At 38.8% G+C, this 72,089-nt stretch overlaps 2 long non-coding RNA genes across 2 annotated transcripts; both read right to left on the reverse strand.

Moving 5' to 3' along the window:
* Positions 1–41,279: 41,279 nt before the first annotated feature.
* Positions 41,280–42,688, reverse strand: LOC110903527. The gene is made up of 3 exons (XR_002572028.2): positions 42,610–42,688; positions 42,004–42,060; positions 41,280–41,466 (listed from the first exon to the last, which is right to left on the reverse strand). It is a non-coding gene; the product is annotated as an uncharacterized LOC110903527 (long non-coding RNA).
* Positions 42,689–48,259: 5,571 nt separating this feature from the next.
* Positions 48,260–49,670, reverse strand: LOC110903535. The gene is made up of 3 exons (XR_002572041.2): positions 49,592–49,670; positions 48,986–49,042; positions 48,260–48,446 (listed from the first exon to the last, which is right to left on the reverse strand). It is a non-coding gene; the product is annotated as an uncharacterized LOC110903535 (long non-coding RNA).
* Between the last annotated feature and the right edge of the window lie 22,419 nt (positions 49,671–72,089).

A 72,089-nucleotide genomic window follows, 5' to 3' on the forward strand; every position in this document is an offset into this window, starting at 1 on the left:
ATTATCTAAATAACTTGCTGGCCGTTTTGAATTTTACAATTTTATCAACTCAGCTAAGCTACTTAGACACGAAGCTACCTATAGAAAATAGGTGACCACTCGCGTAGCGCGACACGTATAGGGGTTACCCCTCGCGCTACGCGACAGGGACAAATTTCGCCTAACATAAATTACCAATAGCGTAGCGCGACGCCTACAAGTGATACCCCTCGCGCTACGCGACGGTGTCAAAATTCGGGTATAAATAGAGGAGTCTGGGACTTGATTTCTGGCACAAAATCGATGGAAAAACTCACAATATACACAGAGTTATCGTCGTTTTACTTCAATTAACACACACACTATTATCGAGGTGCTGCCGCAATCAGGGTAATTACTCGATCGCTATTACGATTCATTGTCCGGAATCAATATATCCCAAAGAATATCTAAGTGCTGCCCATATTTGGGTTATGCTTCATCTATCGTCGGTAATCCGATGACTGAGTCGAAGCAGTGTACTTTATCGTTGTCGATGATTCGATATACGAGCCGAAGTACTGTACTTTATCGTTTGTCATTTTGATAAATGAGCCGAAGTATTGCACTTGGACATTCATTGTACAAATTGATCTCGGGAAATTATCGTAATCGTTGTATTGATCAATAACTCTGTTTTGTGTGCATTATGGTAAAATTAGGTTAAAGGATTGATCCATAGTCGAAACTCTAAAATATTAGCATAAGGTAGCTTACTTTGAAGTTTTGAAGGTACGGATCCTTACCCCACTCTTTATTGCTTCATATTCAAATTGTTATAAAACTACTAAATTACTATATCTGTTAAAAAAACTCCTCACGTCTTTGATTATCAATTCATTTGACAGTCCGTTCAATTCCTATCAATTGATTTAGTTTTCATGTCATGCGATAGTATTATGTTGTTACACTCATTATCGCATGTTCCGATATATGTTCCGTTTTGTTATGAAAATAAGTTTTATAAGTTATGCGAATAAGACCATTTGTACTCTGATACCCTGAGTATCGCTTCTCGTGGAGTGTCCCACGAGCATGTTGTTGTGGCATCAACATCATGTGCTCCATCCGTGACGGAGAGATTAGTTCACGGCGTCTCTTAAGTACAAGTGTGGTACATAAAGCTATTAGGAGGCGTATGGATCGATCCTAGAGTTTAAGTATAAGTATAAGGAGGTGGATAACGGGTATGCCAATTCGCCATCTCATGTGATAAATATACAGGAGTAGCTACCTGTGTATTGTCACGTTTTAAGTTTGCTCATGGGTACATCCGTAAGATATGATTATGAAATTTTATTCTTGCATCGTATCATTTTCGCCTAAAGTTCCATCCGGATAAGATTTCATATGAAGCATTTATTTGTTATTTGAGCCTATAATTCCGTACTGAGCATTCGGCTCATTCCGTAAACTTTTTGTACATACAGGTCCACAAGTTACTTTGGGAGGGGAAAAGAGAGAAGAATAAAGCATAGGAATAAATCTGAAGATATTAAGTTAATTAAGATCAATATCTCCGCTTGTGTATAAATTTTAATAATCGTATGATTGTATCCTTATCAAATAAATAAATGGAATTATGACTTTTGTTATGCTACCGTTATTGTGACACGTCAGCCCTTCCGGGTTGGGGTGTTACAGCTATGGTATCAGAGCAAAGGCTCTTTCCTGTAGAAAACTTGAAGATAGTAATTAAGACCTGTGAGGAATGGGTAGATATCTATGATAGGATTCAACTTGATCTCTTATTTGATTTAACTCCTATGTCTATTCTTATAGATGCCTCCTCGTCGTCCGCCACGTAGGAATACTCGTACTAACCATGAACGTAATAACACTTCTTCGAATGAGACTCCAGTTGATCCAAACATAGTTAATGCTATCAACCAGGCTGTTGCTGGGTTGCTTCCAAACCTTGTTGCCCAAACAGCTGAGGTCGTTATTCAACAAACTCGTCATCCAGAACGCACTAACACTAATACAACCTTAGGTGGTGAAACTCGTGAGAATACCACGAACAATATTACGTATACTATAGACATATGGATTAGTAAATTCCAAAAACAAAAGCCGAAATCCTTTAGTCACGCTACTAATCCAGTCGAAGCAAGAAACTGGATAGCTCATGTTGAAAAGATCTTCGGAGTTCTTGGAGTTCCGGAGCAATACAAAGTTAGACTAGCTACCTACAAATTGGAAGATGACGCACAAACTTGGTGGGAAGGATATAAGCAAGTCAAAGGAGGGGATGATTTTGACGCTAATCTTTCATGGGTCGACTTTCGTAATATCTTTTACGACAAGTATTTTTCGACCGCTGATAAAGAAGCTTATATCAGGGAGTATGCAGTAATTCGACAGGGGAGTGATGAACCAGCCTCTGAGTTCATTACTCGATTTTCAAGATTGGCTAGTATTGTAGGAGATGTTGCAGGATCAGCAGAAGTCCAGGCTGAAAAATGCAAGTGGGCAGTTAATGATCGAATTCGGAAGTCGATCATGTATATAAAATTTAAGGATATCACCGAAGTTGCTGATGCAATCAAAACTTTTGAATTCGAAAGGAAAGAATTCCTATCTCGAACTGGGGATAATAAGAAGAGAAATAGGGAAGGCCAATTTAAGCAGGAAATCGGCCAATCATCCACTACACCACCACATCAAGCTCGCAAAGTGCAAGGAAATCCAAACTTTGGAAATCAAGCACGTCCATGGCAACCTAGACTTCAAAACCCGAGACCTGCTCAAAACCAGATTCAGTTATATGCAGAACCTATTAGAGCTCAACCACTGAATCAACAAGTAAACCCGAATCAGATTACATATCCTCCATGTAATACTTGTGGTAAGAGACATCAGGGCGTATGTCACCGAAGTACAGGAGCATGCTTTAGATGTGGCCAAACTGGACACATGATCAAGGAATGTCCTAAGAAAGATACTAAGAAGAATAATCAACCCAATATTGGAGGAAGAGTTTTTGCACTTTCTGCTACTGACGCTGCTAATGTTCCAGGTACTGTATCTGGAACCCTTCAGATTGGCAAACGTAGTATCTATGTGTTATTCGATACAGGAGCAACTCATTCTTTAGTATCCCACTCGTTTACTAAGTATCTTCCGATAAGACCAACTCTCTTAGATCATACTTTAACCATTTCCACTCCCATAGGAACTTCGTCCGTAATCACTTACGTATATAAGGATTGTCCGATCCGTATTGAATCTATTGTGTGTAAGGCAGACCTATTTCCAATACATATGTGTGACTTTGATGTTATTCTAGGAATAGATTGGTTGTCTAGACATCGTGTAACTATAGATTGTCATTCTCGCCGAGTTATTTTCGGTGATCTTCATCATCCTGATATTATATATCAGGGAACTCAAGCCCATAAATCTCTTAAAATTATCTCTGCACTTAAGGCTCGAAAATCCATATCAAACGGCTGTGCTGGATTCCTAGCATCGATTAAGGATATTTCTGCTAGTATTAAGAGTATCGATAGCCACTCCGTTGTTCGTGAATATCCTGATGTATTTCCGGATGAACTCCCGGGATTACCACCCGACCGTCAGTTAGAATTCACCATCGACTTGATCCCTGGTGCCGAACCTATTTCTAAAGCTCCATACCGTATGGCCCCGATGGAACTGAAGGAGTTGAAGGAACAATTGCAAGAATTGTTAGATTTAGGATTCATAAGACCCAGTGTTTCACCTTGGGGTGCTCCGGTCTTATTTGTGAAGAAGAAAGACGGTAGTATGCGTTTATGTATTGACTACCGAGAGCTGAACAAGATTACTATTCGTAATCAGTATCCTTTGCCTCGTATTGATGATCTCTTTGATCAACTTCAGGGGGCTCAGTTCTTCTCAAAAATCGACCTGAGGTCTGGGTACCATCAACTAAAGGTCAAGAATGATGATGTTCCCAAGACCGCTTTTCGTACTCGATATGGTCATTACGAATTTTTGGTTATGCCCTTTGGGCTAACTAATGCACCCGCAGTCTTTATGGATTTGATGAATCGCGTATTTCACCAATTCCTAGACAAATTCGTTATTGTCTTTATCGATGACATTCTGGTATATTCTAAGAGTCGCGAAGAGCATGAAGCACATCTACATATAGTACTTGGAACCTTGCGGCATGAGAAGTTGTACGCGAAGTTTTCCAAATGTGACTTTTGGCTTAGCCAAGTGTCATTTCTAGGTCATGTTATATCAGCAGAGGGAATTATGGTAGACCCAACAAAGGTTGAAGCTATTACAAAATGGCCAAGACCCACTTCTGTTACCGAAATACGAAGTTTCTTGGGTCTTGCTGGCTATTACCGAAGATTTGTTGAAAGATTTTCGGTAATTGCTTTACCACTCACAAAACTCCTAAGGAAAGGGGTGAAGTACTCATGGAATGAGGAACAAGAGAAAAGCTTTGAAGAATTAAAGAAACGACTTGTATCCTCTCCAATACTCGCTCTTCCTTCTGGATCAGGAGGTTACCAAGTCTACAGTGATGCCTCAAAGAAAGGATTAGGTTGTGTGCTAATGCAACATGGGAAGGTTATCGCTTATGCCTCCCGTCAGTTGAAACCTTATGAAGTTAACTACCCTACACATGATTTAGAATTAGCCGCAGTCGTCTTTGCACTTAAGATTTGGCGACATTATCTGTATGGTGAAAGTTGTGATATCTTTACCGACCACAAGAGCCTCAAGTATATATTTACGCAGAAGGAGCTAAATATGAGGCAAAGAAGGTGGTTAGAACTTTTAAAAGATTATGACGCAAATATCCAATACCATCCCGGCAAAGCCAATGTTGTAGCTGACGCATTAAGCCGAAAGAATTCCGGGACTATATCTTGCCTACAAATTCAACCTCATATTAGGAGGGATCTTGAAAGGATGAACATTTGGCTTCAGGATAGTAAATCTGATGGATATCTAGCTAGAATGCAGATTGAACCCGACCTCATATCCCGGATCAAAGATGCACAAAAGCAAGATGGAGAACTTTGGGCAATTGTGCAAAATCTCGAGGTGGGTAAGCAATCTGAATTTAGTATAGACCATCAGGGGGTGATTTGGTGCGGCAAAAGACTTTGTGTACCCGATGACTCCACCCTTCGTGAGTCATTGTTAGCCGAAGCTCACAGCTCACCATTTTCGATTCACCCAGGATCTACCAAGATGTATAGAGATTTAAGACAGAACTTCTGGTGGAATGGCATGAAGGAAGACGTTGCTCGATACGTAAGTAAATGCCTCACTTGCCAACAAGTGAAAATTGAACACAAACGAGCAAGCGGTCTGTTGCAGCCATTGGATATTCCCATATGGAAGTGGGATGAGATCACAATGGATTTTGTTACTGGCTTACCTAAGACGTTCAAGAAGAATGACGTTATATGGGTTGTTGTTGATAGATTATCAAAGTCAGCACATTTTCTACCAATTCAGCAAGGATTTTCGGTTAATAAGTTATCCGAAATATTTCTTCAAGAAATTATTCGACTCCATGGCACACCATCTTCCATTGTTTCCGATAGAGACCCACGTTTCACCTCACGATTTTGGAAAGGTTTTCAGGCAGCTTGGGGGACACGACTAAAGTTTAGTACGGCTTTCCATCCACAAACAGATGGGCAGTCAGAACGTACGATTCAGACCTTGGAAGACATGCTCCGAGCATGTGCACTTGAATGGTCTGGAAACTGGGATGAATATCTATGTCTTGTTGAGTTCGCTTACAACAATAGTTGGCAAGCAAGTATTGGCATGGCACCCTTTGAGCTTTTGTACGGTCGGAAATGTCGTGCACCCATATGCTGGGATGAAGTCGGAGAAAAGATTATTGAAGGGCCAGAATTAGTTCAGATTACAAATGAAAAAGTCATTATAGCCCGAGAAAAATTGAAAGAAGCTCAGAGTAGACAAAAGAGCTATGCCGATCAAGATAGACGACCCCTCGAATTTAAAATTGGTGACCACGTATTCTTAAAGGTATCACCTTGGCGTGGCGTTCGTAGATTTGGAATTAAAGGAAAACTTAGTCCCCGTTTCATCGGTCCGTTTGAAATCCTTGAAAGAAATGGAGAAGTATCATATCGACTGGCTTTACCGCCTCAACTCTCTCACGTTCATAACGTTTTTCATGTATCCTCTTTAAGAGGATATAATTATCATCCACTCCATGTCATTAGTTATCCGTTACTTTCAATTCACGAAGATTTGTCCTACGAAGAGGAACCAGAAGCCATCTTAGATTGACAAGAAAGGGTTTTACGTAGGAAAGTAATCCCGTTCGTTAAAATCCTTTGGAAAAATCACTCTGAACGCGAAGCAACATGGGAATCCGAAGAATCAATTCGTTCTCTATACCCTAATCTATTCTCGCAATAGAATTTTAGTCGAGTAACGGTAAATCTTGCTATTTGATATATGTTCATTTGTTTCTGTTTACGGTCATTTATGCTTTACCTTATGAGAAGATATTTTAGCTATAACTAAGTATATCTATGTAGGAAATTTCAGTACTAATAGTTACTCTAAGTATCTGAAAATCTCTATTAAACTTTTCATACGGTAAGATATCTTAGTAAGAAGGACCATTAAGGCACATATATAAGGTAATTGACAAGTATAGTCATAACCTTAGCTATGAATTTCAAATACCCATGTGTAGTTAGAAAATTCGGGTTATATAAGTTAGTAACTCTGCTAGGAAAGTTTCGTTTCTGTTACTTATACGATAGGTTATATTCTTATTTGCAAAATTTCGAGGACGAAATTTCTTTTAAGGGGGTAATAGTTGTAATGCCCATAAATTTAAAATCATTTTTATAGAAATAAAAAGAATAATAGTAATTATTTATTAAGGAAACCCTAAATGAGACACCCAAGTAAATTGGCATGAACCCTAAAAAATTTTTAGAACAATAGGAATCAGGATCAGGGCCCCTAAAACTCAGGGGGGGCAAAACCCTAGTTACGATTATCTAAATAACTTGCTGGCCGTTTTGAATTTTACAATTTTATCAACTCAGCTAAGCTACTTAGACACGAAGCTACCTATAGAAAATAGGTGACCACTCGCGTAGCGCGACACGTATAGGGGTTACCCCTCGCGCTACGCGACAGGGACAAATTTCGCCTAACATAAATTACCAATAGCGTAGCGCGACGCCTACAAGTGATACCCCTCGCGCTACGCGACGGTGTCAAAATTCGGGTATAAATAGAGGAGTCTGGGACTTGATTTCTGGCACAAAATCGACGGAAAAACTCACAATATACACAGAGTTATCGTCGTTTTACTTCAATTAACACACACACTATTATCGAGGTGCTGCCGCAATCAGGGTAATTACTCGATCGCTATTACGATTCATTGTCCGGAATCAATATATCCCAAAGAATATCTAAGTGCTGCCCATATTTGGGTTATGCTTCATCTATCGTCGGTAATCCGATGACTGAGTCGAAGCAGTGTACTTTATCGTTGTCGATGATTCGATATACGAGCCGAAGTACTGTACTTTATCGTTTGTCATTTTGATAAATGAGCCGAAGTATTGCACTTGGACATTCATTGTACAAATTGATCTCGGGAAATTATCGTAATCGTTGTATTGATCAATAACTCTGTTTTGTGTGCATTATGGTAAAATTAGGTTAAAGGATTGATCCATAGTCGAAACTCTAAAATATTAGCATAAGGTAGCTTACTTTGAAGTTTTTAAGGTACGGATCCTTACCCCACTCTTTATTGCTTCATATTCAAATTGTTATAAAACTACTAAATTACTATATCTGTTAAAAAACTCCTCACGTCTTTGATTATCAATTCATTTGACAGTCCGTTCAATTCCTATCAATTGATTTAGTTTTCATGTCATGCGATAGTATTATGTTGTTACACTCATTATCGCATGTTCCGATATATGTTCCGTTTTGTTATGAAAATAAGTTTTATAAGTTATGCGAATAAGACCATTTGTACTCTGATACCCTGAGTATCGCTTCTCGTGGAGTGTCCCACGAGCATGTTGTTGTGGCATCAACATCATGTGCTCCATCCGTGACGGAGAGATTAGTTCACGGCGTCTCTTAAGTACAAGTGTGGTACATAAAGCTATTAGGAGGCGTATGGATCGATCCTAGAGTTTAAGTATAAGTATAAGGAGGTGGATAACGGGTATGCCAATTCGCCATCTCATGTGATAAATATACAGGAGTAGCTACCTGTGTATTGTCACGTTTTAAGTTTGCTCATGGGTACATCCGTAAGATATGATTATGAAATTTTATTCTTGCATCGTATCATTTTCGCCTAAAGTTCCATCCGGATAAGATTTCATATGAAGCATTTATTTGTTATTTGAGCCTATAATTCCGTACTGAGCATTCGGCTCATTCCGTAAACTTTTTGTACATACAGGTCCACAAGTTACTTTGGGAGGGGAAAAGAGAGAAGAATAAAGCATAGGAATAAATCTGAAGATATTAAGTTAATTAAGATCAATATCTCCGCTTGTGTATAAATTTTAATAATCGTATGATTGTATCCTTATCAAATAAATAAATGGAATTATGACTTTTGTTATGCTACCGTTATTGTGACACGTCAGCCCTTCCGGGTTGGGGTGTTACACCCGATGTACCCATGCCGAGAAATATTTCGCTTGTGAATGATGGGTTTGTTTGCCCTAGAGCTACTATGAATGGTATAATTACTATATTGCCTTTTGTTTTTTTAAACATTATTTGATTAAATGATTTATGGTTGTTGATCTGATCCTGGTTTGAAAGTTTAGTTTATAATTGCTGTTAGTTTAGATATTCTTAAACTGGTGCTTTAAATTTTAGTTTTTTTTTTTTTTTTTTTTTTGTGTCTAGTGATTTTAAATTTAGTAAAATATTTGGTAATTTTGTGAATAATTTTAGGATTTTTTTTTCATATGATTATTTAGGGTTTTCAGGTGATAGTGGAAAGCCGCCCGATCCAGATTGTAGTGGGTTTAGGTTTCCAGATTTGTTTGAGGGTGGTTGCAGGTGGTGAGTTGGTGGTGTGAGGGTGGTTAATGGTGGTTGCAGGTGGTGGGTAAGGTAGGGAGAGAAAGATGAGGTGGATTAAGTGTTCTATTAATTATTTTTTTAATAAATAGGTAAAAGGACAATTATACCCTTATGTGCAATGCACATGACTATATTTAACAATGAAAAATAACCAAGTTAGGGTCAAAGGACGTAAGATGTAACAGGTTTCGCAAATAAACGACTGTATCTGTAATTATTGAAGTTAAAGGTCATCCATTGCAACCCGCTACAAACATAAAGGACGAAATGTGTAATTTACCCTAAATAAAATAAAAACAGATAGACAAGATAGAATCACTTGGATCCAACTCGTCTTTAATGTATCATTTGATGATTTTCGCACTTTCGGACTTTTTAAGAGATTATCTTAGTTATAGTAGTAAGCCCCTCTTTTGATGGTGACGTTACCCTCAACCCAGTGGTTTGAGTCAGCAGGGATATAATCCCAAAGGGTCGAAATACTGAAAAACAATTAAGTAAGTTATTAATGCGAAAAGTGGTAGGCCCCTCTTTTGGAGGTGACGTTACCCTCGGCTAAGTGGTTTGAGTCAGCAAGGATACAATCCCAAGAAGACGGTTTAAAGTATTAATAGTGGTTTACATATGAGGGGTTCAAGCTATTCGCACCCCCGCCATCCAATACCAGTGGGTATTGAAGGAGGTCCTAGTAAGCTTGAACCAGGTTCTCGCAGGATCTATACACTGAACGAAGCAAGAACTTTAACAAACCATTTCCCTAACCCCCGACCAGGTAGTCAACATGCCTTTATATAGACCGTAAAGACATGAATGATGCAATCTTTTACTTTATATAGACGATAAGGTAATCTCAAGACACCAAGGAAAAATGTTAAAGAAAATTCACCTTCAACATAAGAAACTAGTTATTAAATTCATTAATCCAAACCCAAATAAAAAGTGCCGAAAGATTAAAAATCAAAAGTAATACATAAAAGACTTGTCTTCACCAAGTGATGTAAGAGGCTTAACCAAACATGGCCTTTGATTGGCAAGAACCGTTACAATCAATCTTGGATCCCGAGACTACTACACACTCTAAATATGAATGATGGATGATGGTGGTGGGTGTTGGTATTGTAGTGGTGGTGGCAAAGTGGGAAAGTAGTGGTTTGCCAAGGAATGCCTTTCAAGTGAACCAAGCACCCCTATTTATAGCCTGCACAGAGGGCCCCACACAACCCCGTGTCTCCTGGGCGCGGCCCCGTGGTCAACTCTTATTTTTATTATCAAGATTCTGCGTATCTTTGCATTAACCACGCCCCGTGTTGAGCTGAGCACGGCCCTGTGGTGGGTGTGGAAGCTTCTATAGATTTGTCTTTTGTGCAGGGTTCTGACCACGCCCCATGCCCAGCCGGGCACGACCCCGTGGTCAGGCTTCTGTTGCCTTGTTTTTGCTTTGGGGATGCTGCCGAGGGGCCGGACATGCCACGTTTATTCCTTCTTTTTGTATTTATGTTGGTTTTGGCTGCTTATTTGCTCCTTTTGTTCGTTTAAGCTCGTTTGGTTCTGTAAATTCAAAAGGAAGAAAGAAACACGCTTTTTCCAACATTAGTACTAAAAAATGGTTAGTTTTATGCCTCATTTGATGTAATTTATATGTTGCATTTTGCACACATCAGCCTCAATATCTAAGCAGTTAAAGCGGTAAAATAGCGGATAGCGGTCAAGGTCCGCTATACGATATATAGGTTATAGCGGTGGTATAGCGGTGATATAGCGGTAATTTTTATACCATGCATAATTTATGTATTTTTATATATATTATATACATATACCATTAATTTTATACTGTTTATATATAAATTCACAAGTATGAGGACTAAATATAAACTAATGAAGATGGAGGGGGGTTATATGTTAAAATACCCAAACTTAAATAACCCTAATTATCCCTACTTTTATCATACGCCGTTTTCTTTCACTTTCATCATAAGTCTGTAACAGATTCATGATATCAGACCACAACAGATTCATGAGCTCGAGTATCAGACCTAAGAGAACACTATTACACTAATACCTTGGTGACAGGTGACTGTCGAAGACTGAAGAGGAGAACAAAACTCGAATCGAACAGCTCTGATGAACTCGAGTATCAGACCAGCAATCGAATCGAACAACTTTGATTCGATTTTTATCAGCTTTGATGAACAGCAATTGAACTCTGATGATGATGAACTGCTTCCAAGACCTCAACCAAGGCTGACCGCTAATATCACTGCTTCAGCCGCTATAAATGACTACATATAGCGGTCAAATAGCGGGCTATAGCGCCGCTATTAGCGGAACCGCTATGCCCAACCGCTATTTGGACCGCTATGATGCCAGAACTCCGCTACACCGCTATAGCGCGCTATAGCACCGCTATAGCGCCGCTATTAACTGCATAGCTCAATATGAAGAAACACCAAGTCTAAAACAAAGGGTTTCTCCTTGTGGGAATAGTCTCTCAAGAATGTTTAATCCTTAATCTTTCATTGGAGACGGTCTTAGTGTAATCTGCAAAACAAAACATCGTGAGACTCGTTACAAGGAGGAGAGTTGGAGGGTTCTCCTTTTAACCACACTCCAGCGTGAGAATGAGTATCGTTTAAGAAGAGTAAATGAGTGTGTGCTAAGAGTAAGAGAGTGAGAGAGTCGACCCTTCAACCTCTAGTTGAAGGCTGATATTTATAGCTGAAGAGTGTGGTGAAGGAGATGGGCTGATGGGCTTTGGACCGGACATCGCCAACAAGGAATATCCTATTTGTCTCATCTGACATGACCGTTAGTGTTTGTAGAGAATTGAGAAAGTTGGCGTACAGTGATTGGAGCCACGTGGCCTGACGGTTGTCCTTACTGTCGAATCTGTCACCAGTTGTGAGTGAAGATCATGGAGCAGTGATGGCGCAACCTAGTTGGTTCCACGTCACTGTCTTTTTGTATTTCTTGTCTCTTGCACGGTTGGCCATCGTGGGAAATGTCTTGTCAAGGCCTTGCATACGCTGATTGGCCTCAAACCCTGCCATATTTAATATTGTTCTTGTCTTAGCTGTCGTTACGCTGCATGCGCCAGTCTGTACCTACGCGCCTGCTCCTGTTGGGGCTAAGTATTATTTTGTTAAGTTTGGGTATGGTCCTTTATGCACATGTCTTTGAATGATTACGTAGGATTTGGGACCATACCTCTTCAAGTCCCGCTAGACTAGTGTTGCTCCCATGTGCGGACTACAAGTAGGTGGAGCTCCGGACTAGATGATTGTTGCCTTTGGTTTTGCAGCTTGGCGGAACCCAAGTTTATTCTTTGACGCTATGTGGTGATGTACATGTTGTTTTTGCTTGTATACATCTTCTGGTCACTGGCGCGTGACAGGACCTTGCTTCCTTGGAAGAAAAGAAACTGGATGTCCATTGGTTGAAGGTTTGAAATTCAAAAGAGAATCTTTTGAAGATAAGGTTTGGTGAGAAGTACGGTTGATGTGATTGTTGACACTATGCAAAGGATGTCATCACAGTGTTAGTGGCGCCTTTTCGTCTTTGTGTCAGGCGAATGGCAGCCACACAAAGGTGACAATTGTCGCCCCATATTTGCCGCCTGACGTTTCGCCTCATGATTAGGCCTGTGCCGCAAGTGGTGGGCACGATTCTTATTATATGCGATGGGGATAAATAGCCGATTCGGGTGAGCAGAATTTGTCACTTCCTTTCTCTCAAACTTCATCTATTTCAACTTCATTGTTCTTGAAGGTCATTCACAGAACTTCCAGTTTTCTTCAAACTCAGTTGTTTTCCGTAGTCCTTTATCATGTCTTCTACGTCTCAACAAGAGGATGTTATCACAGACGTTGAAGAGTTGGCTGGTGGCTTGCCACCTTTGAAGTGGTGTGAAGCCATGTTTCACCACATCGTCACTGGTCTCAAGTTTTCCGATCTATGGGGTGTGACGTACCATGCCGATGATCAGACCGCCGCCGATGCTCCTGCCAAATTCATCACCATTTTTGTTGACTTCTTTTGCTTAAACTTTTGTTTTCCGGTTACATAGTTTTTCGTTGACATTCTAAATTTTTATCGCTTCCATATTTCACAACTCAGCCCGATGGGCATGTTGCACATCAAGCAATTTGAGTTTTGTTGTCGTTCTCACGGTGTGGAACCGACGGTAGACAAGTTTTGAGTTTTCTGTCAGTTGCATTGCAACTTAGGCTTCTACTCCTTCGTCCAACGAACTGTTGTGAAGAAAATATTGCCGATCCCCCTAAAGAGTTATCATGAATGGAAGGGATTTTTTTTACATTAGAGAAAGGGTGATACCGATGGCTATGTGTAACACTCTAGTTATAATATTAAAGGTTTTCGTATAAATTACGAATACAGGCATGTACTTAACGTTAAGTATCCTTAGAAAATACGAGTTAATTAATTGTTTCACAATTTCCAAGTACACCGCCTAGTGTGACAAAATTCGTCGTTTAAAAATATCGATTTACAATGTGCGGAAGCGTGAATCTTTATAGTGTTCGGTTCTTCGTTGATGCTTGATCGTCTTCCGGCATCCAAAATGTACCTACATTTCATAAACATGAAATGTTTTAGTCATACAGGACTTAAAACGCGTCTAAACGAGTTCAAGAAACAATTGATAACAAAAACAAAGTTTTCAACCTGACCTCCACCGTAAATTACGGTGGCACCGTAATTTACGGTGGCCACTGGTAGCACAGTTCCCTACCGTAAACCAGGAGGGATCCACCGTAGCATTTTTCAACTCCACCGTAAATTACGGTGGACACCGTAATTTACGGTGGCCCCTGCATCAGCAGGTATGCTGCTTAGTTCAGCTATGCCAGTTTTTACGGAAACGGCCATAACTTCTTCGTTATTGATCCGTTTTACCCGATTCCTTTTCCTACGCGTCCGTAATTTAATCCTCCATCTTATGAGGTTAAAATCCGACATTCGACTTAACAAATTTTAAGACTTCTAAGTCTTCGGCTTATTTCTCCTTTTTGCCAATTTTGACCCGTTTGTGATTTCACCATCAAACATGTTTATTTGACCCTTATGTCACATATACTTCTTCGACGTAATGTTGCCTATCATATTAGATTTTAAATCGCCGGTTTACTTACTCAAATTAAACCCATTTTTACTCGGATACTCATTTTGACCCGTTACGGGTATTTAAGCATTTTCAAGCCTAAAACGCTTTCGAATGCTTCTATATTTATTCTAAGTATTTACCTAATCATAGAACTCGTTTCCAAACAAATTTTAAAGGTTGTTTGCTCGAATTAGCCAACAAGGGCGTTTTGGTCGATTATGTTCTTTTTACTACGAAAGACTCCCTTTCCCATTTATTCGACCAAAATAGCATTTTAAACTACGACATGAATATGCATACCTGGCCCGGATCAACAAGTAGACCCGACTTATAAATACCTTGCTTTTTAATCGCTAAATAAGAGCGATGCGAGTATCCATTGGATTTCTATTCCTGAAAGCATATAACTTGACAAAAGATCATTAGTCAATATTGTCAAAAGGTGATGTCTACACCTACACCTTTTGACCCGTTTGGCCGAATTGACCGTTTGTCTTTTCGAGATGATATTTATTATCATCTCAACTACATGACCCGCTCCGTTTAACACGGTACGGTCATTTTTTACTTATAAACCTTTTATTACCACTTTCGTCATAATATGACCGAATTATCAATTTACTTCCTTTTTAACCATTATTATGGTTTCTTTCATCTTTGATTATCTAGTTCCGTACGCCTACACGACGGAACATCGTATTTTAATTGTTTAGTTATTCCATTCGTTATTTATACGCTAAGGGAATATTACACAATCTAAGACTAGTGTAAGCTATACTTACATCGCATCCCGCATACGCCTTTCTTCTCGTGCTTGATTCATTTGACCCGCTTCCTTTCCAAGCCTCTACCTAGCTTGTCAAGCGTCAACTATCATCATAATTCGTAAGACGGTTAGTTTAGTCATTATCGCATACGACTATTCCATCTTACAAATTCTATGTCGAAACTACTATTCGACTTTAACATTGGCTAATTTGACTTTCAATAGTCAACCAACTTCAATCATATTACACGCACAATAAGTTCAACCAACATCACGTTTAGAACCCGTATTATTTCCTATTACACGTAGTTAGTCAAGTTAGCCAATTACGCGTTTCTTTCGAAATTTCAACATATGAACGTTCACTTAGGCATTTTAACAAACACCTTGTGAGCATATTCTATAAAATCAACAATCAATTTTATAACTAGTTATTTAGCCAAGCTTAACATCAATTAAGCATGTTCCTATCAATTTTCACATTAACAAAATCTGAATTCACTTCCTAGAGCTCAAATTACACTAAGATAACATTATAATCCTAGTGTTCAACATGTTTCTACAAAACCCACTTATCACCTTAAATGATAGTATGAGTTTCACAAGAAATAGGCCAAATTTCAACAAGTAATTAACTAGGGTTTATCCGTAGGCGCTATTTCATGCCAAACAACCAACATGCAACATCAAACTCGAATTCTTATGTTCATCCAGAAATTTTAGATGAGAATTTTCTACAAAATTTACATACCTTTTGATCCCTTTTACTGAGGTGATCACTAATATGTGCTTGAATTTCGATTTGGGTTTGATTTGCCCTTCCAATTTCTTGATTTTGTGCTTGTTAGGGTTTTTGAGTTCAAGAGTTCTTGGCTCTGTGAACATGTCGACCAGAACACACACTTTAAGTGTGTGTTTTGGTGTTTTAACTTTTGTTTTATTAAAACAAGTTTCCCACATGGCAACATTAGTCCCTCATGTTTTATTTTGATCAAATGAAGCTGTAACTCACCATTAGTCACATAATTAAATGCTACTAACTAGGTTAATTATTCCTAGTTACTTTAACGTGTTCGGGAAGTTATAACCCGTTATATTTTAAGTCCCGTTAATTTGGGCTTTTTATACACTTTGTTTTCTCAAAGTATTTATTTCCCCTTTTAATTAATATTAGGTTTATTTATTTAAGTCCTAATATTTACCGGGTTAAATTTTACCATTAACGGTATTTTACCCGTTCATCACTATTAACGGGGTTTTATTACTAAACCCGTTTTCGGGGTGTTACAAGTCTACCCCCCTTAAAGAGGTTTCGTCCTCGAAACCTTTTCTTACTTAATTCATTGAGTTTAACTCAATGTATTCGATCCAAGAATTCTTTTAATCATTACTTATACTTTTACCCAATAGTTAGTATTACCAGAAAAGTATGGTAACGTCTTTTTGGTTACTAATTGTCTACATAACTCATACGACATAGTGCAACTTGAAATACCGTAATCTCGTTATTTCCACTAGTTTAGTTAACTTAGCGATTTCCATCGCTTTCATATACTATCGAATTCTTTATGAGTCCGTTACTTTGACCCGTTTAAAGGTCTTTAGTGAAATCTTTCACTTTTAACAACAATTTCTTTTGTTTTCAAATTTATTTATTCGGTTCAGTTATACCGAATCCACCGTTTTCGAGCAAACCAAATTTCTTGACTTGAATTGCTGACCTTAACCGGTCTCACTAACTAGACTTATTAGTCCAGTTACTTTGTACCCATCACTCAGGTCATAATATGATTACTTTACATTACTTCTCTTGACCGTGATCGCGTCACGTCATGTTTAGGTCTATTCTAACCTTTCTTTTCAAATGTATCGTCTTGCACTTATCAGTGTCAAGACTTATATCTTTCATACCTATTACATATTCGTCTATCAGAATTCATATTCGTAAAAACATTATTTCTTACTAAAATCGAAGTTTTAGTTTAGGATCTTCTCTTAACTTATGTCGATTATCCATACCAGGATATTGACAGTCCATAATTTATTCTTTTATAGTCTTAGTTTTATACGGGGATTCTCACTGATTCCCTCGCTTTATCTAATTAACCCGTAGGTTTCATCACTTAGCCTTATGGGCTATTTTGATTAGACTTTCACCTCTTTAAGGTGAAGTCCTTATAATTTCTTTCTATTCGTGACTCGTGGGTCGTTTTATCCTCATAGACCTTTCCATTGTTTATAACCCCAAAGGTTATATTGATCCCGTAGATCATTCCTTACTCATGTCATTCTTAAAATACATGTCTGGTGTCAAGGCACCCTGTTTTTGTTTGAGGAATCATTTGGTTTCAAGCTTAGGTTTCGTTAACCTTAATTGTAGTTCCGTGGCTACAATTGTTTTCTTTCAGTCAATTTCCCGACTTTATGACTTCTCACGTCATTTATGCGTCAATTCTTCTTTTGCTTTTTGTTATTCGGTTTGCATATATTCTTATTTGGTTATGTCCCACTACCGGACTCATTACTCTTTTGCATTTGACGTTACCATTATCCCGCTTGCGTTTACTCATGCCGTCCGGCATGATATTATATTCGACCCGTTCAACTTTAAAATAGTTGAATATAATTTATTCGAAATTTCTATTTACATTATCTTGTCGTCTTTTAGTTATGACTCGAAACCCGAGTCTTTTAACTTTTCATCCGAGCTCTTGTTTCTCGGTTTACGCATGTATTTAATTCTTACCCATCAACCGGGTGTTTTACCGAAGTCGTTATTATTGCAACCCTCCCGGCATGCATTAAGACCTCGCTTCATTTTATATTCCAACTTTTTCCTTAAGTTTGACGTTTTACAAAAACAACTCATTAAGGGACATATTTGCAATTTCCGGGTTCGAGTGTAAGTACACCCCCTCCCAATGCATAATTTAGTCATTTTATATGTTTGCATTCTCCGGGTTCGAGTGTTAGCACACCCCCTCCCAATGCATAATTTAGTCATTTTATATGTTTGCATTCTCCGGGTTCGAGTGTTAGCACACCCCCTCCCAATGCATAATTTAGTCATTTTATACATTTGCATTTTCCGGGTTCGAGTGTAAGTATGCCCCTTCCCAATGCATACCTTAGTCATTTTATATTAATCTTTGTCCCTTTACTCGGGCTCATTATCCTAATGTATACGCTTCCGTCACCCGGTTGTGCGTCTACATTATTATCAAATATTTGCTCATTTGATTCATTTGGGTACCTTTAATTTGTCCCACTCACCCCGTCCTTATTACATCGGATGTAAGTATGTTCATCATAAAAAGTTCATGGTATTATGTGTTCACTACCTACTTGGCCAGAGTAGGCGATCAACACATGACATACACGACCTTTTTATAACTTTCACATTACGCCCCATGTAGTAACACCTCTATTTATTTCCCTTGGAAATAATATCCTGGATAGGTATTCTATTCAGGTTTTTCCAAGTTTTCTATTTACATATACAACTGTCAGTTTCTACGTATTTGTTGTATATTTCTATTCATGCAATAATTTAAACGTGCACCTGGTAAATGCTTGCCCTAACGGGCTTCTCTTGCCATTAGCCTTGTTCACATTGCCACACGATTTAGGTCCTTGATGAGTATGCTCTTCTTGTCATACCTCGGACCGTTCCACCATCATATCCGCAATTCGTTCATCTCTCGTCATCTTCAGACGCGAGTGTCCTTCAGTTAAAACATTCACAAAAGTTAGTAATGTCAACTTCAATAATTGCCCGTATTATAATACAAGGCTTTTCTACTATATGCGTCAACACGCGTAATTTCGTCAACTATATCAATCATTTAATTGGGGTAACGTGTATAACACGATAACCCTATGTGTTGTTTACACACCTTAACACGCTAAACCATTAATATACATGTACTTACCGGATTTGCGATCAAGCCTCGAACCGAACACTATTCTTTATCAAGAGCATAAGGTTTAAGTCCAAGCATGGTTCCCTCCCCACCATACTCGAATCTCTTAAACCAAGGCTCTGATACCAACTTGTAACACTCTAGTTATAATATTAAAGGTTTTCGTATAAATTACGAATACAGGCATGTACTTAACGTTAAGTATCCTTAGAAAATACGAGTTAATTAATTGTTTCACAATTTCCAAGTACACCGCCTAGTGTGACAAAATTCGTCGTTTAAAAATATCGATTTACAATGTGCGGAAGCGTGAATCTTTATAGTGTTCGGTTCTTCGATGATGCTTGATCGTCTTCCGGCATCCAAAATGTACCTACATTTCATAAACATGAAATGTTTTAGTCATACAGGACTTAAAACGTGTCTAAACGAGTTCAAGAAACAATTGATAACAAAAACAAAGTTTTCAACCTGACCTCCACCGTAAATTACGGTGGCACCGTAATTTACGGTGGCCACTGGTAGCACAGTTCCATACCGTAAACCAGGAGGGATCCACCGTAGCATTTTTCAACTCCACCGTAAATTACGGTGGACACCGTAATTTACGGTGGCCCCTGCATCAGCAGGTATGCTGCTTAGTTCAGCTATGCCAGTTTTTACGGAAACGGCCATAACTTCTTCGTTATTGATCCGTTTTACCCGATTCCTTTTCCTACGCGTCCGTAATTTAATCCTCCATCTTATGAGGTTAAAATCCGACATTCGACTTAACAAATTTTAAGACTTCTAAGTCTTCGGCTTATTTCTCCTTTTTGCCAATTTTGACCCGTTTGTGATTTCACCATCAAACATGTTTATTTGACCCTTATGTCACATATACTTCTTCGACGTAATGTTGCCTATCATATTAGATTTTAAATCACCGGTTTAATTACTCAAATTAAACCCATTTTTACTCGGATACTCATTTTGACCCGTTACGGGTATTTAAGCATTTTCAAGCCTAAAACGCTTTCGAATGCTTCTATATTTATTCTAAGTATTTACCTAATCATAGAACTCGTTTCCAAACAACTTTTAAAGGTTGTTTGCTCGAATTAGCCAACAAGGGCGTTTTGGTCGATTATGTTCTTTTTACTACGAAAGACTCCCTTTCCCATTTATTCGACCAAAATAGCATTTTAAACTACGACATGAATATGCATACCTGGCCCGGATCAACAAGTAGACCCGACTTATAAATACCTTGCTTTTTAATCGCTAAATAAGAGCGATGCGAGTATCCATTGGATTTCTATTCCTGAAAGCATATAACTTGACAAAAGATCATTAGTCAATATTGTCAAAAGGTGATGTCTACACCTTTTGACCCGTTTGGCCGAATTGACCGTTTGTCTTTTCGAGATGATATTTATTATCATCTCAACTACATGACCCGCTCCGTTTAACACGGTACGGTCATTTTTTTACTTATAAACCTTTTATTACCACTTTCGTCATAATATGACCGAATTATCAATTTACTTCCTTTTTAACCATTATTATGGTTTCTTTCATCTTTGATTATCTAGTTCCGTACGCCTACACGACGGAACATCGTATTTTAATTGTTTAGTTATTCCATTCGTTATTTATACGCTAAGGGAATATTACACAATCTAAGACTAGTGTAAGCTATACTTACATCGCATCCCGCATACGCCTTTCTTCTCGTGCTTGATTCATTTGACCCGCTTCCTTTCCAAGCCTCTACCTGGCCCCTGCATCCGCAGGTATGCTGCTTAGTTCAGCTATGCCAGTTTTTACGGAAACGGCCATAACTTCTTCGTTATTGATCCGTTTTACCCGATTCCTTTTCCTACGCGTCCGGAATTTAATCCTCCATCTTATGAGGTTAAAATCCGACATTCGACTTAACAAATTTTAAGACTTCTAAGTCTTCGGCTTATTTCTCCTTTTTGCCAATTTTGACCCGTTTGTGATTTCACCATCAAACATGTTTATTTGACCCTTATGTCACATATACTTCTTCGACGTAATGTTGCCTATCATATTAGATTTTAAATCGCCGGTTTAATTACTCAAATTAAACCCATTTTTACTCGGATACTCATTTTGACCCGTTACGGGTATTTAAGCATTTTCAAGCCTAAAACGCTTTCGAATGCTTCTATATTTATTCTAAGTATTTACCTAATCATAGAACTCGTTTCCAAACAAATTTTAAAGGTTGTTTGCTCGAATTAGCCAACAAGGGCGTTTTGGTCGATTATGTTCTTTTTACTACGAAAGACTCCCTTTCCCATTTATTCGACCAAAATAGCATTTTAAACTACGACATGAATATGCATACCTGGCCCGGATCAACAAGTAGACCCGACTTATAAATACCTTGCTTTTTAATCGCTAAATAAGAGCGATGCGAGTATCCATTGGATTTCTATTCCTGAAAGCATATAACTTGACAAAAGATCATTAGTCAATATTGTCAAAAGGTGATGTCTACACCTTTTGACCCGTTTGGCCGAATTGACCGTTTGTCTTTTCGAGATGATATTTATTATCATCTCAACTACATGACCCGCTCCGTTTAACACGGTACGATCATTTTTTACTTATAAACCTTTTATTACCACTTTCGTCATAATATGACCGAATTATCAATTTACTTCCTTTTTAACCATTATTATGGTTTCTTTCATCTTTGATTATCTAGTTCCGTACGCCTACACGACGGAACATCGTATTTTAATTGTTTAGTTATTCCATTCGTTATTTATACGCTAAGGGAATATTACACAATCTAAGACTAGTGTAAGCTATACTTACATCGCATCCCGCATACGCCTTTCTTCTCGTGCTTGATTCATTTGACCCGCTTCCTTTCCAAGCCTCTACCTAGCTTGTCAAGCGTCAACTATCATCATAATTCGTAAGACGGTTAGTTTAGTCATTATCGCATACGACTATTCCATCTTACAAATTCTATGTCGAAACTACTATTCGACTTCAACATTGGCTAATTTGACTTTCAATAGTCAACCAACTTCAATCATATTACACGCACAATAAGTTCAACCAACATCACGTTTAGAACCCGTATTATTTCCTATTACACGTAGTTAGTCAAGTTAGCCAATTACGCGTTTCTTTCGAAATTTCAACATATGAACGTTCACTTAGGCATTTTAACAAACACCTTGTGAGCATATTCTATAAAATCAACAATCAATTTTATAACTAGTTATTTAGCCAAGCTTAACATCAATTAAGCATGTTCCTATCAATTTTCACATTAACAAAATCTGAATTCACTTCCTAGAGCTCAAATTACACTAAGATAACATTATAATCCTAGTGTTCAACATGTTTCTACAAAACCCACTTATCACCTTAAATGATAGTTATGAGTTTCACAAGAAATAGGCCAAATTTCAACAAGTAATTAACTAGGGTTTATCCGTAGGCGCTATTTCATGCCAAACAACCAACATGCAACATCAAACTCGAATTCTTATGTTCATCCAGAAATTTTAGATGAGAATTTTCTACAAAATTTACATACCTTTTGATCCCTTTTATTGAGGTGATCACTAATATGTGCTTGAATTTCGATTTGGGTTTGATTTTCCCTTCCAATTTCTTGATTTTGTGCTTGTTAGGGTTTTTGAGTTCAAGAGTTCTTGGCTCTGTGAACATGTCGACCAGAACACACACTTTAAGTGTGTGTTTTGGTGTTTTAACTTTTGTTTTATTAAAACAAGTTTCCCACATGGCAACATTAGTCCCTCATGTTTTACTTTGATCAAATGAAGCTGTAACTCACCATTAGTCACATAATTAAATGCTACTAACTAGGCTAATTATTCCTAGTTACTTTAACGTGTTCGGGAAGTTATAACCCGTTATATTTTAAGTCCCGTTAATTTGGGCTTTTTATACACTTTGTTTTCTCAAAGTATTTATTTCCCCTTTTAATTAATATTAGGTTTATTTATTTAAGTCCTAATATTTACCGGGTTAAATTTTACCACTAACGGTATTTTACCCGTTCATCACTATTAACGGGGTTTTATTACTAAACCCGTTTTCGGGGTGTTACACTATGACCTTCCGTGGTGCTAAGGATATTGAGCCTGAGAAAACAGTCTTGCCTATGAGTGAGGCGTGGTATACGGGCTTGCACGCCATCCCTGCCAGGCTGTTACGTGAGACGATACTTGTTGCAGTGGGTACCAGGAAAACAAAGTTAGTAAGTGTGAGCCTTTATTTAAGTTTGAACTTTTTTTATTTTACGCAAAGTGATTACCTGTTGCTTTCGGGCAGAGAAACCACTTTATGAGGCTGCCAATAGTCATCCAAAAGGGCAGATGAGTTCGAAATTATTGGGACCTAGAGGATGATGGCTTTGTGTTCGAAATTATTGGGACCTTGGGTGGTGTAGATTAAGGGTAACTTTGTGTTGTCGTGCATGGTGGCTTTTATTGGGCCCCTTCTTGAGGGTGATGGTGTGCGTACTTTAAATCCTAGGCCTTGTAGGGCTTTTACTCCTACTAGGGAGGAATTCGTAATTCTTTCCGGTGAGGAGTCTGTGGCTTCCTCTGGACTTGAGCTAATTTCTCCTCATCATGTTTCATATGCAGGTGACCTGTGCAACTTAGGGATTGGGACTGATAGTGGGAAGGCATAGAAAGGTGGAAAGAAAAAGGCCTTGAGCAATATAGGTGGCTCAACGAAGAAGAAAATGGAGCAGATGGTAACTTTTCCCAACGTTGACTCTAGGAAAGGTATGTCTCGACTCAAACAAAGCTCTTCCGATGACTAGTCATCATTTCAGATACGCTTGTTGGGCTTTATGTAACAGGTGGGAAAACATGAAGAAGGAAGCTAGTGCAGAATCTAGCAAAAGCACCTGGAGCGCAATGTCTGGGGGAACGCATGTTGGCACGACCCCCACGTCTGCTCCGACGGAAGTAGAGGAAGTGAGCCCGGTGTAGTAGTTGACCAGAAAAATTTCAAGAAAACATCCACGCTCTGAGGATAAGGTGGAGCCAATGTCAACTGCAAAAAAGGTTACCTTCGGGAAAGCACCGACTATTGGGAAAATGTCAATTTAAAATCTTTGATATCAAAGATCTCCCCTAGTATGCTTATTATTCTTTCCTTGTTTTTATCTACTAGTGTTATATTTTCGGGCATGACTTGTTTATTGTATGGGCGGTTACAAGCCCTACGCAACCAAGGATCAAGATTGTTCATTCCAAGGCCCCAAGGCACAGTGTTGTGCCCCCTCTACCTCCGCCTCCTCCGTTTTCGGTTCAATCAAAGGATAAATCAGTTGAGGAGGGTTCAATCAAGGGATAAATCGGTTCAATCAAAGGCATAGCGCGAGGGGCACCTGATAAAGGAGCAAATTCTACTCGGTATGTTGAGGCTGCTGCACGCAAATTAGTGTTGGTGATACCGTCGTGGAAACCAGCAAGACTATGCCCGAGTCTTTAAATGAAACCTCTCATGTGAAGAAGGAACGTGTTAAGGTTGCTGAGATAGTTAGATTTCTGGATATTGGTGTCTCGGATTAAAAGAGACTGAGATTCCAAAAGAGACAACATGTGAGGAAGAAGATATTGCCGTTGTGCGGGGGGGGGGAGTTAGTGATGTCGCCAAGGTTAGTGGTGAAGCTATTAACATTGGAACCTCTGGTTACCACCGGTTGTGTTTGTGCCAAAAGTTGATGAGAGCGACTTGTATGATGTCGTCCTCTCCAAGGTTACCACCGGCATTTTCTACCACGGTGTGCACCGTCTCGAATCTTTCATAATCCAAAAGGATAACCCTAAAATGAGAAGATAGTGAGTCCACAGTTCGGGTGGTCTCACCCCTATGGACGCAAAAGTGTTGTAAAAATCTCCCCCAAACGGACCACTCGAGCTGTTACGCGGCGTGTAGTGGCTCAAGGCTTCGACCCATGACTCGCACAATGCGATATCCCCTTCTCCTGTTAAGGAATGGTTGACATTTTCAGTTTTGTGAAGTGGAAATGAGAGAAAGGTTATAATAAAGTTTGGTTGAAATGTGAGAGTTTGTAAAAAATGGAAGAGAGTGCTTTATAGAGGGTACAATTTTGTTTTTTAAAAAAGTTAAGTTTTAAAAATATTAAAACCCGTTGTTGTCAAACGGCTAATACGCACGCCAATTGAAACGTGCCACGTCAACGCGAATTTGGTCTCAACGCCCGTGGGATTTCCACCGCCGAATGACCCACGCCGTGGCCGGGCTGGTGTGCACGGCGTTGACAAGCTTCCACACGCCTTGTAAACGCCTACACCGTATGGTCTTAGCATGTATCAAACACCAGCATCTCATCGGTAGCAATCATTGTGAGTAGCAACTTTGTCATCGATAGGAAGTTCTTAACACCAAAAACTCCACTTATGCAAATATGTACTTGATTTTGTAACATGAGTGCTATGAATCATATTCCTCATACATCGTTGTCTATTAATCTTGCACACACCAAGTAATTTAAGAAGGTAGTTTTTTGATGTGTGTATCGGATTTAATCTTTTAATTACTTAAGAAGTTAAGAAGCTAAAAAGTTTTAAATTACTTAATCGTACTTGATGAGAGCTTGGCTTTAGCAAATAAATACTTCACATCTGCTTATCTCATTTAGTTCCGATACCTCCCTACATTTTGTGTACTAGATAGGTCGTGTTTGTGGGTTGAACCCGAACTCCACATGAATATTCATGGTTTGACCTGTTTAAACCGTTATTATTATTATTATTATTATTATTATTTTTCATATATTAACATTTTAAAAATAAAATTTTACAAAAAAAAAATCATAAATATATATAAAGCATTATCATACTGTTAAAAAACAAAGTTTAGGAATAGTATTTGTTCAACGTGGCACTTCTTGATTTGTTCTTTTTCCCTTTTCTGCCTTTATGATTTGTGTATATATAGAGATTCTGTTTCTTCTTCACCATGTGATTTTGTTTGGTAAAGTGGTTCACTTTCTAGACATTTACACGTTCCTCACTGGTTCGATCCTTGGCTCATTTGTTTCCCCATTTTCGTTTTTCCCCTCTGTTTCCCCATTTTCGTTTTTCCCCTTATCCCCTAAAATCCCTAATCGGCTACACGTCTCCATCAACACTTATCTTCATCATCCTCTACACCAACATGATTCCTTTCTTTTTCTCCACCACCCATTTCCGCCCATCTACTGTTCGTTGGTCAAGTAACACTGACAATCACAGGCAATCAGCGACTGATGATGACTAATTGGTTACCGGTGTTGGTCATCAATCTCCCGCCGCAAGCTTCGCCGTCAACAGTAGAGATTTTAGGATTGCGCGACATAGAGAGGAGTGACACAGAGCACGTCGGTATAATGACTTCCAGTCGTTCCTTTCCTACGGCAATGGCGGTGATCAGGGACGGCGACTGTACTGTTTGCGGTGACGACGACGACTGTTAAACGCACCATGATATGTTTTGATTTGGAGACTTGAAAACTTAATATCAGATAATCAATTTCAAGATTGCAAGGTTGTGTGTATAATCTACTTATTAACTCATTTATTATTGATTTGTGGTTTCAGAAACTAAGTCAGACCAACGATTTTGTGGTTGCAGAGGGTAAAGGAGTGGTATTCTAGTTCTTCGGAATGACCTGGCCTCAGGCATCAGACGATGGCGGCACACCCTAGAGTCCCGATCTGTCGATCGGGTGTTACATTAGCTGGACAAGGGATCCGAACATTGATCCGGTGACAAGGAAGGTGAAAAATGAACTTCTGGTTTTAGAGTCGCTTTTTTAGAGGTATTGAACTCGACAAGCAAACCACGTTGTTTTGCGAATATTTTGATCCTAATTCAAGTTAAATACTTTGGAATTTTGATGTGTATTTGTTTTGGTCAAAAATTACCTAAGCAATTTAATGATCAAATTAGTTAAGTGAGGTAGTGTGCTAGAAAATGTTGTTGAAAATGTGCTTGCTAAGTTGTTTATGAAAACAGTATTCGGGATACGGCTCAAGATATCGAGTTGTATTATTGATCAAACAATGAGCAGAAAGTAAAGTAAATGACACGAGATGTACGAGGAAAGCCCTTGATCAATCTAGATTGCCGGCATAAAACCTCGGGAGCTGACAATCGCAGCTGCCTAGTTCTTCTATTGCTTCAAATATCAGGATACAGTGCAGGATGTGGTGCGGATCAACTAAGTGTTACAATGAGATTTGGGTACAAGTGTTTGTGTGTAGTGGTTGCTAGTAGCTAGAGAGCAAAAGTGTACGGAAGTATTGGTGAAAGAGTGTGTGTGCCTTAAACTTGATCCACCACATCTATTTATAGTAAAGATAAACCAACAAACTACCCTAAACTTGCGGGATCCACCGGATATTCCCTCATTGAACGTTGTAGACCTGGTCTTTCGGGCTCAACGTCTCTTCTTCAACAAATTCATCCGAGTCTTGAGGAGAAGAAGTCCTTTCGACCGTTGGTAAGTCTTAGTCTTCAACCTGCACGTGGTTAATTAACAAATCTCAGGATATTACCCAAGATGTCAGTAATATCCTCTTCCAGCATCCTGGTCACAAGCGAACAAACAAAGGCAGGATATTGGTCAGGATATGTATGCTTAGAAAATGACCCATAACAATTGTCCCCAAATATATCTGTTGGTGTACCAATCCAACGGATATATTTCGAAAATCTTCTCGCAAACCGAGGCACTTATGATGAAATGACGTTTGAGGTGACCTTGTGCAACTTCCCACACTTCTTTTGCACTTCACCCCCTATATCCAGCCTATAATTAGCCGAGATATCTCTCATTATTTTCATTCTTCTCCAAGCAATTTTCAGGTACCCATCCTCTCTCTCACCTTCTTCTTTCTTTGAATTCCTTATTATTTGCTTGATATTCCTCATGGCATCGCGAACAAGATCTCGCCCGAACGATCCGATCCCAACCCTTGTGAGCCAAAATCTCATCCGAGAACCAGAAAAAGAGATCTGCTCTTTTAATAATGCCGATATCGCCGCTTTGAAGGACTCCGTCGCTTTTCCCACCGGAACTGTCATTCGCCCCTTCGATCGGGAAGTCCGATCAGACGCGTCATCGAATGAGTGGGTTTGCTTCTTTGCCTACCCCTTTTCTTTAGGACTCCGGTATCCATTTCCACCCTTTATTTCTCGTTTCTTCGAGCTCACCGGTCTCAGTTACGCCCAAACCATGCCAATGGTCTGGCGGGTTTTGATGGTGCTTGACCAAATCAAATCTCGCCATTGCCCTAACTTGTGCATTGAAGACTTTCCCATAGCATACCGATTGAGATCTCATGGAAATAGTCGTTTTCTCTTGTTTTCCACTTCCAAAAATCCCCTAATACTTAAAGCCACCAAGAACGAAGATCAGTGGCAACGAAAGTTCTTTTTCGTAAAGAGGGACTCCATCGACGGGGGTCTTGACCTGCCAATTAGTTGGCTAACCAAGGGTAGGATCTAGGGTTTTAGGAGCACCCCCAAATATATTCTTAACTATATTCTGACTGATATCCTATTTTTCATGCAGTGAATTTCAGAGACCTAGCACCCCCAAGTGCAGAATCACAGTCCAGGATCAAAGAGATTTACCGTCTTCCTGCCTCCGAAAGAACCTTCTCCCTGTCTCTCACAAGCTCAAGTCAGAAATCCAGTTCAGAAATGTCCGGTAAGTATAGATGAGCAATTTGACTATAAGATATAAATGACATAAATTAAACATTTCTCCCTTGACATAGTGCCGGTCATCAACCTCGAAGGCTTCCAGCTTGATGAGTTGGACAGTTATTCCAGCCTTGCACCCATCAAACAAGAAATCAACCCAAAGCCAACCAACACTCTGAAGCCCAGCAGTTCAAAGACTACCACCGCTCCCAAAGCTCCTCCAGCGTCCAGGACCCGGGCCTCCAGCTCCCGGAAGAGGAAGGAAGCAGATCATCCTCCTACTCCCCATGTATTCCCATATGAGGATCATGGGTTCGTGGATTCCAGCAAATTCATGACAGGTTTCCTTAATCAGGTTAGTATCCCGGCTTATATCCTGCATCATATGCTGATTATAAATGTTAGTTTAGGCTGATACCTGTTTACCTACCTTACAGGGCCTCGAACGCCTGGTATTTCTTTACGAGGATGCATGTGGCTCGAACGTCATGTTGGAGAGCCAACTGAAGAAGGCTGAGGCTACCATCGCTGACCAAGCAGCAATCGCCACCGCAAAATCGGAGCATTATGAAGCCAAGTACAAGGCCATGACTCAAGACCATCAGTCCACCATCCAGAAGATCACCCAAGAAGCTCAAGCCAAGTACGACGCAGCCCAGGTTCAACATAAGCAGGATATGGCCTCATACCGGGAGAGCCTTAAGAACTCAGTTGTCATCTCCCTCCTCCAGGCCAGGCTAAAAATGGCATATGAGGCCAAGGCGTTGGGCTTTGAATGCCCTTCCTGGAACATCAAGGTCTGGGAGATGAAACTGAAGGATCTTGGTGGCAACCCCGTGGAGCCCCCCTCAAAACCTGCTGCAGATGAATCCACTAAGGTGACCGAGAAGGTCGGTGATGCTGGTGCTACGAAGGATACTGGTGGAGATGCTGCTGATAAGGCTGGGATGAATGCTGGAGAGGATGCTGCCGGAGAGGACATGATGGAAGAGGGAGCTGGCCCTTGAAAGCAGCGAAGTGGGCGATGATGGATGTTTATGCCTAGGCCGGAGCCCACTTTTTAAATTTGATGGTTGTGTTTGTCTGAACAATTTACTTTTCCTGCTCTTGAACAATTTACATTTCCTGCACCTAGACAATATGATGACCAAAGGTGGAGGGATCCTGAGTTTCAGGATGAAGCCCTTGGTTATCAGTTAGTATAGTTATTTTGAACAATATAACAGTTGAAGGCGGATGGGTCTTGGTTTGAGACGAAACCTTCAATCTGTTAAGTAAATCTAGTTAAGAACTTATTGTGCTTTTGGTGGATGGGCCTCGGCTTGAGGTGAAACCAAAAGCACAACTTTTGACCTGTTAATAATATAACTATCTTTTGACTTATTTTCTGTTACTTTGCATTACTTAGTGTAACCCTTAGCTTTGCGAAAAATTTCATACTGTTATCTTATAAAATATCCTGATTGGTATCTTTATTAGATAGAATTTACAAACATCGCTTCACTTTGTAGAAAGTTTTCGATAAACACCCAATTTTTAAATGATCACAGTCCCAAACTACCATTAGTTTCAAACACCTTAATCAAATATTCTGAAAAAGACTTTGAGAATATATCAGGATACTTGCCCCTTCTATAAAACATAATGCCACTAAACGATGTTTACAAAGGAAAGATCATACCAGAAATAGGATATAGACCTATTACCAAACTTCAATCCCTTTGCCATTCTTCCCATAAAGATGTCCCCTATGCAAGGTACTTAGTGCATTAGTTCCAAATCCTATCTTTTTAGCTTTTGCACCACCACCTTAATGGGAATGTCCCCTGTGTACAATGCCTTCAAATACATTGTTTAAGCAATTTTTTATGTCCAAGGGCAAAACCCAAAGGTGTACTGGAGATTAATCCCTTATATCCTGGGGAAAATCCCTTATATCCTGGGGAAAATCCCAAATTTTCATGCGCTACAGGCGGGAGTGTATAAACTCCAAGACTTAGAAAGGTGAAAACCTTTAAACCTTAGAGAGTATGAAAATACCCTTTCGTGAGAGAGGGTGATCAATCCTCATATACCTTTAGGATTCAGGATATAGCCAACAGTGACGAAATTGTCAGCCACTTTTACATGGACTGGTCCCGCCACCTTGAACTATCCCTGAATAACTTGCGCTCCAGGCCGGGTGTTTAAACCCAATTCGGAAGAAAGGTGAATACCTTTAAACCTGTGAAGGGATCAGTATCCCTTAAACGTGAGAGAGGGGGCCAATCCTCTAATCTTTCGAGTAATCCTGAGCACATATCCTGGAGCTACATCCTGAAACATATCTTGTAAAACAATTGTAAACTAAGGTGGGTGTTAGCTTGGCTAACACCCCTCCGATGCTTAAGTCAGTATTGGGTCACAAAGAATAAATTAAACCAAACATATTTAAAAAAGGTAGAATTCATACCATCCTGAGTTAGAAATTAAATTCTAAACTCACTTGAAATAGAGCTTGAGGTGTATAGCATTCCAGGACCTTGGTAGCATATCCCCCTCCATATTCTTGAGTCTGTACGCTCCTTTTCCTGCTTCTGATTCAACCTCGTATGGTCCTTCCCATTTTGGGGCTAGCTTGCCATCGGCAGGATTAGTAGTATTCTGAAAAGCCTTTCTTAGCACCCAATCTCCAACCTTAAACCTTCTGGTCCTAATGTTTTTGTTATATGCCCTGGATATTTTCTGTTGATATGCTGCCATCCTTAGCCTTGCCGCATCTCTTTTTTCATCTATAGTGTCTAAATCTTGACACAAGGCTTCAGGATTCTGCTCAGGATCACTTAGGGTAGATCTTACAGTGGGTATTGTCATTTCTGTCGGGATTACTGCCTCTGCTCCAAATACTAAGGAAAATGGAGTTTGCCCAGTAGCATTCTTCACAGTTGTCCTGTCAGCCCATAGGACAAATGGTAATTCTTCTGCCCATCTTCCCTTCTTAGCCCCAAGTCTCTTTTTCAAATTGTTGACAATTATCTTGTTTGAGGATTCTGCCTACCCATTCGCTTGAGGGTGTACTGGAGTGGACGTTATCATTTTGATCTCCCAACTCTTGCAGAAATCAGTGGTCCTCTTGCTTATAAACTGGGACCCATTATCGCAGATGATTTCAGCTGGTACCCCAAACCTGGTCAGGATATTCCTTTTTATGAAGGACACCACTTCTTGGTCTCTAACTTGGACAAAGGCCTCTGCTTCAACCCATTTAGAGAAATAATCCGTCATTGCTAGCATAAAGACTTTTCCTCCCGGGGCCTTTGGTAATTTTCCTACTATATCCATCCCCCACTTCATAAATGGCCAAGGGGAAACAATAGGATATAACGGTTCAGCGAGCTGATGCAATATGTTACTATGTCTTTGGCACGCATCACATCTTCGAGCATACTCTGCAGCATCTTTTCTCATTGTTGGCCAATAATATCCTGTCCTTAATACTTTTGAAAATAATGACCTGCCCCCAGTATGGTTACCACAATCCCCTTCATGTATATCCCGAAGTACTTCTTTGGCTTCAGTATCCTCCAAGCATCTCAAGTATGGTCATGCAAGAGATTTCTTATATAAAATATTATTTATCATAGTGAATCGTGATACCTTCATCCTAAATGCCTTAGGATTTTCATCTTCGGGGATATGTCCTTCCTTGAGATATCTTATAATTGGAGTTGTCCAGGATTTAGGATCCTCTTCAGGATACACCACTCCAGGATTTTGAATACTTGCTACTTCCTTATGCTGAGGATCCGTTGCAGGATACAGGATATGTAATATCGGTATCGGGGTCCCTTCTGGTATCCTGATTGATGATCCCAAGTTTGCCAATGCGTCTGCTTCGGCGTTATCCTCTCTTGGTACCTGTTCAAGTGTAAAAATATCGAAATATCCTGCTAATTTTTTAAGAATACCGAGGTATTCAATTAGTTTCTCACCCTTGACTGCATAGGATCCATTAAAATGATTAGTAATTAAGAAGGAATCAACATATACTCACAAATTCTTGATATTCATATTCTTAGCCAATTCTAATCCTGCAATTAAAGCTTCATATTCTGCCTCATTGTTAGTAGCGGGGAATTCACATCTGACAGCCTGGGGTATTATGTCCCCCTGTGGCGATTTTAGTAGTATTCCTAAACCTACACCCCTTACATTAGATGCACCATCAGTGTATAATGTCCAGGATTCTAAGTTCTCTCCTAGTTGTTGCACTTCTAGGTCTACTTCATTTTGAATATCACTACTGAAATCAGCCACAAAGTCTGCTAGAGCCTGAGACTTTATTGCATTTCTAGGTTCATATATTAAATCATAGGCACTTAATTTTACCGACCACTTAGCCATTCTACCTGACATCTCCGGCTTCCTAAGCACATTCTTAACAGGATAATTAGTTTTAACATGAATCCTATGTGTTTCAAAATAATGTCTAAGCTTTGTTGATGCCATTACTAGAGCCAATATTAGTTTTTCTAGGTGAGAATATCTAGTTTTAGCATTTAACAAACTTTTGCTAACATAATAAACAGGATACTGCTGACCTTCATGATCCTTTACGAGTACTGCACTTACTGCATTCCCTGATACTGCAAGATACAGGGATAATGGTTCGCCATCTTCAGGTTTCATCAATAGAGGCGCGGTTGAGAGATACTGCTTCTCCTGTAGGGCTGCTTCATGCTTCTCGCCCCATTCAAATTTCTTATTCTTTTTCAGGATATCATAGAATTCTTTACACTTTTCCGAGGATCTTGAAATAAACCTATTCAAGGCTGCCACTCGTCCCGTTAGCCGCTGAACATCCTTCATATTCGAGGGTGACTTTATATTCAAGATAGCTTTAATCTGCTCCGGGCTCGCCTCTATCCTTCTTTTTGTCACCATGTACCCAAGAAACTTTCCTGCCCCCACTCCGAAATGGCATTTAGCAGGATTCAGCTTCATGTTGTATTGATCCAGGATATCAAATGCTCCCTTGATATCCTGGAGGTGATCCTCGGCCTTTTTAGATTTCACCACCATATCATCGATATATTCTTCCATGGTATCCCCCAGTGTTGGTGCAGTTGTCTGTCGACTACATCTTCGTTCGAGTCTTAGGGCAGAGCTGATTGTATTGTAAACAGTAAACGAGAAATCTTGTATTGTATAGGATCGCTTATTAGTCCAATTAGGTTGAGGATCGCTCGAGTGGACATGTGGATGAACCGCTCGAATGACATGTTAATGGGCCGCTCATGTGACATTATGGTTGGACCGCTCATTTGTCACAAAGTAGGACCGCTCATACGTACATGTACGTATGAGCGACCCTAGATGTCTATAAATAGGTCATATGAGCGATACTAGTAAGAAGTCGGTGTGTGTGTAAAGGCGAAGCCATGTCCATTTGTCTCCAAGTACTTGTAATTTGACAGATTATCAATAAAGGAGACGTTAAAGAGTGAAATCAAGCTTTACTAAGACTAATACAATGAATTCCGCCTCTGGATTAGTCTAAGATCTCTTCTGAACGACTCATCGGGTCAGCAAACGATCCTACATGTGGTATCAGAGCTCAGGAGGAAGAGTTCTTGCTGTTTAGCTCGATTTTCGCTCGAAATTCTCACTTCTACACCTTCTTTTTCTGATTCGGGAAGATTTCACGGTCGGAATTTGATCAATTTTTCACAGATTGTGCGAAATTGTGTTTAGACAAACCCTGGAAAGTTTGAAGCAAAAATTCGAAGTTTTTTGGGGTCAAAATGATGTTCGAAAGTGGACCGCGTTTCTGACTTGTTCTGGATCGCTCGAAACAAATTGTTTTGGACCGCTTATCTGTACATCTGAGAACCGCTTATTCGTTCAATTGATCTTGGATCGCTCGAAATTGCTTAATTCTTGGACCGCCCGTTCGGATCACCTTGAACCGCTCGTATTGACATTGTACAGATCGCTCATCCATACATAGTTAGTTGGACCGCTCGTAAATTTGTCTTGTGAACCGCTCCAAAAGCAATTCTGGAACCGCTCGAACGGACATCGTTTGAATCGCTCGAACGGATATCTTTTGAGCCGCTCTAACGAACAAGTTCTGGATCGCTTATTCGGACAGTTAGTTTAGACTGCTTATTCGATTGGATCGCTTATCTGACCAATAGTTTGGTTTGCTCATTTGGTCAGATTGTATTTGGATCGTTTATTTGTTCGATCTGATTCGCTCATTTGGTCATTAGTGATCCGTTTTTTAGTCAACTAGCACGTGTTGGATTTGTGAAGAATGACGATGGTATTTGACGAACAAGAAAACATTAAGCTAGAGGATTTTAACAATTGGTATATGAAAAATATGGATACCAATTATAGAAATGTGAGTACAGACACTTGGGTCAAAAGTTTTGAATTATTCATATGCCAAAAGGAAGAAACATTGAAAGAGATAGAAAATCGTTTTCAAATTTTAACGGATAACATGAGGAGTAGAGGTATTAGAATGTCGAATGATGAATATCTATCAAAATTAACAACGGCATTACCTGCTAAATGGGATGAGTTTATGGTTGAACTGAAACAGAAAGATTTTTTTCCAGAACTTTTTCCATATCAGTTCTTTAATGAAGTTAGAACAGAGTGGTATAAGGAAGAAAAGAAAAAGAGAGAATTTTTGGCTGAGATGGAAAAGAATTTACATAAACTGGAGCTGGATGTACTCATTGAAGTTGATAGAAGAGTTTGTAGCTTTCTTGCAACAAAGAGTACTCTGAAATATGATATCAAAAGGAAAGGTTATATTGATGATAATTTGAATCCTTTTGATTTTATTAAACTCTTTCGTGCAGGAATCGACAAGATGGAAACAAAGGATACTCCAAAGAATGAAGAATCTGTAAAGTCTGAGTATTCAAGTTCTGCATCAGCATGCTCAAAATGTGACAACTTCAAGACCGAAAATGACAAACTCTTGAAGGATGCGGAAAGTTTGACATTGGAAGTCAAGAAGCTAGAAGATGTGAAGCAAACTGATGATAAGCAGATTCTTATAGTTCAGGAAAATTGTGAAAAGTTGAAAGTTGAAAATGACAAACTGTTAAGTAATTTGAACAGTTTGACATTTGAAAACAAGAAATTGAAAGAAAATGTAAAGGTTTTTGAAAACAAACAGAAATCGTCAGAAAATGAAGATTTCTGGACAAAATTGGAAAACAAAAATCTGAAAGCTAATGAAGTGAAACTTCAAGAACAGATAAATGTTTTGGAGAATGAAAAATCTGTTCTTGAAAATTTGAAAAATGAAAATGAAAATTCAATCAAGTCTCATCTTGAAAGAATATCTAAGCTTGAAGACGAAGCTAAGAGTTCAAGGATCAAGATTGATGAACTTGAAAAGAAATTGATCAGTTTTGCGACTAAATCTGACAAGTTGAATATTCCTTGTCCAAAACCGATCAATTCAGTTCCAATAAGTGACGATGTCACAAACTTTGACTCTGTCAAAGTTGACGATTGTGATGAGACACCTGATGATGAAAATATTAAAAAAGAAAAACAAAAATTGTTTTTAAATTTGAAAGAAAAATTTCAGAAAACTGTTCTACAATCAACTGAAAAAGGTGAATGTTCTAAACAGAAACCTTTGAAGAAGAAAGTGGAACAGAAACAAAAAGATAATAAAAGTTCATCAGATCGATCATCCAATCAAAAGGAAAAATTAAAAAAATTAAAAAATGAAAATTCTAAAATTGTTGGTAATAAGTGGTGCAGGTTGGACCACAGTGCTTCAAAGCCAAATCCAGCAAGTTTGAGAAAAGAATATCACCAAGCCAAACAATGCTTTGATCTGAGTGTTTGGACTAAAAATGGTGATAGGTACGATAACAGAATGTGCTACAGCTGCGGCTATCATGGACACATTGCTGTTAACTGCCAGTACTGGAGATATGAGACCAGGAGGTGCTTTAATTGCAATATCAAAGGTCACATTGCCAGAGAATGCCCAAGGAGATCGAATGGAAGATTGAGGGCTAATTCTCAGAAATCGGCAAAAAAGAATCCAGTCAAAGTCAAGCCCCAGGAACAGAAGGTTTTGAAACCTAAAGTTCAAGAACAGTCAACTCAAGAAACGAAAGTGAAGCTTTCGCAGGGGCAGAAAGACAGACTGAGGAAGAAGAGGAAGAAAGCGAGAGAATATCTCGAGAAGATTTTGTCCTCGAGTTTACCGGATAGAAAGAATAAGAGTTCTGATGAATCAACTTCCTCGATTGCAAAGTCAAGCAAGACAGATTCATCAGATACAAATCTGAGGACAGAAAAAAGAGAGAAGAAGAAGAAAAAGGTCGGCGATGAATCTGACAGGTCAAAGTCAGACAAGCCACCTGCAGGCAATGATTCTGGTACGGTAAAACCAGAGGAGCCTTTGGTTGAGGTAAAAAAGGAGAATTCAGGTTTAGCAATGGATGATGCAAATTTTCCACCATTGTTGAACAAGAATTCGAAATCACCCAAGGACCGTCAGGCTTGGGTGAATCTGTTTAAATGAAAAACCTGACTTGCCGGAGATCCCAAGATGGTATCGTGGATCATGAATCGGCACATTTCTTGAGAAATTTCACTTTGGTGATTTTTCGATTTACATGTGGTAAATCAGGGACATTAAATTGTACTTGATTTTCTGCAGATGGATTATGTTAAAACTGGAAATGATATATCTTTAAAATGTTTGAAGAAAACAAGATGAAGAGATAACCCCGAAACTACAAATGGTTTGAACACAAACTGATTTTTTCGGAAAAATCATTTTGATTAAAACAAACTTAAGTGTTTTGAAATCATTATGGGAAATTAGTTTGTTGTGAGGGGGAGTTCTGATTGTTTATGCCAGGTGGATGGAGAATTGAAGTGATTCTTATCAGGTTGTCAAGTTTGTACAGTTTGTTTCAAATTTTCCCAGAAAATCAAAATTGAGACATATTTTGATTTTAGGGGGAGTAAAATTTTAAAAAAATTAGAAAATTTGAAAATGTCAAAAACATTGAAAAATTGTAAAAATGAGTTTTGTTGCGAAACAAGAGGAAATGATAGTAAATCAGTTGGACTATCACAGCACGCTAAAGAAATGTAATGCTAAATGTAATAAACGGTCTCACTGATGATGTGACGATAGGTTTTTGTACATTTAGTAGATTTATTCGGGATATAAACCTAAAATTTCAAGCTTATGAAATTCGTGGGGAACACTATTTGGATATATAGGTAACCCCTGAAATCTCGTTTGAAAGATCTCGTATTCTGATATACTAGGTGTTTATACTCTATGATGTCTGGGGTATTATTCCGGGACTTCTGCTGAACGGTAGTTCTGACCTAGTCCTTGGCTAATACTTTCCACAAAATGCTTGAAACATAGCATTATAGCCCTCAGAATGATTAGACAATAAAATTGATAATCATCTGTTGTAGCTAAAAGATCCTCTAAAGGGGACACACTACTAAGTCGAAGCTGATATCTCTCTGCTGAACGGAAGTTCTGACCTGAGATCCCTTAGTTCTCGCATCTTTCCCCTAAATTATATACAGACATCTTTGTAGTGTTCATACCTGTAAGACTGAATATTGGGATTCTGGATACGGGAGTATATTCAAGAGGTGGGACACATGAATTGAGCTAAGTTCATAAAACATCTAAAAGTATCCTGAATAGATTGAAAATTGTATGAAAATTTAAGAGGACAATTATATCGTCAATCTACGTGAATCGTTTAGAACTTAAAACGATTAGAAGCTTAACGGTGCTTGTGTTATGTCTCAAAAACTGATATGATCCTCTTGCACAAACTCACAAAAATATGTTTGTTTTGCACTTAAATTTCTGTCTTTGCATTTACATTTTATATTTTGAAAAATCCAAAAAGATTTTCGACAACTGATGGTAATGAGCTGATTTTCAAAATCTCAAAGGCTAAACTTGATGAACAGACGGGTTGGTTAAATCATTTGAAATGTTTAAAATGATTCATTAGGTTGAATCAGAAATTGAAATATTTCAAAATTGTGAATCAGTGTTTATTTTGAAAAAAACTATCAAATGATTAGTTGATTCATTAAGTTGAATCACAATTATTTTGGTTTGTGATAGAGTGTTTGAGTTTTGCAGTCTTCTGATCCTGTTGCTACAGAGAAAGCCAGGAGTTGATTTCAATGGTGATAACGATTTCCAGACAGAGATCCTAGCATGATGATAGGGGAAGTTTGACGAAGGTTAAAACCAGAAAAAGACCCAGGCATATGATTTCAGGAAGAAGTTTCTGTAGAAGATTTGATTCCAGGCTGAGTTCCTGAAGAAGACCGAACAAGAGTGAAGAGCTGGAAATGATTGAAGACTCTCACTGAAGATTCCGTCAACATTCAAGGGGGAGTCTGTTGGTGCAGTTGTCTGTCGACTACATCTTCGTTCGAGTCTTAGGGCAGAGCTGATTGTATTGTAAACAGTAAACGAGAAATCTTGTATTGTATAGGATCGCTTATTAGTCCAATTAGGTTGAGGATCGCTCGAGTGGACATGTGGATGAACCGCTCGAATGACATGTTAATGGGCCGCTCATGTGACATTATGGTTGGACCGCTCATTTGTCACAAAGTAGGACCGCTCATACGTACATGTACGTATGAGCAACCCTAGATGTCTATAAATAGGTCATATGAGCGATACTAGTAAGAAGTCGGTGTGTGTGTAAAGGCGAAGCCCTGTCCATTTGTCTCCAAGTACTTGTAATTTGACAGATTATCAATAAAGGAGACCCTAAAGAGTGAAATCAAGCTTTACTAAGACTAATTCAATGAATTCCGCCTCTGGATTAGTCTAAGATCTCTTCTGAACGACTCATCGGGTCAGCAAACGATCCTACACCCAGTTTGTCTTTGAACATCATGTTCACCAATCTCTGGTACGTCGCACCTGCATTTTTTAAACCAAAAGGCATAGCAGTATAACAGTAAATACCTGTTGGTGTCATGAAAGCAGTATCCTCCTGGTCTGAAGGTTCCATTTGAATCTGCTGGAATCCTGAGGATGCATCCATGAAGGTTAACATTTCATGGCCGGCAGTGGCATCCACCATCGAGTCTATATGAGGCAGAGGGAATGGGTCTTTTGGACAAGCTTTGTTCAGGTCTGTGTAGTCTACACAAACTCTCCACTTCCCATTCTTCTTTTGAACCACTACCACATTTGCTAGCCATCTAGGGAATTTGACTTCTCTAATCATTCTAGACTTCAATAATCTTTCAACTTCCTCTTGGATAATTGCATTCCGTTCAGGGGCGAATTTCCTTCTCTTTTGTTGTATAGGCTTGTATGACCTGTCAATTCCAAGCTTGTGAGTAATAATGTCTTTTGATATACCTGTCATATCCTCATGCTTCCATGCGAATGTAGACATCCTGCATTTCAGAAAGTTAATTAATTGTTCTTCAATATCCTGAGAGATATTGGTTCCTACGAGCACCGAGATATCAGGATTATCCTGGTCCAGGATAACTTTCTTCACATCCTGCTCCGAAGTCTCCACGATATCCTGGGCCCGTATCTTTAATTGCTACGCTGGACTTGGTTTGGCCGAGGATTTCATTGAGGATGAGTAACATTCTTTCGCTTCTTGCTGATCACTATCGATTTTGACAACTCCCCAAGGGGTAGGAATCTTAATGCATTGGTGGTATGTTGATGGAACGGCCTTCATATCATGAATCCACGGTCTTCCGAGGATGATGTTATAGCAGGATAGAGAATCCATCACACAGAAACGTTGCATCTTGTTGACTCCTTCGACATATACGGGCAGCTTTATCTCTCCCACTGTGTTCCTAGCTTCTCCACTGAAACCAACGAGCACAGTAGACTTCGAAGTGATATCCATCGGAGACACATTCATTCTCTTCAGAGTCTCCAGTTGGATTATGTTGACGGAACTGCCATTATCAACCAGTATCCTGCGTACAAAATGGTTAGCCACATATAACGTTATTACCAGAGCATCATGGTGAGGATCCTGGACAGTATCCCTGTCATCAGCGTCAAAAGTGATCATTTTGTCGGTTGTGAGGGTAGTCATCTTGACAGGTTTGTCTCCCCTCTCAGCCTTAGCTTCTTTTGCATGTCTCTTTGCCGCTGAATACGAAGTCCCACAAATATCGGATTCTCCCGAAATAAAGTTGATTATTTTGGCATCCGGGGGAGGTGAGGCTGCTCGTTCAGGATCCTTTTCAGTATACTGTCCTTTATTCTTTTTTCTTCCCAAGAGATCTTTTAGATATCCTTTGCTCAGAAGATAACTTATTTCCTTCCTCAAAGCAATGCAATCCTCCGTAATATGTCCGAAATCCTCATGGAAGGCACACCATTTGGATTTATCCTTCCAATCAGCTTTTTGTTGATTCTTCCGAGGCCACCTGGCTTTATCTCCTAGACCCTGCATAGTGAAACGCCCATCTTTGTCAAACGATCAAAACGACACAACATGATAACGTTCTTTACTAACATTGGTATTTTTACAAAAATACCCTTACCAAAAATCGAACCGAGTTTAAAATTTTTAAAACATTCATCTAATGATTCGATAGTCATAAACTTCACAACTAACTTACATCAATTTATCATACTAACAAAATACCATAAAAGCTAAATTTACAAAGTTTCAAAAGTTAACATTAAGTTTCGACCCGTTTGACAAATCTTGCATTCGAAAGCGCATATAGGCCTTGTAGAGTGTTCGTTCCAAGTCGTCGAGTTCAAGCATGCGATTTACCTACATCCATAACAACAACTTACATGTTAGTTCATTTAAATTACATTACTAATGCAACTTTCCTTACTTCTTTATTCGACCCGTTACCAAGTCAAATTACCCTTTCATTCATCCTTCACAAATAACAACTCCAATTAAATGGATAATGCACATTTCCATCTCTATCATCATGAATACTTATCGTTTCGTCCGACCCACTCATACGGGTCATTTGCTTAGGCTCACATCCATCTTTTACATACTTTGCTAGTCAGACTTTTTAAAAGTCAACACATAGCCATTACAATTGCCTTGCGTTTCCATCTTATTTGACCCGTTTAACTACGGGTCCTTACATCATCAACATAATTTACTTTTCATACTTTCGACCCATTCATACGAGTTATCGAATATACCTTCCATTTAACCCAATACTTTACCAATTTCCTCGTTATGACATTAACCATAAATCTCAACATGGACTTCAGTCAATTTACATTATAAGAACTAACATAAAAAAATCTACATTCTAACAAAGCGAAGTTCATAAGAACTTACCTTGGCCTTGCTTTTCCTTTTCTTGTGATCGACTTGAACTTTCTTCCTTTCTTGTTCCTAAACATGGCATCATACCGTTTAGAATTTACATAAACTTTCATTTCACATTTTTACCCCTTTGAACCATCAAAACAACAACTTAACATAATCACATTCTCTTTGATTATCATTACATATTGACAACAAATGTCTAAATTAAACTTATCAAATTCAGCCCAAGGCATTTCATCGAGCACCTAGTGTGCGTACAACTTAACAAGCATAATGTACAAGCATTATAAGTATATTCCTACCAAGTCTTTTCCAAATCATGGCAATCATCATTAACACATAATTTCTTCAAATTCTCAGGTTTATCTAACATCAATAAGCATAATTCAATTTCACATAATCATATTACAACTAACATTACTCAAGATTATCATACTTCATCATCCTACTACTACAAATGGGTTTTAATTCAAATCATCAAAATGGTCATAATCAAGCATAATTCATCTTCTACATGATGATTCTAACCAACATTCAAGCTTAATTTCATATAATTTCATGGATTGATTACAACCCTCTTCATGAAAGATCATCAAATCGTAAAGTTCAACTTACCTTATGTTTAGAACACTTAGATGAACAAGAAACCTTATTCATGCATTCGATTTCAGCCCTATAGCATCTTTGATTGCTGAATTTTTTGTTGTTGTTGAAGGTGAAGGTTTTTCTCTCTCTATCTCTCTCCCTCGTACGATATACACACATACACACACTGCACTTTTTTTTGTTTTTAACTTTCATTCAATTATTCACTTTCAGCCCTTATAGTTTTCATTTGTTATTTATTTAAGCACAACTTTTATCCTCTCTACACAAGAATCACTCTTACTATGACTACCTTGGTTAGTCATTTTTACATATTTACTAGCTCATATTTTAGCTTTCATTTAACAAAAAAATTTACATTTGCAATATTCTTTTTAAACACATCAAGATTAAAATATCATCTCATGACTTCTAAAACTTTGGGGTGTTACAAGTCTACCCCCCTTAAAGAAGGTTTCGTCCCCGAAACCTGAATACATACCTTCTGACAGGTCTACCAGTATCCCTTCGTAATTACACACCTCGAACTTCGACAACATGCTTTCATTCGATCATCCATCATGATGAATCGGTCATTACTACTTTAAAACTTGTCTAATACACTTGGTAAATCAATCTTGCATGATTCAATGCTATCCTATTACATCATTCCATGATCATCGTTCATTTGTTCAAGCTGATTTCTTAAAACTTATCTGTCAAGTTAATCATTCCCGCATACCTCTACATCTACTTGGGGAAATAATTATCATAATATTCATACTTGCTCATTCCTATTCAATCATATAAAGTCACAAGTCATACGTCATTTAATAGTTGTTAACTACTCAGCTTCTATGTACATCCCATCCTTCCTGGGCCAATATCAAGCAAAAATTTCTTTCATGGCGCTTGCTTGATAATTTCTTTCATACTTTTCTTGCGATACCTATGTGTGATCTCTACCCGAGACCAATATTTCTTTCATTGATGATCTACCATATCTGCATGGTTAACCGCAATTTAATGTATACATTTATACAAGTCGGGTGTATACTATCTTGCTCTAACTTCTTTACCGTCTATCCATTGGTTACAAGGGCCAACATAAGGCTTTAATCACGCTATCAATATGATCAAGTAATCAATACTCACATTTGTGTAACTCGTATTACACTCGAGGTGTCATGCGTAACTATACTAGTCATCACATTCCATAGTTGTCATACATACGCCATTCCTTCTAGCAATTTATGCTAAGGCATTACCTAACATTGTACCACAATGGATTAATTCTTACCTATATGCTTACTAAGGTTTCGTTATATACAAGATTATAAACTTATTACACATGCCATTCCATTCCACGTATGAATTACATAAAACTTGGTACAACCATTCATTCGATAATTTAGATCACACTCTACCTCGTAGGGTTGTCTTATAACACGAACCATGAATCTTAGGTATACGAACTCTAACTCGTGAACATTTCTTTAGAGGTTTACCTTCTAATAAGTCCTCACATAAGCTAGAGAGCCCGACTAGGGGCAGGATCCATTAAATTTTTCATTCGTTTACTCAATTAGTCTAAAATTTCATGTCTTGGCGAAATCCCATCTTATATTCCTTGCAAGGTTTACTTGTGGCAAAATATCTTTTATGCCACATTCCATTAAAATATTCTTTATTTTATATTCCACGCAATCATTCTTTATGTAACATTCTACCTATCTAATAGTTATGCAATCTAGTATTTTCATTCTAACTTCCTTCAATGTTAACCTTTCACATTTTCCATACAATTCCTTCTAATCATTCTAAATTTGGCATACTAAGCATGTACTCCGCTTTCTTACCAGTTCCTTACTTTCCTTTCCTTTCCACTACCCATTTTTCCCAATATGTGGGTCGACTCTTGCCATCTTTCCACAACGACATTTAGTAATTCCATCGCAATTAGTTGTTTGCTAATTCATTCCATACCTTTCTCCTATTGCACTTTGATTTGCACATTAGCTTATGTTTTTCAATCATTTACAAAATTTCTTCGTACGCAATATCTAGTTATCCACCTTACTTTGACTAGTTTGATGATTTACTTCCAAGCCATATTACATGTTCAACTTCATCAATTGAAGTCCATAACCTTTGGTCATCACCCTTTCTATTCCTACAGTATGGACTAGCTCGCATATTTGTACTTTCTCGTTGATTTTGGACATACTTATGCAAACGTTGTTCTTGCCATCCCATTTCTTTTATATCCTTTATTAATAAGTCCAACATGTAATTATGTTTACACATTGGGCCACCTCCATCATTCTTGAAATTAGTTCATATCATTTAAACTTTCAATTTTAAATATACTTATTATCATTTTACCATTTTTTACAGAATTCCTATCCTTGTAAGTGCTTAAATCATCCATCTAGGTGTTAGCCCATTATTCATTCTAATCCTCATGAGTTTGATCATTACATGCTTAATACGTAACGCATTCAGCGCATAATTCTTCCATCATAAATCTTTTATTACCTCAACATCTCTCTATGTATATATATTTACTTACACTATCACATGATACCACATTTGTCACATGTTTTACTCTTACTCGTATATCCCGTTTGGGTCTACCACGGTTAACTATCAACCATGGTTGCAAAAGTCGTTAGGCGCTCCCTAGTCGGTCGACTGGGGAGTTGGGAGTACTCGGCATAGGCGGAGAGTACTCGGGGAGTACTCGGACATGTTAAGTTATAAAGAAATTAGTTTTCGGAAACTAAATACATGTCTAATAACATAAATTTACTAATATTTATAACAAAATACGTGAAAATGAGGTTTATTATTTAATATGATAGTCATATAAATTATGTTTTATTATTTTTTAAGTCAAACTCGGCCCGAATTGACCTATTAGATCTGACTTTGGCCGAGTTTGACCGCGTTTGATCGATTCCGAGTAACTAGGCGGAGTTAGAGATAGTCGCCTCGGCAGCCTACCTTGTAGCGACTACTCGGGGAGTACTCGGCCTTGGAAACCTTGTTTTACAACCATGCTATCAACATATCCTTATTCATATTCCCACAACCAGCTACAACCTATTTCCACGTACATTCACATATACATCACCTATATATATGTATATACATTCCTTTAGTCCAACATCATACTTGACCGACCAGGCTCCCTGTGCCACTTACCTATTATGTTTACACTAATCTTTAGTTAGGTAGAGAAAAGCATCTCCTCATTTGCTTTCATACATTCCTTCCCACCTAAAGACTCTAACTTTTATCCGTTTATAACCCATTCTTAAGGTTCTATCAATGCTTACCACCCGGATACAATCCTTCCATTATGGCTGTTCATTCGGGCATTTCATTCGAGTTTGTTTGACCCGTTTTTGCTTAGGGGTTAGAACATCTTCTTCTGTACCTTTCTTCCTTATATGCTAATTCACCCTCATCTACGGGTTCAACCCGTTCATTTCCACTTTTCTTTCTTTCATCACATCATCCTCCATCCCGTCTCATGTGACACGTCTCGTAGCCACCTTCTATATTCAACTTCAAGTGTTGCTTCCCAACGCTATATTCTACATTCTATTTCATTTGTCGCGTTTTCACATAAATATCTTCCTTTAAAATTTTCATTCTACTACCATTTACTTTTCATTTGACAAGATTTTCATCCTTAGGTCCATACTACACTCAAAACTCTATCATTCTCTCATGTTCAATACTTTCTAAGCTTGATCATACTCATCATTCATACACTTCACTACATTCTAGGTGTAAACATACTCATTTTCTATCCATTTCATTACATTCTAGAACCATACCAACTTCTTCCGTAATCATAGCTTTTATTCCTTTTTACCGTGCCATTTGTTATCGTTTGTATTCCCTCCATCCGTCATCTACATTAAACATTTTTTTTTAAATTCATTACTTCCTATACTCTTTATGTTATCTCAAGTTACATTCATGCATTCATACTCATATTTCAACAACTTTCATTTCACTTATACATCATCATCAACATTGGTCACGATAGGCTGTATCATGCATGCCTTTCGTTCATAGGGAAATAGAATCCCTCGTCCTTCTTACTTACTTTCTCGCACCATCTGTTACTCGAAACGTATTTTGTTAACAATTGCTTCATTCTCATCAGCCATATGTTATAACATTCTAGATCATTACTAATTTTCATTCTTTGGTCATGTTCACTTCATTCTAGCATTTTTTTTCTTTCATACTATGTGTTAACGGTCCTTTATGACCACACCACATACTTCTGATCATAGGGTTGATGAACCTAACTAGAACTTCATTTATAACTTTCCAATCATATACGTTCTTACTTCGAAACATTTCGATATGACCCGTTTACATTTAGAGTACCTTAATTTTCATAGGTTACTTTTTCAGAAGCTTGACGGAGCTATTGGATTGGCCTTAGGAAATATTCTATAACATATTTTAAGTAATATGTTAATAAAATTAAAACATATTTTAATGACTTTCATTCTCTTACTCATTACTATTGTACTTTCATTCCATCCGTTCTTGGTGTTAATGGCCACTTCATGACCACACCGCATACTTTTCATCATTCTCGGTGCCAGCGGCCACTTCATGACAACGCTGCATACTTTTCATCATTCTTGGGGTTAACGGCCACTTCATGACCACACCGCATACTTTTCGTCGTAGGGTTAATAAACCCGGTACTAACGTCATTCATATCCTTCATTTTCATACACATCCTCATTACCAAGCACTTTGACACGAGTCGGACAACTTCTAAATGATCTTACTACCCTACGATGCGTTTTCAGAAGTTTAACGGGGTATCGGACTGGCCTTGATTGAAAATTTCAAGCTTTTTGAGCATTTGCTAGACCCGTCGTAGGCTATGGTCCTTCTTTAAACACATGGCGTGTTTAAATTCATGCATTCTCAATAAATACTATGCTACATTTGGGGTTTAATAGAAATTATTAAGATTTAGGGGTCTAAATTAGAAATTTCATTGCTGCCTGAGTCCACCGTAAGCTACGGTTACTCTACCGTAGCTTACGGTTATTTTTTTTTGTATCTGGGCCTCTACCGTAAGCTGCGGTGGCCATCTTAGCTTACAGTGTCCTTTAAAAGGCTACGGTGACTTTCATCTGTCTTACGGTGAACAATTAACCAACAGTACCTACCGTAGCTTACGGTAGCGCCCAGCACAGCTTTTTGATTTTTTTTTATTGCAGCCCTCTTGATCTATCTTGAATATTTTCCGTTCAAGCCAGCCCCCCGGGGTTTCTAAACCTACTTTTTTCAAACGTTCTTACTTTTTTTTCATTTCTTTCTAGTCTTTCTCGTAAAATCATCCATTCATATAATAAGTTAATAAGAAATTCTTAAAAGTTTACCTCTTCTTGCGTCTTGGAGCGAACACACTCTTTCTTGGGAGCTTTCGGTTTGAGTACGAGCACTCCAACATGCTCGAATCTCTCAAACCTAGGCTCTGATACCAACTTGAAACGCCCATCTTTGTCAAACGATCAAAACGACACAACATGATAACGTTCTTTACTAACATTGGTATTTTTACAAAAATACCCTTACCAAAAATCGAACCGAATTTAAAAATTTTAAAACATTCATCTAATGATTCGATAGTCATAAACTTCACAACTAACTTACATCAATTTATCATACTAACAAAATACCATAAAAGCTAAATTTACAAAGTTTCAAAAGTTAACATTAAGTTTCGACCCGTTTGACAAATCTTGCATTCGAAAGCGCATATAGGCCTTGTAGAGTGTTCGTTCCAAGTCGTCGAGTTCAAGCATGCGATTTACCTACATCCATAACAACAACTTACATGTTAGTTCATTTAAATTACATTACTAATGCAACTTTCCTTACTTCTTTATTCGACCCGTTACCAAGTCAAATTACCCTTTCATTCATCCTTCACAAATAACAACTCCAATTAAATGGATAATACACATTTCCATCTCTATCATCATGAATACTTATCGTTTCGTCCGACCCACTCATACGGGTCATTTTCTTAGGCTCACATCCATCTTTTACATACTTTGCTAGTCAGACTTTTTAAAAGTCAACACATAGCCATTACAATTGCCTTGCGTTTCCATCTTATTTGACCCGTTTAACTACGGGTCCTTACATCATCAACATAATTTACTTTTCATACTTTCGACCCATTCATACGGGTTATCGAATATACCTTCCATTTAACTCAATACTTTACCAATTTCCTCGTTATGACATTAACCATAAATCTTAACATGGACTTCAGTCAATTTACATTATAAGAACTAACATAAAAAAAAATCTACATTCTAACAAAGCGAAGTTCATAAGAACTTACCTTGGCCTTGCTTTTCCTTTTCTTGTGATCGACTTGAACTTTCTTCCTTTCTTGTTCCTAAACATGGCATCATACCGTTTAGAATTTACATAAACTTTCATTTCACATTTTTACCCCTTTGAACCATCATAACAACAACTTAACATAATCACATTCTCTTTGATTATCATTACATATTGACAACAAATGTCTAAATTAAACTTATCAAATTCAGCCTAAGGCATTTCATCGAGCACCTAGTGTGCGTACAACTTAACAAGCATAATGTACAAGCATTATAAGTATATTCCTACCAAGTCTTTTCCAAATCATGGCAATCATCATTAACACATAATTTCTTCAAATTCTCAGGTTTATCTAACATCAATAAGCATAATTCAATTTCACATAATCATATTACAACTAACATTACTCAAGATTATCATACTTCATCATCCTACTACTACAAATGGGTTTTAATTCAAATCATCAAAATGGTCATAATCAAGCATAATTCATCTTCTAAATGATGATTCTAACCAACATTCAAGCTTAATTTCATATAATTTCATGGATTGATTACAACCCTCTTCATGAAAGATCATCAAATCGTAAAGTTCAACTTACCTTATGTTTAGAACACTTAGATGAACAAGAAACCTTATTCATGCATTCGATTTCAGCCCTATAGCATCTTTGATTGCTGAATTTTTTGTTGTTGTTGAAGGTGAAGGTTTTTCTCTCTCTATCTCTCTCCCTCGTACGATATACACACATACACACACTGCACTTTTTTTTTGTTTTTAACTTTCATTCAATTATTCACTTTCAGCCCTTATAGTTTTCATTTGTTATTTATTTAAGCACAACTTTTATCCTCTCTACACAAGAGTCACTCTTACTATGACTACCTTGGTTAGTCATTTTTACATATTTACTAGCTCATATTTTAGCTTTCATTTAACAAAAAAATTTACATTTGCAATATTCTTTTTAAACACATCAAGATTAAAATATCATCTCATGACTTCTAAAACTTTGGGGTGTTACACATAGCATACATTAGTTCAGGTATATTAACAGAAAAGCAATATTCAGATAATTCAGGATATTCTTCAGGATCCTCGTCTTCAACGGCGTTCACTCTCTTGTTATCATTTCTGCCATATGGCTTGGAGCGATATGGCTTATATGAGGATTCTGATTTCCTGTTAGTCGATTCGTATGTTGAGGATGCATTCATCTTTTCTTGCATTTTTTTGTCATCCTCCAATCGAATATATCTCAGAGCCCTGTTACGAGCTTCGTCAAGATTCCTGCAGGGATTCATTACAAGATCCTGATAAAACTGAGAGTCTTTTTGCAACCCCATCTTAAAGGCTTGCACAACTGTTGCAACATCAAGATGTGGGATATCCAAGGATTCTCGACTGAATTTGTTCACATATTCCCTCAAGGATTCCTGAGGTCCTTGAGTTATCCTGTAAAGATCACTGGTTAGTTTTTCAAAACTCCGACTGCAAGAAAATTGACTATTAAATAAATTGACTAAGTGGGCAAATGATGTAATCGAATGCGGAGGAACATTTAACAGCCATTTTAAGGCTGATCCTGTCAGAGTAGAACCGAAACCCTTGCACAGGCAAGCTTCCTTGAGATCTGGAGGGATAGGGTTGATCTCCATCTTTTCCCTATACTGGGCAATATGCTCTTCAGGATCCGTGGTTCCGTCGTAAAGCTTCATGTTCGGAGTCTGAAATCTTTTAGGGATTTCAGCATCACATATAGGATGCACGAACCGAGATATCCTGTGGCTATCCTGGGATACTTCAGGAATTGGCTGCACCACCCCAGGTACACTGGATATCATATCCTTTAATTTCTGAAGCTCCCTGGATAATTCTGACGTTACAGTTGTATCCTGCAAAGATCCAACACTGTTAGTGGTAATAGCATTATTATTATTAGATACGTTACCGGTCGAAGGATTCTGCCCATATCCCGAAACATATCCCGAGCTCCTCACGGTAGACATCCTAACCGAGGAGGGTATCTCAGGAGTAGGATTCTGAGGGAGGCTGGGCACAATATTCCCCCTATTATCCTCAGTATACACGGCTGAACTAAAGTTCAAAGCTCTGGGCTGTAATGGAGTGACGATATCCTCAGCAGGTCTGCTCGAGCCGGACCTCAGGAGTTGTATCTCCCTCAACAGCATCTGGTTCGTTTCTTGTTGCTGCCTCATTTGTTCCTGCACACTCCCAAATAAAGTTAGGATTTCATCATTAGAAGCCAAAATCGGAGCAGATCCCTGAACAGTCCGGGTAGGGATAACGTCCTGAGGTTGCGAAGAAGATTGCATCCTTGGAGGAGGTGGTGGAAGCACTGGACCAGTAGTAGCAGAAGTCATAGCAGACACAGTAGAGGAACTCATGTTTGATCTTGAGGCCATTATGGACAATGTGGCAAAAAGTTTTGAAAACAGAAAACTGATTAGCGATTTGATAAAGATTTTTAGTAAAGAAAGCACCACTTGCCCCACGGTGGGCGCCAAATTGTTTTGGTCAAAAATTACCTAAGCAATTTAATGATCAAATTAGTTAAGTGACGTAGTGTGCTAGAAAATGTTGTTGAAAATGTGCTTGCTAAGTTGTTTATGAAAACAGTATTCGGGATACGGCTCAGGATATCGAGCTGTATTATTGATCAAACAATGAGCAGAAAGTAAAGTAAATGACACGAGATGTACGAGGAAAGCCCTTGATCAATCTAGATCGCCGGCATAAAACCTCGGGAGCTGACAATCGCAGCTGCCTAGTTCTTCTATTGCTTCAAATATCAGGATACAGTGCAGGATGTGGTGCGGATCAACTAAGTGTTACAATGAGATTTGGGTACAAGTGTTTGTGTGTAGTGGTTGCTAGTAGCTAGAGAGCAAAAGTGTACGGAAGTATTGGTGAAAGAGTGTGTGTGCCTTAAACTTGATCCACCACATCTATTTATAGTAAAGATAAACCAACAAACTACCCTAAACTTGCGGGATCCACCGGATATTCCCTCATTGAACGTTGTAGACCTGGTCTTTCGGGCTCAACGTCTCTTCTTCAACAAATTCATCCGAGTCTTGAGGAGAAGAAGTCCTTTCGACCGTTGGTAAGTCTTAGTCTTCAACCTGCACGTGGTTAATTAACAAATCTCAGGATATTACCCAAGATGTCAGTAATATCCTCTTCCAGCATCCTAGTCACAAGCGAACAAACAAAGGCAGGATATTGGTCAGGATATGTATGCTTTGAAAATGACCCATAACAGTATTTATGCCCACTAGATGTTGATGTTTGGATCCTTTTTTATAGTAATACATATTTTAATATGTTTGTTTTGCTTCTTATGAATATGCAAATGCTTTATTTCTGATAAAACCTAAATCATAGAATATTGTGAGAACCGAAAAGAAATGTCGTTAGCGAGGTTGTTTATATATACCAGAAAAGATAAACAAGAAATCCCAATAGTGAGGTTATTTTGGTCCTATTCTGATTATTGCTTTAATTGATAGGGCACTATGGTTTTTGTTCTTAGAATTAACTCTTAATCGTCATTTGCTAGGATACTAATCGTTGAATTCAAGCCGTCTTCTCAATTTTGTTTGTTATTTCGTCTTCTTCAGGTATGATATGCTGACATTTAGGCGTGTTGCTTTTATCGATTTCTTACACGCTTCTGCTAGGTTCTGGGTTTTCTTGACAACACGTGTATTGTGACGTGTTATCTCTTGAACATATAAATCCTTTTACTCCAAGAGTATTTATCTCATTGTCACATGGTTCGCGGTACGCTCTGGTACGGGAACGTAAAACGGGATCGCAATTCGCTAGGTCCCTAAAATTCGGTACGAGGATGGGTAGGCTCATTTCGGATTGCTTTGGTACGATGTACCATATAATGTGGTACGATTACAACATAAAGAAGCACGAAAACTCTTTAATACATTCAATGTACAACTAAGGGTGAACGGGGCGTAAAGCGGGGAGGGGTTCGGTGACCCTATCCACCGATCGGGAACACCGCCGCCGTCCATGCGGGGACCCGAATCGGTGAGGGTAATCGGTGTGGAGTCACCGCGGTGAATGGCACGAGATTCAAGAAAGGACCGTTGGCAATGGTCAAATTTAAGAAAAAAAATTCAATTTTTTTAACAATATAAATATAACCAACCTAATCAAATTTTTTACCACACCCACCACTCTCAAACTCACAAATCTATCAAATACAACCCAAAATGGATGCCAAGTTTCTGTTTTTTTCTCCCCTACCTGACTTTCCCGACGATAAAGATGCATCGTGAAGCGATGGTAGCTTAATTTTCTTCCAAAATCTCAACCAACAAGCGGAGCTACTAGACACGGCATCGTCTAGTAAAAAAAATAGTCCGTCGAGATCGTGAGGGAGGCCATGAGACACTCATGGCCGATTATTTTGTTGAAAATCCAAAATTTAATGCCGATACTTTTCGTCAGAGATTTCGTATGTCCAAGTCTTTGTTCCTAAAAATTGTTAGTGACGTGGAAGCGTATGACAGAAGCGTATGACAAGATTTGTGGATTTGGCATGCTTTTTGTGGCCCGGCGGGTTCACAAAACGACATCAACGTGCTGCAACAATCTCCATTATTTCTTGCTCAACGAACCGGAACAGCGCCAAATTGTCCATTTCAAGTGAACAACCACTTATACAAACGCGGGTATTATCTTACTGATGGGATCTACCCTACCTGGTCCGTGTTTGTGAAGTCTTTTCCATATCCTCACATCCCGAATGAAAAAAAGTTCAAGAGGCAACACGAGGCCGCAAGAAAAGATGTGGAACGGGCGTCTGGTGTGTTAAAGGCGAAGTGGGGAATACTAAATCGTCCAATGCGTTCGAAAACGGTGAAAAAGATAAGGTCCATCGTGTATACGTGCCTTATTTTACACAACATGATTATAAAAGACGACGGAAGGGCGATAGCACCGGTACATATTCAAGATCCTCCAGTCGAACCCGTCTTCGATGATACAGCTTATAGCGAGCTCATTGACGAAGACACGCATTGGAGACTAAAACACGATCTTGTTGAGCATCTCGGAAGTTTAGATCTACCTCACCTTGAAGTGAGTTTCGACGACGAGTAGTTTGGTTTTATATTTTTCTAGTTTGAATGTAATTTTTATTTTTCTAGTTTGAATGTAATTTTTATTTTTCTAGGTTGTTTTTTTTTTAATTTAATGAAATGTCTTTTATTTAATTTTTATTTTTATTAATATTTTTTAATTTATAAACATGCATAATTTTACAAAAAAAAAAAAAAAACCAAGTCCCCTAAGAGGGGAGTGCCGCCATCAAAATGGGGTGTTAGGGGAGTTTAAGAGGGGAGTTGACGTGGCACTAGCTGATTGGTGGTGCGTAAGAGAGGGGACTCCCCTCTTAGGGGAGTGCCCCTTACACCCTAACCAAGCTATATGTATACAACAAATAAACTTAAAAAAATAATAAACAAATTAGAAAATATTAGGGTCAAATTTGACCAAAACTGTAACATTAAGGATTAAACTGTAACATAAAGGAAATAATATGATGTATTGTAAATCCTACAAAAACAACTGCCGTCACTTTCATCGTCTTCCTCATTCCACCTTTTGGTTTCTTTCCAAATACAATGGTTCAACATTTCAATAAAAAATCAGAATTGCGAATTGAGAATGGGAATGAGGGATATTGGACTGCATTCTTATACTAGGGTTTATTAGTGTAAGCCCACGGGCTCGATTAGGTTTCTATGGTTCCTTGTGATCTCTATATATTGTAATCAAACATATCAATAATATCAATCAAGTCTTTCATATTCTTACATGGTATCAGAGCCCACACTCTATACCGTTTCCGCCGCGCCACACAAAAATAATTAAACCCTAGTCGTCTCCACTTGAGAAAAACCCTAGACAGGGCGGCGTGCCGCCACTGCCGCCGCCCTGTCCGGCCCCCGTTCGTTTCCTATCATTCTTTTTTTTTCTTATTTCACGTTCTAAATAAAGTCTCAGTTACGGTTCCAAACAATATCCCCTGTCTGCCAAACTGATCTGAAAATTGAGCCGCTACGGCGCACCGTTCTTTTGTAGGACTCCGGTCCTCTGGCGCCGCCATTTAGTTGAGTCGCTCTTTCTAGCAGGATTACGGTCCACTAGCCGCCAGCCGTGTTGCCGCATCACATGCTGGATTACGGTCCACAGCCGTGTCGTTCATTGTCACCGTGGCCATCAATCTTAGACCACGGTTTGATCACTTAGATCTACGGATCTATATTCTCTCTCTTGTTGCCTCTTGAACATGATCACCGCCCTTCGCCCTCTATCTTTCTTGGATCTACGGATCTCACTTCTTTTCGAAGTCCTCGCCTGACTATGGTCATCGGTGTTCGGTTCGACACACAGCTGCACGACCACGGTCGCCAGATATCTATTTGTTTCTTTTCTTTCTTTCGTTCACCTGTCCACGGTCTGCCGCCACCGATCTTAGCCTATCAAACCATGGTTTGACCAGATCTCTTTCTTTGATCTACGGATCTCACTTCTTTTTGAAGCCGCGCCTGACCACGGTCACCGGCCATCACCATCTCTCTTAGACACACCGCGCTCGACCATGGTCGCCGGTTGTCTTCTACAGTCTTTCTTCCTTGTTCGTCTTGCCATGGCCGACTGAGATCTTGCTTGTCTTGTGTTATTATTCCGGGAACTAAGAAACTAAAGCAGTGGAATCCGTACACCGATTTAATGTGAATTAGAATACGGATTGTTATTTCTTTTGGCAAAACCAGGTATTTTTTGGCAGAAATTTGGACCTACGAGTCAAGAACCGAGATCGAGACTAGTTTATTTTTATTGTTTTGTTTTTTTTTCCAGTCTAAGCGTTCAATTTTCTACCGCTCAGACTGCGGGGGAGTATTGGACTGCATTCTTATACTAGGGTTTACTAGTGTAAGCCCACGGGCTCGATTAGGTTTCTATGGTTCTTGTGATCTCTATATATTGTAATCAAACATATTAATAATATCAATCAAGTCTTTCATATTCTTACAAAGTTGGAAATTAGAATACTCAAGAAACGTGTTTTGCAAATTAGGAATTCGTGATTCCTATATCAACAGGTATGACTCAATTAATTGTTCGGAATGCTAATTTCACTGTCGAATTCGCGATTTGGAGCGTTCCCGGAACGCGTTCGTACCGCGAATCGGTACGCTCGATCCGGATCGTAGATCGTGACCTATTGAGCGATTTATGTGACTATGATTTATCTACATGTTGTCTTTGTTTAATTTCCAGGTTAGTATCTTCCAGGAAGCTTTTAAATTTGTGCTTCTTTGTTTTTGGATTTGTTAATTAGGTGTGCAAATTGCTGTTTTTGTGTGTTTGGGTTAAGCATTCCATTCGTATTTTGTTTGTTTTTCGTTGTCGGCGCTACGATTACTTTTAGATTAGTCAATCTTTGGGCTTCGATGTGGTAATTGTGTCTGCGATTTCCTTTTTTTGTGTGTTTGGTGTACGGTTGGTGACTCGCATTGGTAGTTCAATGCCCAGACTCGATAACTTCTTCTCGATTATCTCCTTTTTGTGTGAGTTTTGTTAAGTGTCAGAAAAGAGGGTGTTATTGGGGCGTGGGTTGGGGGAAAACGCCCAAGCCACCACCCCGGGTGGGCTTGGGTTGGGGCGTGATGTCACACCCCGGCCGCGTTAAAACAACAAACCGCGGCGGAAACGCCGGGGAGTGAGGCGACAGAATTATTGTTCCACAACCATGGTAGTTAAAGGTTTTGTTTTATTGAAATATTAGGAAATGTTCATTGTCATTAAACCAAACAAACAAACTACATATTGTTTATAATTGTTTTTAAGTCACTAAGGCCTTGTCCAGATCCTAAGTGACCTCGCTTCCTAGCAAGCAACATCAAGTAATACCACCTGAAACATATGTAAAAATAAAGTCAGCAAAGAAATGCTGGCGAGTACATAGGTTTTATGGGAGTATCGGATTCATGGCTCGTTTATATGTTGCAGTATCTCATTAGACTACAAGAGTCAAAATACAAACCTTGTTTTGAAAAGTGTATTGCAACATAAATAACCAACACAAATCAAATTGGTTATAGTTTATAAAATCTCGTAGCCATGACTCTTAACTCAAAAATATTTGTTTTAGTATAACAACTTGTAAACATCTCGTAAAAACTCGTTAATAAAACTCGTATGGTTTATATCGTTTCGAAAACCTCGTGGTGTGACATCGTTTAAAAATCGTTTCCCCAGTGAACTAAATAATGACACGCAATGTAACATGATAGAAGCACTTATATATAAGATGTACCAGCGGCGTATCTACCATGATTCTATCATACTACACCCGTCCCATTATCTAATCACTACCCAAAACCAATCGTTTAATTCGTTTAACTCGTTTCAAATCGTGTATCTCGTTTCAAATCATTTAACTCGTCCCAAAATCGTATTCGTTTTAATAGTGAAACTACTTTTGGTCGTCTCGTTAACAACATTCAAACCTTCGTGACTCGTCTAACTCGTTTCTCGTTTCGTATTAACAAACCACCAAAGGGTAAGTTAACAATCATCAGGTTCAGTCGTTACCTACATAACCCCCACACATAACCATGGGTGTAGTCTGATAACGGGATTTGTCAGATCCTATGGTACCATAACCTAATACTGGTCGGCTCGGCCAAAGCTAATGAATGTCATTCGTTATGTAATCACAACCAACAAGTCTTGTTCACCTTATTGAAATCGTTATTAGTTTAGTATAAACCATCTTAATCGTTTTTGAAATCATCGTTTAAATCATGTAATTCGTTTTGTACATATGAATCACCCCAAAACAATTGAAAACAGTAAAATAGGGGAACTATGTACTCACTTGGGATTGCTAATTAGTCTTAAGAATAAGACCAATTTAAGCTCCAAGGGTCACGGAATCAACCGGCACCTAGTATAGTAACTATGTTAATAATCGGCTCCTAAATCGGGAGATAGGATAGAATGAGGTTCTATTAATCAAATGAGTAATTGAACTCATATGGTATGATTTAATAGGCCCAACATTCTGATTAGAAAGCCTACCTAAGTGCTTTTGACCCGTTTCGACACATTATGGTAACATAAGCTACTATAAGGCGTCGTTAGCGTAAAACTATGTTCGGATGGTTAACTATGTGTTATGCCAAGTCTTACATGCCCAATAATCCCTAAACATGTTACTAAATCAGGTTATATGTCAAAATTATGTTCACATAGTCAAAATACGGATTTTAACTTCAAAAGGGCATTTTGGTCATTTCCTATGGGCATACAAGCTAACAAGCATATGACTAACCAATCCTATGTGATCATAAGGTATAACCTCAGTGGTTATTACCTATGTAACCATGATCACTAAGTGTGCTTGGTCGGATCCTAAAGATCGACCAAACGGGTCGGGTTCGGAAGTATAAGCGGTTGTTTAGACCGCTTACCTTACGACCCTAAACAAGCACAAACTAATAGTGTCGAGTTAAACATGTCAAAACATGACTAACCTACTGATTTGGTATCAAAACAAAGTGTTTTGATACCCTAAAGTAGTTCCGAGGCAAAATGCGTGCTAAAACGCATTTTGACCGAAACTTTGACTCGACACTATAACTAGCTAACGTGGTAATCAACGGCTATAATCACGAAGGATTATAACTATCGTGATTACAATCACGTTTCAAAGTTCAATTGAACTTTGACTTGACCAATTGATGGTCAAAACCGAAAGTCAAACTGTTGGCCAAACGTTTGACTTTCTGCACTACATAAGGAAAAAGCCATAAAAAGAATGAAAGAAGCTCACTTAGGGTCCTTGCTATCTTTTCAACAAAGAAGACAAAGTCCCAATTCAGCTTAGGAGAGCTCCCAAGCAGATGTAGAGAGGAGAAATGAGAATGAGCAAAGAACAAGTGAATGGAGTGGCCTATTTATACTTGTTGGTGATCAACAAGATCATGACAAGTGGTTTGTTTAGCCATTAAGCAATGAATCACAACCATACAAGTGTTAGGAGCAGGTGCAAAGCCTTGGAGAGGTGGTAACTTGGCTACCACACAAAGAAATTGCAAGATTGGCCCCTGAATTTACAAACCGATGCTGAAAACAATGTTTCTGCCCAGATGTGATCGTCGCGTAGCGCGACGGAATAGGCAGGGGATGGTCGCGCTACGCTACCATGTGTCTGATTCAGCAAAGTTTCAAAAATGACAGAAATGGTCCCTGCACGTGTTTAAGCTTGTTTTTGACGTTTTTAACCTCCGTTAACCTCATTTCAAGGCTCTAAAACGAAGTTAAAGTATAGGGGACTCAAAACATGCTCGAAAACATCTCAGATGTCGGTTCGTTTGGTCGTACGATCGCGTTGTTTGGTTAATTACGACGGAACTCAAACGGATGCGTGTACGATCTAAAATGCGCGACGAATGGCGTTTTCGCATCCGAATCACTAAAATAAAAATATTTTAGTGTGTACAAAAATTTTGGATGTCCAGATGTGTCCAGAACGTAAGATATGCGCGAAAATGCAAACTTACGCCGTTTTTGACACTTTTAGTCCCTGTAAGATCAAATAAGCATGTTTTCGCACACCGAACCCCTCAAAGCTTAATTCTAAGCTATGTTTAGGTTATTTATGGTATGTTTAGCTTATGATCAAGTTCTAGACTATTCGACATCATACGAATCGGTATAGTTTCGCAGTTTGACACAAATAGTCCCTGCAATCGAACAAACTTGTTTTCGACACACCAAACCATCCAAAACTTATTTCTAAGTTATGTGAAGGTTATTTAAGGTATGTTAAGCCTATTTCACTATTCCGGAGTGTTTGTCGCGTTTAAATGATTGCGTTCACGCACCAGTTTGCGTATAACTTTCCAGAAAGCGATTTAAAGCTTGAAATCGAATCGGATCGAATTGTAAAATCATCAAACACATAAAACACATATAATAACACCAAAACACATTGATTTATTGATAACTAACATTGTTTTGCATTGTTTATCGATTAAAGAGCACAGTTGTCACAGTCTCCCCTACTTTAGGAAATTTCGTCCCGAAATTTTAACTAGAGGAAACTTGTGAGAACAATTGCGGATATTTCGTCTTCATTTGGTCCTCACGTTCCCAAGTAAACTCTGGGCCACGTTTGGACTCCCAATGAACATTGACTAATTTAATCCGTTTGTTCATCAACTGTTTGAATGTATAGTCCATTATCTCCACAGGTTTCTCGACAAAGTGTATCGTTTCATTGATTTGGATCTCGTCGAGAGGAATGTGAAGATCAGTGTCAGCTAAACACTTTCGCAAATTGGACATGTGAAAAGTCGGATGAATATTCCAAGCTCCGGAAGTAGCTCTAGTCGATAGGCAACCTTTCCAACTCTTTCAACAATCTTAAATGGTCCAACATATCATGGTGCAAGTTTTCCTTTCCTTCCAAATCTCACCACTCCCTTCCAAGGTGACACCTTGAGTAGGACATGGTCTCCGACTTGAAACTCTAAGGACTTGCGTCGTAAATCCGCATTACTCTTTTGACGGCTTCTAGCTGTCGCAAGATTATCACGAATTTTCTTGACTTTGTCTGTCGTATCCAGAATGAGTTCAGGTCCAGTAAGCTGAACCTCACCGATCTCATTCCAACAAACAGGTGAACAACATTTTCGACCGTAAAGAGCTTCGAATGGTGCCATAATAATGCTAGCATGATAACTATTGTTGTAAGAGAACTCAATCAATGGCAGATGAGAATCTCTATTACCACCAAAGTCGATCACACATGCTCTAAGCATATCCTCCAAAGTTTGAGTCGTCCTTTCGGATGGTCCATCTGTTTGGGAATGATAATCAGTGCTTAGATTTAGTTGAGTTCCCATAGCAGATTGCATGGTTCTCCAAAAATGAGATGAAAATCGAGCATCACGATCGGAAATGATATCCAAAGGAACACCATGTCGTGATACAATCTCATCAACATAAATCTTTGCAAGTTTATCAGCAGATAGATCCTCATGAATCGCAATCCTAGAGAAGTTTGTAATGAAACGACGATAATAACCAGCGAGACCAAGAAAAGAACGAACTTCTGTGGGTGTCGTAGATGTATTTCAAATCCTTAATTGTTACAAATTTTGGATGAATACCCTGCTCGTTGACTATATGTCCCAAGAACTAAACTTCTTTAAGCCAGAATTCACACTCGGAGAATTTAGCAAAAAGTTGTTCCTTCTTTAGGAGTTCGAGAGTCGAACGAAGGTGTTACTCGTGGTCGGCTCGAGACTTCGAATAAATAAGAATATCATCGATGAACACAATGGTGAACTTGTCTAAATAAGGTTTACAGACCCTATTCATTAAGTCCATAAAGATAGCTGGAGCATTTGTCAAACCAAAGGCATGACAGTAAACTCATAGTGTCCATATCTCATGTGGACTGCAGTTTTGGGAATATCTTCTTCGTATACACGAAGTTGATGATACCCAGAACGCAGATCGATCTTGGAAAAATAGGTAGCACCTTGCAGCTGATCAAAGAGATCATCGATTCGAGGTAGGGACTATCGATTCTTGATGGTAAGCTTATCAAGCTCACGAAAATCGATACACATTCGAAAAGATCGTTTAAGGTTTTTAGGGAAGATCACAAGTGATCATGGAAATGACAGAACCACACGAGCAGTTTGTCTTTGTGTTGACATTACAAGGTTGCATCAAACATTCACACAATTGCAGTAGTTTAAAATAAAATCACAAATTTTATTTATATAACAACCGCATTGTCTTTAAATGTTAAAAGATAACAACCAAAAGAAATACAAAATACTAATTGTTTATTGCTGCATCATCGATCGCCTCGTTGATGTTAAACACTCGTCCACGAGCGGGATTCACGTTCGCGTTCGGATTTGGGGTAACATTCGTATTCGCGTTTACCAATCTCGGGCAATTGTTGCGGAAATGACCCATTTCTCCGCAATTGAAACACGAACCAGGTGGGAATCTCGCAACATTCCCTTGAGCTTGAGCTGGAACCTGGGCAGCCTGATTTTGACCAAAACGACAAGTATTGGCCAAATGCCCAAGCCTACCGCACGTAGCACACTGTTTACAGGCCTGTTGGGCAACATGGTGACCATTACATCGAGTGCAGTGAGGTGCAGTACCAGCATATGCTTTCTTCGCAGGAGGTTGAGTTGGTGGGTTCTGAGCAGTTTGATTGGTGACAGCAAAGTTTTGGGAAGCCTTGCGCTTCCTTGACTTTTTCGAAGACTCACCCTGCTGCTTACCCTTACCCTTTTCCTTATCAGAATCAGTTGACTCCTTTTTATCACCCTTGCGGGTGAGTTTACCCTTCCTGACTTGGGACTCAGTCAGGGTAGCAGACAACTCGATTGCTTGACGAACTGTAGTAGGATTAACGCCAGTCAGGATGTCCTGAATGGAGTCGGGTAAACCATCGATATACCTCTCGATTGCCTTATCCAGCGGGGTAACCATCGTGGGACACAACAAACTAAGCTCCTCAAATCGATCCGTATAAGCACGGTGTTCTCCCCCAACTTGTTTCAAATCGTCAAATTCTCGTTCCAACACTCGAATCTCGTGACGGGGACAGAACTCTCTCATCATGAGAGCTCGGAGCTCTTCCCAAGTTTGTGCTAGTGCCACTTCGGCACCCCTATCACGCATCACTTCGTTCCACCATGTAAGAGCTCGCTTCTCGAACACACTTGAAGCAAACTCAACTTTGCGCGCATTCGGACGTTGCACATGTCTGAATGTGCTCTCGATACTCTCAAACCATTGCAGGAGCGCGGTTGCTCCTTGTGACCCAGAAAACTTAAGCGGCTTCGCAGAATTGAAATTCTTGAAATTACACGGTGCATTGTTGTTGTTATTATTGTTATTGTTGTATAATTCGTGGATTTGGATCACAATGCCTGGAAGTACAGCAGCCATTTGCTGAGAGACAAGGGCTACGACTTCCTCAGCAGTAAAAGTTTGAGCATCACGTCGAGGAGGCATTGTCTAACAAGGAAACATGGGAAACGAGTGAGGTCGACAATTGGGGAAACAAAAGAGGTATTGAAAACATCGATAAAACACAAGGAAGGCGATCATTCGTTCGTTACCTCGAACAAACAAACGACACGCAGTGACAAATCAAAGTAAATAAGTCATAATAATGTATCACCGAAGACATGCTCGCCTATAAGTGAACACTCACCCCAAGAGTTCCCAGGTAAGAGTGACTGGTCCGATAATGCGGATTTGTACGAACACTCTAGCCTTAGACAGAAAACTCAGGGTACAGGCATTCACTCTTCCAGTTTGCACGTGTTCACATTATTTAGACCCAAACTTTGACAAGATTTAGAAAATTCAGAAGGCACTTAAGCCAAAATGGATCAAATCGGAAGGGTTCAAAACCATATAACAAAGGGTTCAAAACCTTATAACAGGAGGTTCAAACCTAGTAATCAATCATCCAAGGATAGATGATTAATTTTCGAAGCGGATTCATTATTGTGTTCTCGTTGTGGTTATCACTTAAGGATAGGTGACAGTATTGTTTTAAAATCTAAACACAAGTAAACTTGTGTTGGGGTCCTAGAAAGTTATAGTCTAGGTCAAAGCAATGCTAATAACCTAATTCCCTATAACCATTGGCTCTGATACCAACTCTTCTGTCACACCCCGGCCGCGTTAAAACAACAAACCGCGGCGGAAACGCCGGGGAGTGAGGCGACAGAATTATTGTTCCACAACCATGGTAGTTAAAGGTTTTGTTTTATTGAAATATTAGGAAATGTTCATTGCCATTAAACCAAACAAACAAACTACATATTGTTTATAATTGTTTTTAAGTCACTAAGGCCTTGTCCAGATCCTAAGTGACCTCGCTTCCTAGCAAGCAACATCAAGTAATACCACCTGAAACATATGTAAAAATAAAGTCAGCAAAGAAATGCTGGCGAGTACATAGGTTTTATGGGAGTATCGGATTCATGGCTCGTTTATATGTTGCAGTATCTCATTAGACTACAAGAGTCAAAATACAAACCTTGTTTTGAAAAGTGTATTGCAACATAAATAACCAACACAAATCAAATTGGTTATAGTTTATAAAATCTCGTAGCCATGACTCTTAACTCAAAAATATTTGTTTTAGTATAACAACTTGTAAACATCTCGTAAAAACTCGTTAATAAAACTCGTATGGTTTATATCGTTTCGAAAACCTCGTGGTGTGACATCGTTTAAAAATTGTTTCCCCAGTGAACTAAATAATGACACGCAATGTAACATGATAGAAGCACTTATATATAAGATGTACCAGCGGCGTATCTACCATGATTCTATCATACTACACCCGTCCCATTATCTAATCACTACCCAAAACCAATCGTTTAATTCGTTTAACTCGTTTCAAATCGTGTATCTCGTTTCAAATCGTTTAACTTGTCCCAAAATCGTATTCGTTTTAATAGTGAAACTACTTTTGGTCGTCTCGTTAACAACATTCAAACCTTCGTGACTCGTCTAACTCGTTTCTCGTTTCGTATTAACAAACCACCAAAGGGTAAGTTAACAATCATCAGGTTCAATCGTTACCTACATAACCCCCACACATAACCATGGGTGTAGTCTGATAACGGGATTTGTCAGATCCTATGGTACCATAACCTAATACTGGTCGGCTCGGCCAAAGCTAATGAATGTCATTCGTTATGTAATCACAACCAACAAGTCTTGTTCACCTTATTGAAATCGTTATTAGTTTAGTATAAACCATCTTAATCGTTTTTGAAATCATCGTTTAAATCATGTAATTCGTTTTGTACATATGAATCACCCCAAAACAATTGAAAACAGTAAAATAGGGGAACTATGTACTCACTTGGGATTGCTAATTAGTCTTAAGAATAAGACCAATTTAAGCTCCAAGGGTCACGGAATCAATCGGCACCTAGTATAGTAACTATGTTAATAATCGGCTCCTAAATCGGGAGATAGGATAGAATGAGGTTCTATAAATCAAATGAGTAATTGAACTCATATGGTATGATTTAATAGGCCCAACATTCTGATTAGAAAGCCTACCTAAGTGCTTTTGACCCGTTTCGACACATTATGGTAACATAAGCTACTATAAGGCGTCGTTAGCGTAAAACTATGTTCGGATGGTTAACTATGTGTTATGCCAAGTCTTACATGCCCAATAATCCCTAAACATGTTACTAAATCAGGTTATATGTCAAAATTATGTTCACATAGTCAAAATACGGATTTTAACTTCAAAAGGGCATTTTGGTCATTTCCTATGGGCATACAAGCTAACAAGCATATGACTAACCAATCCTATGTGATCATAAGGTATAACCTCAGTGGTTATTACCTATGTAACCATGATCACTAAGTGTGCTTGGTCGGATCCTAAAGATCGACCAAACGGGTCGGGTTCGGAAGTATAAGCGGTTGTTTAGACCGCTTACCTTACGACCCTAAACAAGCACAAACTAATAGTGTCGAGTTAAACATGTCAAAACATGACTAACCTACTGATTTGGTATCAAAACAAAGTGTTTTGATACCCTAAAGTAGTTCCGAGGCAAAATGCGTGCTAAAACGCATTTTGACCGAAACTTTGACTCGACACTATAACTAGCTAACGTGGTAATCAGCGGCTATAATCACGAAGGATTATAACTATCGTGATTACAATCACGTTTCAAAGTTCAATTGAACTTTGACTTGACCAATTGATGGTCAAAACTGAAAGTCAAATTGTTGGCCAAACGTTTGACTTTCTGCACTACATAAGGAAAAAGCCATAAAAAGAATGAAAGAAGCTCACTTAGGGTCCTTGCTATCTTTTCAACAAAGAAGACAAAGTCCCAATTCAGCTTAGGAGAGCTCCCAAGCAGATGTAGAGAGGAGAAATGAGAATGAGCAAAGAACAAGTGAATGGAGTGGCCTATTTATACTTGTTGGTGATCAACAAGATCATGACAAGTGGTTTGTTTAGCCATTAAGCAATGAATCACAACCATACAAGTGTTAGGAGCAGGTGCAAAGCCTTGGAGAGGTGGTAACTTGGCTACCACACAAAGAAATTGCAAGATTGGCCCCTGAATTTACAAACCGATGCTGAAAACAATGTTTCTGCCCAGATGTGATCGTCGCGTAGCGCGACGGAATAGGCAGGGGATGGTCGCGCTACGCTACCATGTGTCTGATTCAGCAAAGTTTCAAAAATGACAGAAATGGTCCCTGCACGTGTTTAAGCTTGTTTTTGACGTTTTTAACCTCCGTTAACCTCATTTCAAGGCTCTAAAATGAAGTTAAAGTATAGGGGACTCAAAACATGCTCGAAAACATCTCAGATGTCGGTTCGTTTGGTCGTACGATCGCGTTGTTTGGTTAATTACGACGGAACTCAAACGGATGCGTGTACGATCTAAAATGCGCGACGAATGGCGTTTTCGCATCCGAATCACTAAAATAAAAATATTTTAGTGTGTACAAAAATTTTGGATGTCCAGATGTGTCCAGAACGTAAGATATGCGCGAAAATGCAAACTTACGCCGTTTTTGACACTTTTAGTCCCTGTAAGATCAAATAAGCATGTTTTCGCACACCGAACCCCTCAAAGCTTAATTCTAAGCTATGTTTAGGTTATTTATGGTATGTTTAGCTTATGATCAAGTTCTAGACTATTCGACATCATACGAATCGGTATAGTTTCGCAGTTTGACACAAATAGTCCCTGCAATCGAACAAACTTGTTTTCGACACACCAAACCATCCAAAACTTATTTCTAAGTTATGTGAAGGTTATTTAAGGTATGTTAAGCCTATTTCACTATTCCGGAGTGTTTGTCGCGTTTAACTGATTGCGTTCACGCACCAGTTTGCGTATAACTTTCCAGAAAGCGATTTAAAGCTTGAAATCGAATCGGATCGAATTGTAAAATCATCAAACACATAAAACACATATAATAACACCAAAACACATTGATTTATTGATAACTAACATTGTTTTGCATTGTTTATCGATTAAAGAGCACAGTTGTCACACGTGACCCTTGGGGCTTGGCTTTCAAGCCAGGCGTGGGGCGGTATGGCCATGCTAGCTGGCTGCCTCCCATTCGCTCACCCCGCCACGTCAAGCGGACTTTCCAAATTTTGAATTTTAAATTCAAACGGTTTGGGGAAAACCAAACCGCCACCCGGGTCTCCCAACATCCCCTATATATTGTAACCCCCAACCCACTGGTCCCCCCATCCCACGAACCCATCCCCACTGGCTACCCCCTTCTCTCGAACCCGCTAACCCACTGGTCCCCCCATCCCCCACCGCCCCCCATCCCCCACCGCCTAACCCACTGGTCCCCCATCCCGCGAACCCATCCCACGAACCCGCTATGGCATCCTGGACCCATGAAGAAGAAATGACACTCGTCACTAGCATCGTTGACGCTATGAAGGGGCGGCCACCGGGCCAAACAAAATATTGGCCGGAAGCATTCGCGGCCTACCGACATAACGTCGGTAACGAACGCCACAACCTCAACGCATGCCAACATAAATGGCGCGAGCCACGGCCCAAGCTCAAGCGTTTCAAGGCTTACTACGAAGCCGTTCCGAGAGGCGAGTTAAGCCACGAGGACCGGGTGGCGGTGGCGAACATAGAGTTTCGAGGCAAGGAGCGAAAGGCGTTCGACAAGATCGACCTTTTTGAAATTTATTTAACGCTCTAGGTTTGTTATTTTGTAATTTTTTGAAATTATGTAATTTTTAGGATTATGTAATTTTTAAAATTTTAATGAAGTAGGTTTTTTTTTATAAATGTTGTGTGATTTTTTATAAATTTTTTGTTATTTTTTTTTAAATCTTCTGCCACGCGGTGCACCCAACCCAAGCCCCGCCATACCCCACGGACACGTAACCAGGCGATAGGGGGCTCCCATTCCACGTGTCAACAAATGCCCCAACACAAGCCCAACCCAAGCCCCACCATACCCCACGGCCTAAGTAGCCCACAACCTTAGACCTCAAAATTGTGTTATAGATGGTTCTTAACTCAAACTTTCAAAATCGATTATTAATGATAAAAGGATAGTCTTTTAAAAAATATTAAGGATGATATTTGCATTGTAAGAACTTTCTTTGATAGGGGCTGTTTAGTTTAAGTTGATTAGTGGTAATTAGGAGTATAAATTGCTGTTTAAAAGAAACAACAAAACCTATAACTATCTGTACAAACCCAACAGAAAGTTACTTTTATTTTACTCTTTGAATCTCTTATCATTGCAGTATATCCTAACATTTCCATATTATACAAACTGTAGGAGTTATGTACTTGAAAAAAGAAAGTATATTTTTAAGTCTAGAAGGTAACATATAATATTTTCTTGTACCGATTTGTATGGCAATTAAAGAACAAAGTCGTTTATGACAAGGAGCAAGTATTTAGGGGTGAACACTATTTGATTTGAGTTAACTTTGTTTTTATATTACAATTAGTCCGACTTCTGTTCATTTGGTTATTGGTCAAAACTTTTGGCTTGGCCTTCACATTCCTTCGTCTTATAGTTCCTATTAATTAGTGACAGTGATTTTGTTTCTGACATACTAACTTAATTCGAACCACTGTCGAAATAAATTAGATGAGCCTCAAAGGAGGTTATTAATTAGAACACCAAATGGACTTCTTCCACATAAAAGGTCGACTTAGTTTCTTCCTTTGTTTTCAATCAAACTTTCTCATACTTAAAGGATCTTTTAAAATCTATTCTAAGTAGTCGTGTCTATGAGACATGGTCTGTTTTAAAAACTAATATATCAAGTACTACTCGGTGTGTTCGAATTAGTGTTTTTCAATTCTGTTGTGATTTTGTGGTTGAAATAATTGTTGTGTGGAAATATAGATATGCGGGTGTGTGTTATATATAGGGAGAATGAGACAAAGTGTTAATGGTAATTGCTATGAAGGGTGGGTGGGCAAAGGTGTTTTATGATATTGTTGTATATGATTGAAGACTTCTTAGTCATTTCAGATTCAACCAGCTCACAAAATAAATCACAAAAGAAAGAGCGCAGGGAATGATAAAGGGGAAAGCACCTTTTTTGCAGTTGCAAACTAGGACAAAAATACAACTGCAATCCATTTGTTAAGTAGCCATATCGACTAACAACATCTCTTTTGCACAGGTTATGAAACGAACATACCCGATGTTAGTCCCAAAGCTGGGGACCACAACAATTTTATGAAATCTATATACCTAAGACCTTATCAGCTGAAGGATGTTCTTTATGTCTATTTCTGTAACAAATATATGTGTTATTTTCTATGATCATATTCCTAGATTTTTTTAAGCCGCACCAACGCGCGACGGGCAAAAATCGTTTGTATACGTTGGACCTTAATTTTTAAGCCCTCCGCCGCAACGCGGCGGGTTTAAAACCTAGTTCACTTTTAATAACAAACTTTAAACTATCTTCAGATAACTATGAGTTTTAGCAGTATATGAATGAGCCATTATTGTTAAGTACACACGATCTGATAAATTCATGGTATGACAAAAACAGTAAGTGTTGTAGCAACACAAGTTGTTCAATAACATACTTTAAACTAACTTTAAATAACTTTGAGTTTTAGCAGTGTATGACTAGTTACTTTTAAATTATAAAATTTTGTGTAAATTTCTCTTTTAACTTACAAATATAACAATCAAATACATAACAAATTTAGTTTTTTACATAAAACACATTTAAAAAAAAATAAACAAAATACAAATGGGTTAACCCGCCAACCCATTGGGTTTACACGAAACTGACGTATTTAACTAAACTCATGGTATACCCCATTATGAGAGATAAAATAACAAACTTCACTGTAAATATGTGAGAGGAGAGATAGAGTATAACTAGTAAAGACGTGGTATGTCCAGACAAGTTAGTCTAGTGTTTAGTTGTTTGGTTTTTGTCATTGAGTTCCCAAGTTCAAGTCCCACTAGCATCACTTTGAAGGACATTGGTGGTGGCAATAAAGTTAGAATTAGGCCTCTCTGGAGGTCGTCAGTTTGAAACCGAGCCGACTCGGATTTTACCGCAGTGGGCCTTCAGACGGGCGGGTTTTCCTCGGAACTGGTGGTTTGGTGGCTCGGGTATGCATTCAACTCTAACCGTTATAGAGGAGTGAATACATTTGCTCGATTGAGTGTATTTTAGAATTTTTATCCGATGATTTATATTTTTTTAACGACCACAAGAAACTTTATACCATCACCAAAACCTCCATAGCAAGCAGCTAAATGGAGTACATCAACCTAACAACAAATATTTACTTTCTAGTTGATCGTTTAAAAAAACTGATGATTTAGACGGCCGTTCAAAAAAACAAAGAGGTGTATATTTTAGTAACATCCTACTTAGCCTGCATACACAATAGGTGATGTGAAAACCTATCAGACCAAGGGGTGTGGGGGTCGTCCCCTCCCGTCTCGGCTCGTCCCTACGTCGGACACCGCCCCTTTGGGGCTGGTCGTGTCTCAAACGGCGGTAGCAAGACGTTGGTGACGAGGCTGTTTATTGGCTGATGGTTGATGGTAGGCTACCACATAGAGAGAGATAGAGAGAGGTTTTTTTTTTGTTTTAATTATTTAATTAAATCAAATAAAATAATAATAAAAAAGGGAGGGATGATTATCCTCCACACCCTTGAATAATCCCTAAGGGGATGATACTCCACCCATGATGAGATGACGCCTGCGTGACGGATAGTCTCAAAAGGGGATTGTTAAGTACACACGATCTGATAAATTCATGGTATGATAAAAACAGTAAGTGTTGTAGCAATACAAGTTGTTCAATAACATACTTTAAACTAACTTTAAATAACTTTGAGTTTTAGATGTGTATGACTAGTTACTTTTAAATTATAAATGTTGTGTAAATTTCTCTTTTAACTTACAAATATAGCAATCAGATACATAACAAATTTAGTTTTTTACATAAAACACATTTAAAAAAATAAACAAAATACAAATGGGTTAACCCGCCAACCCATTGGGTTTACACGAACCTGACGTATTTAACTAAACTCATGGTGTACCCTATTATGAGAGATAAAATAACAAACTTCACTGTAAATATGTGAGAGGAGAGATAGAGTATAACTAGTAAAGACGTGGTATGTCCAGACAAATTAGTCTAGTATTTAGTTGTTTGGTTTTTGTCATTGAGTTCCCAAGTTCAAGTTCAAGTCCCACTAGCATCACTTTGAAGGACATTGGTGGTGGCAATAAAGTTATAATTAGGCCTTTCTGGAGGTCGCCAGTTTGAAACCGAGCCGAATCGGATTTTACCGCAGTGGGCCTTCAGACGGGCGGGTTTTCTTCGGAACTGGTGGTTTGGTGGCTCGGGTATGCATTCAACTCTAACCGTTATAGAGGAGTGAATACATTTGCTCGATTGAGTGTATTTTAGAATTTTTATCCGATGATTTATATCTTTTTAACGACCACAAGAAACTTTATACCATCACCAAAACCTCCATAGCAAGCAGCTAAATGGAGTACATCAACCTAACAACAAATATTTACTTTCTAGCTGATCGTTTAAAAAAACTGTTTAAAAAAACTGTTTAAAAAAACTGTTTAAAAAAACTGATGATTTAGACGGCCGTTCAAAAAAACAAAGAGGTGCATATTTTAGTAACATCCTACTTAGCCTGCATACACAATAGGTGATGTGAAAACATATCAGACCAAGGGGTGTGGGGGTCGTCCCCTCCCGTCTCGGTTCGTCCCCCACGTCGGACACCGCCCCTTTGGGGCTGGTCGTGTCTCAAACGGCGACAACAAGACGTTGGTGACGAGGCTGTTTATTGGCTGATGGATGATAGTGGACTACCACATAGAGAGAGATAGAGAGAGGTTTTTTTTTGTTTTAATTATTTAATTAAATCAAATAAAATAATAATAAAAGAGGGAGG

This window comes from Helianthus annuus, chromosome 2, assembly GCF_002127325.2.
Source record: "Helianthus annuus cultivar XRQ/B chromosome 2, HanXRQr2.0-SUNRISE, whole genome shotgun sequence".
Classification (NCBI taxonomy): Eukaryota; Viridiplantae; Streptophyta; class Magnoliopsida; order Asterales; family Asteraceae; genus Helianthus; species Helianthus annuus.